The sequence below is a fragment of the Pelodiscus sinensis genome, chromosome 2 (assembly GCF_052426305.1).
Source record: "Pelodiscus sinensis isolate ZL-2025 chromosome 2, ASM5242630v1, whole genome shotgun sequence".
Taxonomy (NCBI): domain Eukaryota; kingdom Metazoa; phylum Chordata; order Testudines; family Trionychidae; genus Pelodiscus; species Pelodiscus sinensis.
Window position 1 is genome coordinate 260,160,031 of NC_143053.1, and position 70,761 is coordinate 260,230,791.

At 48.5% G+C, this 70,761-nt stretch overlaps 3 protein-coding genes across 5 annotated transcripts; 1 reads left to right on the forward strand and 2 right to left on the reverse strand.

Moving 5' to 3' along the window:
* Positions 1-18,974: 18,974 nt before the first annotated feature.
* Positions 18,975-27,704, forward strand: LOC149525472 (uncharacterized). The gene is given in 3 exon segments (XM_089775974.1): positions 18,975-19,071; positions 20,403-21,899; positions 25,408-27,704. Coding segments are annotated over 3 exon segments (3,858 nt in total). The 3' UTR covers positions 27,672-27,704.
* A 4,537-nt stretch (positions 27,705-32,241) lies between these two features.
* On the reverse strand, positions 32,242-57,124 carry LOC102457665 (uncharacterized). Of its 3 annotated transcripts, none has more exons than XM_075923059.2 (4): positions 56,987-57,124; positions 52,910-53,093; positions 51,213-51,333; positions 32,242-41,295 (listed from the first exon to the last, which is right to left on the reverse strand). In XM_075923059.2, the coding sequence occupies exons 3-4, from the start codon at positions 51,310-51,312 to the stop codon at positions 37,487-37,489; spliced, it is 3,909 nt and encodes a 1,302-aa protein (XP_075779174.2). In that variant the 5' UTR covers positions 51,313-51,333; positions 52,910-53,093; positions 56,987-57,124; the 3' UTR covers positions 32,242-37,486. The 3 variants fall into 3 exon arrangements, with proteins under 3 accessions (XP_075779174.2, XP_075779173.2, XP_075779176.2); XM_075923058.2 differs by having other exon boundaries at positions 51,213-51,442; XM_075923061.2 differs by lacking the exon at positions 52,910-53,093 and having other exon boundaries at positions 56,987-57,120.
* On the reverse strand, positions 41,302-47,926 carry LOC149525473 (uncharacterized). The gene is made up of 2 exons (XM_089775964.1): positions 44,900-47,926; positions 41,302-44,380 (listed from the first exon to the last, which is right to left on the reverse strand). Exons 1-2 carry the CDS (start codon positions 45,366-45,368, stop codon positions 43,920-43,922), a joined length of 930 nt encoding a protein of 309 aa, XP_089632090.1. The 5' UTR covers positions 45,369-47,926; the 3' UTR covers positions 41,302-43,919.
* Positions 57,125-70,761: the final 13,637 nt, after the last annotated feature.

Sequence of the window (70,761 nt, forward strand, 5' to 3'; positions counted from 1 at the left end):
AGGCCCTGGACCAGCGTGCCGGGGGGGGAATTGGACCCACTCCTTGAAAGTGGGTGGGTCTGGCTTGGCCTCTTTTCACCAGGGCAGAGCCTGCCCCTCCCCATTGTTGTCTCCCAAAGCCCGACCCCCAGCCAGGCCGGCAAGGAGACCAGCCAGGGAGCTGGGCAGCTGTGGCAGGGCAGTGGCCTGTCCACCTATGTGGGGTGCAGGGTGGGGGCGATGGTTGGGTGTCCCAGTCCCCCAAGCTTCTTGGCCAACCCAGGGCAAGCGGAGGGTCTGCAACTCCACATAGGCCCCTACAGCTGCTCCAACCCAGCTCCAGCTGAGCGAGGGGACCTCTCAGAGCTGCCGCCTGGCCGTGATAAGAGATGGGCAGACAGGTCCACGGAGCAATGGAGTCAGGCCCCTCCCCCTGCCCAGGATGGGTTCCCGGGGGCAGTGAAGAGTCCAGCTCCCCACAGTGCCCATGCAGCTCTTCCCATGGCTGGTCTATGGCTCTGAGGCTCCCACGGCAGCCAGGTCAGGGAGAGCTGCATGGGGAGCCGTGAGGAGCCTGGTTCTCTCCACTTGCCACGTGTGGGTGGCCTGGGACACCAGCAGGGGGCTGCTTTTGGGATGCGCTCAGGATCCCTCAGCTGGGTCCGATGGGGGCTGGCCTGCAGACAGGGACCTTGGGTAGCTGGGATCTGGGCTCGTGCTGCTTGCCCCCTGGTGCTTGGAGGCGGGGGGCACATCAATCGGCCTGTGCACTTGGCAAGGGGCTGCATTCAGCTGCCTGCCCACCTGGTGATCCAAGCTTGGGAACAAAGCTGCCCCCCATTCCTGGGCTCTGGCAGGGGCCGCTCTGCCCATTCGGCCCTCCAGGCCTAGGCAGGTACCACCCGGTGTCATATACGAAGCAAGATGTGGGGCCTGCAGCTCAGCTGGCTGGGATGGAAGTTTCCATCCTTCGAGTGCCCAGCCCAGCACAGCCTGGAACCCTGCAAACGCAAATATCAGCTGGCCCCTACCAGCTGTAACCCATGCACATGCGCTGGGCAATTACTAAACAGTAAGCAAGTCTGACCTCAGTCTCAGCTCCTAAGGGTGTGTCTACACTAGTTCGTTAATTTGAGCTAGGTAGGCAAATCAGGCAACTGGAATTGCAAATGAAGCCCAGGATTTTTAAATCCCGGGCTTTATTTGCATGTTCCCGCCCGGCCACCATTTTAAAATCCCCCTTAGTTCGAACGAACTGCCCACGGCTACATACGGCAGTTTAAAGTTAATCCAAACTAAGTCCTTAGTTCGGATCAACTGTTACGCCTCGTGGAATGAGGTGTAACAGTTAATCTGGACTAAGGACTTCGTTTGGATTAACTTTAAACTGCCACGTGTAGCCGCGGGCAGTTCGTTCGAACTAAGGGGGATTTAAAAATGGCAGCCGGACGGGAACATGCAAATAAAGCCCGGGATATTTAAATCCCAGGCTTCATTTGCAACTCTGGTTGCCTGATTTGCCTACCTAGCTCAAATTAATGAGCTAGTGTAGACATACCCTAAGAGCGATAAGAATGGCGCTGAGCCAGTACGTGCTCACCCGGTAAACAACTAATAACTAGTGTAGGGAGTCCCCTGCCTGGTGAGTCTCACCAGGGATCTAGACCTCAGAGGGTGCCCTGGATTCCCCCAGCTGGAGCTACGTCAACCTTGAAGTGAGGATCAGGGACGCGACTCCCCGTGGCAGAAGGGACGTAAGCATTCCAAGTCCCTTTTACTCCTATATTCATTGCTCCGTAGTGCTTGCTGATGTGCCCTCTGCCTGTAGTAGAGGTGACGTAGTGAGACAAATAAAACAAATGAGCCCTAATGGACTCTGTGGTGAAGCCCATGATTCTGTTTGTCCGTGGCCCTGTGAGCTGACACTGGTGCTCAGGCAGCCTGAGGCTGGCGGAGGGAGGAGATTTCTGGGCTCTAGATGGGGAAGGAGAGTGGGAGAGGAGGGCTTGGGTCAGTGGGGCCAGACCAGCCAGAAATGGGGTCTCACTTTCCATGCCCATGGTCTGTCTGCCGCCCACACTGGTAGGACAGCTAAAGGTAACTCAATGTCTTCACTTACATCCGGGGTGGATGAGGGTTTTGTGGGGCCCAGGGCAGCACAATTTTGCAGGGCTCCCCCTTTGACATGGCGCATGCTCCGTGGCGCCACGGCGCATGCATAGGGCCTCTTGAAGCACGGGGCCCGGGGCAGCCGCCCCGCTCTCCCTGCCCTATATCCACCACTGCTGACATCATCTCAACCTCGGGCACCTGACCCTGGCTCGGCGCTGCCCCGGGTGTGGCCGTAACGAGGGGCTGACTCGCTGTGACACCAACTGAAGTGCAGACACACACACAACTAGGTCGACTACCAAGGTGGCTGCATTGACCTAACTTTGGGGGGCAGAGCAGGCTCCCGGCCGCCCGGCGTGTGGATCGGGACTGGGGGAGGGGCACAGTGAGCATTTTCAGAGAACACTCTCCCTTTCTCGGAAATCACAGAAGCAAGCCCTGTGCCAAGAAAGGCTTGGTCAGCCAGTGATGCCTCTTCTCCTGGCACCAGGCAGCTTAACGGTGACTAAGGAAAAATGCTGCACAGAACCAATTCCTGTCAGAGATCCAGCGTGGGAGCGAGGTGGGAATGAGGCCCCACGGTCTATTGGGTTCAGTGTCAGCGTGGAATGGGGGGACCTGCCCACCGAGGGGCGAAATGGTTCCCAGGCGGCGGGGGGTGGGGAGTGAGGGGGGATGACCGGTGGTGATGGAGGGGAGGGGAGGAGGAGGGGGAACGGGCAGGAAAGCCCTTTGATAGGAGTGCGAGGCAGGAGGAAGCCAGTTACAAGGACACTGCTCTGGGACACAGGGACGTGTTTCACAGACAGGCTGCACCCTGCCCCTCTGGAGGCTGGAGGGAGATTGAGGGGCCCAGGTAAGTTGGGCAGGAGGGGGGGTTGCAGGGCCCAGGGGAGATGGGTAGGAGGGGGGTTGCAGGGCCCAGGGGAGATGGGTAGGAGGGGGGTTGCAGGGCCCAGGGGAGATGGGCAGGAGGGGGTATTGCTGGGCCCAGGGAAGATGGGCAGGAGGGGGCTCCTGGGCTCAGGGAGACGGGCAGGACCAGAGTCCGGTGTCCCTCTGTTGCAGACATGATCGCAGTTGGCCTAGGCCAGTTGCTCCATTCGGTGGGTTCCTGCAGGGCTGGGCACACAGCCTGCTGGAGTAGGGGGCCGGGTGGGAGGGGGACACACCCCATTGGAATCATCCGCCAAGAGAGGGCGCGCACCTGCTACTTTGTAAAATCAGAGGCTGAAAGGTCAAACTCAGAACTTCGACCTAATTGGGTCGTGTCGCCCTTCTGTGCGGCAGGCGGGGGGGGGGGGGGGGGGGGGGAGGGGGGCAGAGGTGGGGAGAAGCTGTCTCATGAAGTGAGGTGTCTTGGAGCCTCCTCTGCCAAGCACTTATAGCCGACACTGTCATTGCCTGGCTTTTCTTTTCTTTTCTTTTCTTTTCTTTTCTTTTCTTTTCTTTTCTTTTCTTTTCTTTTCTTAATCTGGGCCTCTTGTTCCTTATTTGTCATCTGAGGAAGTGGGTTGTGCCTGTGAGTAGTTAATGCCTTGATAGCTTTCATCACTGTGTTGTTTTGACATGCCCTGCCCCTAGCCCTGCACCCCATCCCCACCCCTAACCCATCCCTCTAACCCCCACCCCCTCCCATGAGTCCTCAGTCCACGCCCCTCAACCTGCACAAGGCATCCAAGAAGGCGGAGCCATCTTGAACGCCTCATGGTGGGCACTACCCTCTTGGCCACGATAAATATTTAGTCCGTAAAGGTCTGCTCATAGCCCTTTTCAAAAGCCCCCTTTGTTTTAGAGACCCTCACGTGGTCTCCTTTCTGAAAAAGTGCCCGCGGGGACTTTAGTTTAAAACCATCCCTGTAGACTGTTTTCCACACGCTCAGTGCATTAATACGCATCATGTTGACATGGCAACCTCTTATAGTCCTGTGATAACTTCTGTTGTACCCATCTGTGAAGGCTTGCAACACGTCGATGTATCAAAAGGTGTTAGGGGCTGTGAAATTCCTCCACATCTTTGATTTCAGAGTTCTGTTAAATCTCTCCACCACCCCCGCCTTGACTTCGTTATTGGTCACAAAATGGGGTACTCCGTGCTGCTTTAGTAACGTCTTTAAAGCCTTGTGTAAAAACTCTTTCCCTCGACCTGTCTGTAATTTTTGAGGCACATGTCCATGTTTAAAAACTGCTTTAAACACCTTAGCTACTTCGGCCCCCAGTTTTGTTCCTTAGGGATACTGCTCAGGTATTTTTAGACAAAATATCTATCACCATTAAAATATATTCATGGTCATTATTATGACCGGCGTAGGGTGTCATGTCGACTAAATCCGCTTGCCATTGTGTGTCCACGTCAAACACCATGGTTTTATTTCTTTTAAATGTAATTCTTGCCAGTTTATGTAAAGTGTAAGCATCTTTTGTCCATGAGCCAGGCGGTGACTTGCTTTTTACTCAAAGTTTTGCTATGACTTTTAGTGGCTTGATATAGGGGCGTTATGCCCCCAAAACTACCGACTTCCCTGAGAAAATAATACACCGCTTTTAGCAAGTCAGCCATGTCTAACCCCCGCCACTTACTTTAAAAAGCCCACGTACACAAGGGTGGATCTCGCTTTTGTTTTTATTGAATACAGAAGCGTTACTTTAAAACAGCCTCTTGTGCTCTCCTTTTATCGAATACATAAACAGAGCATAACACATAAACAGTTTGGCTTCTAGGCAAACAAACATTAACAATGTATTCTAAGAAAAAAACCTTTTTTTTTTGGACCCGTTAGCCCCGCGGCCCGACACGTACAGTAAACAATGAGGTTTACAGGATCTTTCAACAAAGTGTTGTATTTTCAACAGATACGCGTCTAGACTGCCGGGGTTTTTTTTTCGAGAAAGCTCAGTTCCGAAAAAAAAGCGGCGGCCATGTTTATGCTAATGAAGTACAGGATATATAAATTCCCGCTTCATTAGCAATTTCGACGTGCCTAATCTACATCTCTCTGTCGACAGAGAGGTATAGTCAGACGTACCCCCAGAATCTTGTCTGGAATGAGGATGAGGAGCCTTCAGAGGGGCATCCTCTTGATCACAGGCCTGAGAGGTCACCTGGGAGGCCCCTGAGGAAACTGCTATAGAGGCCTGGATTGTAGGTGGGGCGCTGATCCAAGAGACCATGGGAGAGCCTTGCTTGGGGGCGGGGACTGTCCTGACATAGGAGAATGGACTATGGGGTGGCTGAGTAGACCAATTCTGGTCTAGAGGGACCAGCACTCTGTGACTGGTGGTAGGCCCAGGGAGTCCAGAAGGGCCACTGGACTGGCACCTGCCACTGCAGAAGCCATGACTGTTGAGCTGGCTGGCCAGCTGTTCTTATGCAAAAACTTGCCAGGTGTCTACACTGCACGCGTGTTCTTGTGCGAATTTACAGTACAGCATCGGAAAACAGGGCTTCTTCTGGAAGAGTTATTCCTCTCCCCGCAAGGAATAAGCCCTCTTGCGCAAGAGTTCTTCCACAAGAGGGCAGTGTAGACAGGTAACAAGATTTTCTTGTGCAAGAAACCCCTACAGCTAAAATGGCCATCGGAGCTTTCTTGCACAAGAGAGCGTCCACACTACATGGCAGTGTAGACACTATCTTGTGGAAGACCTTTTGCCCAAGAACTCTTGCACAAAACAGTTCTTGCGCAAGAAGCCTGCAGTGTAGAACGTAGCCTTGGTGGTGACAATACTACTGGATTTCAGGAGAAAGTGAAATCAGGAAAACTTTTTTGTCCCTGGGAACTGCAGAGACAGGATCTGTCAGTGTTTTTATTTTTCTAGCTGGCCTCCATTACCTTGAAGGTCCAGGGGCCGAGCCCACCAGTGCCCCATGCCGCTCCTGAGGGTGCACTGTTGGCATGTTCCCCAGTGGAGACCGGCTTCTGCTCGGCCTCCGTTTCTTGTGTGTCACCGGGAATTGAGAGCAGCGCCGTTGTATTGGTGCTAGAGAGGCCCTGGAGCAGCCAGGTGACTTGCACACCAAGGCCGGTGCTCTCTGTGTGGCTGGTGTGGGGTCCGCGGCCAGTGCTGGACAGAGACCTGCCTCCATTAGCAGAATTTTAAGGTGCGGCTCGTGCTCCTGCTGGTTTGCAGCTTCAAACTTCTGCAAATCTTGCAGGACTCTGAAAGGTGGGCCTGCCTGAGCACTTTAGGCAGGCTTTGTGGGGATCCCCACAGGACATGGGCTTCGAGCAGTTGATGCAGGGCCTGAGGCCTTGGGGCCTGGGCATGACCTGGAGTCCTACCCCAGAACACGCTACTAACACTAGGAACTAAAGATAACAAAACAATCAACAAATTCTAAGCTAAACTGAGGAAGCAAAGAGGTGAGACAGGGCGGTAAGAAGGAACCGAGGGAGTGGAGAGCCAGCAGGGGTCTATATTAACCAATCTAGCGGTGCCTCTCTGGGGGGCTCCCCTTCTGGCCCAGTGGATACTGCTGAGGGAAAATCTTCTGACAACGCATGCATGCAGCACACGCCTACGTGGAATGGACATGAGCAATCACTTGAAGCAGAATCAGGGTTTTTGGGGTAGAGAGCAGTGTTCCTGCTAAGACGTGCACCTGCGCGACCTGCTCACCTACCTAGCCTAGTTGCGTAATGGCTGCTAAACTGATGCAGAGTGGGGCTGTGTGGCGGGCGGCTGTCCTGCCCCAGGAGGAGCTGGGCAGGCACCACATGGCCTTGGCCCTAGTTCAAGCCCTTCCCTAGGATTGGAGCTGTGGCCGACAGCTCCTTTGGCGGCCCTGGCCAGGCTAGAGCTGGAGGAGTGTCGCAAGTGGCCAGCGACTGCTCTTTGAGTGGCCCGAGCCAGAGCCAGAACTGGAGACGCATCGGGGCAGCTGGCGGCTGCTCCTCCAGTGGCCCCCACTGGGACCAAAGCCATGTTGTGGGCAGCTGCTCCTCTGGTGGCTCCGGCCAGATATATGTAGCTCTGAGACAAAATAAGGGCCATTTCAGAGGAAAGCCTTTTGTAGACAAAACATCAAATATAAAAGCAAGCAGATATTAAAGAAGTAGGTTTTCTGTAAATTTGCTGTAGATTACTGCTCCACGTTGTTGAGGAAGCTGTGTATGATGGGAAAGACAAGGAGCAGAGTCAAAGGTGCTGCCACCTACTCTTGAAAGCCTGCGCGGTTGAACCATTTTACAATGTGTCTTGTGTGAAAGGCCACATTACAAAGATAAAGGTTCTGGTAAATCCAGACTTCAGCTGTTGTGTGATTAGCTGGGTGGCTTCCTTTTCTCATGGAAACTGGCATTAGCAGAGAACTTCACTAGCAGCAGACTTGATAAATTCTCCTGGGACACATGTTCATTTTGACAAATTTAGTTCTTCCCAATGAGAAAGTGCTACCTCACAACATGGTTACAACAGCTGGAAGGAGGAGAGGGCACTCTCACTACATCAGATAAGGAAGCAGAGGAGTTATGGGGGGCATGCTTACCCACGCTGGGAAGCAGTGGGATAGATTTTTACTGCTTTTAGCAATGGAGAAAGAGCTGAGCTTTCTTTCTGGTCTCCCTTACTTCTCCGTGATGGAGAAGATATTAGATTGCTAAGAGGGAACTGATCCTTTCACAACACCAGACAACATAGAGCTGGTTAAACTATGCGTGAGAGGGGACAATTTCAGAAAATTCGTAAGTAGTTCTCACACTGCATGTTTTTCCCCATTTGACATTTTGTTTCATTTTCAGTCCTATCGCCTTTATTTCTTCCCCCAATTTCTCACTTAAAATGGGTCTGGGCAGAAGAATGAGAATTGAGGAGGGGAGACTAAATTAATCATTTTCCAATTTGATAAAAAAATACTGAAAATTTATAACAACATTTATCGCCTGTTTTGAAAATAAAGCCATTTTATCCAAACGGAAATATTTTTGGTTTAAAAAAAAATCCCCACCAAAAGCTAGCAAAGCGGTATAGCTCATTGAACAGATGACAGAGCAGGAGCCTGGAAACTTCTACTGAAAAGGTGGCATGGAGAAATAGAAAGGTAAGTGTGTCAGAGTGGCCTTGCCTGGCAAGACCCCTTTGCCATGCTGTGGTATGACATACACACCTACTTCAATTTTCCCCAGCAGTATCCTGAATAATATTCCTCTTGGGGATTGGCTAACCACCAAAATTAGATTTCATTGAATTCCCAACAAGTTCCAAACTTAGTCCAGCTCCCTCCTCCAGCATCTATAGTCCTTAATCCCCTTCTTAGAATGCATCTCCACCACCTTCTCAGCTGGGAGATTTTCTGTACCACACTCCAGCATCTTCCACCAAATGTAGGGTCCTCATAGAATCATAGAATACTAGAACTGGAAGGGACTTTGAGAGGTCATCGAGTCCAGCCCCTTATCCCCATGGCAGGACCCAGTACTGTCTAGGCCAGTGTTTCTCAACCTTTTTTTGCTCATGGCCCCCCTCAGAGCTGCTGTAAGTTGGGGGAAAAAAAGGTACATGATTCCATTTTTTCCATGTGGCCCCCTAGAGGTAGGGCGTGGTCCCCGGGGAGCCATATGGCCCACGGTTGAGAACCACTTGTCTAGACCATCCCTGATAGACATTTATCTAACCTACTCTTAAATATCTCCACAGATGGAGATTCCACAGCCTCCCTGGGCAATTTATTCCAGTGTTTCACCACACTGACAGGAACTTTTTCTTAATGTCCAACCTAAACCTCCCTTGCTGCAGTTTAAGCTCATTGCTTCTTGTCCTATCCTCAGAGGCCAGGAAGAACAAGTTTTCTTCCTCCTCCTTGTGGTACCCTTTTAGATACCTGAAAACTGCTCTCATGTCCCCCCCAATCTTCTCTTTTCCAAAATAAACAAGCCCAATTCTTTCAGTCTTCCTTCATAGGTCATGTTCTCTAGACCTTTAATCATTCTTGTTGCTCTTCTCTGGACCCTCTCCAATTTCTCCACATCTTTCTTGAAATGTGGTGAAACTGATTGTTCCTTCCTAAGTGGAGCACTTTGCATTTGTCCTTATTAACTTCATCCTGTTTACCTCAGACCATTTCTCCAATTTGTTTAGATTATTTTGAATTATGATTAGAGCTCGATAAATCCGTGTATCTACTCGCCCATGGCGTGTAGATTTTAGCCGGTCGCCCCATTCACCAGCGGCACGTGCATGCGCAGTGCAGGTCTGGCACATGCACGGTGCAGGACCGGCAAGTGGATTTTGCCACAGTTTGTTGAGCCCTGATTATGACCCTATCCTCCAAAGCAATTGCAATCCCTCCCAGTTTAGTATCATCTGCAAACTTAATAAGCGTAATCTCTATGCCAGTATCTACATTGTTGATGAAGATATTGAATAGAACCGGTCCCAAAACAGACCCCCGCGGAACCCCACTTGTTACTCCTTTCCAGCAGGATTGTGAACCGTTAATAACTACTCTCTGGGAAAGGTTATCCAGCCAGTTATGCACCCACCTTATAGTAGCCCCATCTAAGTTGTATTTGCCTAGTTTATTGATAAGAAGATCATGTGAGACCGTATCAAAAGCCTTACTAAAGTCTAGGTATCCCACATCCACCGTTTCTCCCTTATCCATAAGACTTGTTATCGTATCAAAGAAAGCTATCAGATTGGTTTGACATGATTTGTTCTTTACAAATCCATGCTGGCTGTTCCTCTTCTTCTGTCACTCGGTAGGGAAGGCCCTTCAGCCATTCAGCTGGAGTAGAATCCTCAGCCCCTCTAGCCCTCTCTGTCTCTGGGTGGGTGCAGAGTCGTTATTTATCCCTTGTTGCTTATCCCTTGTGTTAGTATTTTTCTTAGGTAACAATTTATATAAAAATGTGTTAGTAATTGGTGGGTGCCACAGTGGCAGACATCTGAACAAGCATGCAACATCAATACTGGTGCACAAGATGACAATTCAGTCTGTGCATGGATGGAAAATCTTAGAGGGAACACTGGTAGAAAGGTAACATCCCAGCAAGCTGTAGATTAAATTGAGGTAGTCCATGGTATTTGGCTAAGAACCCCTAAAATCTGAGAACAGGCCCCTAAGGCTGTATTCTGTAACAGGAAAGGCAGATTAGCATGACCCTGAGAAGAAGGCATAGTCTCCCTGGTAACCACATTCCAATGGGCCTCATCCAGATAAGACACCGTCTGGTACCAAAATAACCTTGTTAATGTCAGTGAGTGTGATTTGTGCTTCCTGTCTTGCTTTAATCCTAGATAATGGGCCTGTGACACACGGACCATGCCGACGCGAGGAGGTACCATCCTGCTGTAGATGCATCATAACTCCAATAGACAAAGTTGCCGTTAAATTGTCTGTCTTGTTTGTTGGCTTATTCAGCTTGTTAGGAATAACTACCTGTATTATTGATAAGATGTTTTATTGGTGATGAGCGCAATGCTATGAAATATTTCATAGGTTATTGGGTTACGTGCTCATGTCCTCTTGCTGCTAGAACCTATCGAATTGCTTCCCCTCCATCCACCTGCCACCTATATAATCCATTGTAATGTTTTGTTTAACCAGTGTAACCCCTCGTTGACACTCCACCAGCGCTGAGTGTGTGTGTGACTTGTTTTCACTGCATCTAGGCTACGTCTAGACTGGCATGATTTTCCGCAAATCATAGAATCATAGAATCATAGGACTGGAAGGGACCTCAAGAGGTCATCGAGTCCAGCCCCCCGCCCTCAAGGCAGGACCAAGCTCCGTCTACACCTTCCCTGACAGATGTCTATCTAACCTGTTCTTAAATATCTCCAGAGAGGGAGATTCCACCACCTCCCTTGGCAATTTATTCCAATATTTGACCACCCTGACAGTTAGGAATTTTTTCCCAATGTCCAATCTAAACCTCCCCTGCTGCACTTTAAGCCCATTACTCCTTGTCCTGTCCTCAGAAACCAAGAGGAACAAATTTTCTCCTTCCTCCTTGTGACACCCTCTTAGATATTTGAAAACCTCTATCATGTCCCCCCTTAATCTTCTTTTTTCCAAACTAAACAAGCCCAGTTTATGAAGCCTGGCTTCATAGGTCATGTTCGCTAGACCTTTAATCATTCTTGTCACTCTTCTCTGTACCCTTTCCAATTTCTCCACATCTTTCTTGAAATGTGGCGCCCAGAACTGGACACAGTACTCCAGCTGAGGCCTAACTAGTGCAGAGTAGAGCGGCAGAATGACTTCACGAGTTTTGCTTACAACACACCTGTTGATACAACCTAGAATCATATTTGCTTTTTTTGCAACAGCATCACACTGTTGACTCATATTCAACTTGTGGTCCACAATGACCCCTAGATCCCTTTCCGCCATGCTTCTTCCTAGACAGTCGCTTCCCATCTTGTATGTATGGAACTGATTGTTCCTTCCTAAGTGGAGCACTTTGCATTTCTCTTTATTAAACCTCATCCTGTTTTCATTTAAAAGCATTTGCGGAAAAGAGCATATAGACCGGCACAGACGCTTTTCTGCAAAAAGTGCTTTTGCGGAAGAGTGTCTGTGCCAATCTAGATGCCCTTTTGCACAAAAAAGCCCCGATCGCCATTTTCGCGATCGGGGCTTTTTTGCGCAAAACAAATCTGAGCTGTCTACACTGGCCCTTTTGCGCAAAAGCTTTTGCGCAAAAGGACTTTTGCCTGAATGGGAGCAGCATGGTATTTCTGCAAGAAGCACTGATTTCTTACATGAGATCGTCAGTGTTCTTGTGGAAATTCAAGCAGCCAGTGTAGACAGCTGGCAAGTTTTTCCACAAAAGCAGCTGCTTTTGCAGAAAAACTTGCCAGTCTAGACACAGCCCTAGTGTGTCCAGACATATTCCCAACACAGCCAAATAACAGAGAAAACAGCGACCCAGCGACTCATTCTGGGGGCTTGAGGCCCAGACCCCTCGGGGCAAACCCCGGCCCTGCCAGGGCAGGCAGGCAAGGAGACCCCCGTACAAAGATCTGCTCTAGTGCCCGATGGGGCTGCGGCTGGAAGCGGCTCAGGGCCGTCAGCCCGTGGGCCCCACAGAGGCTCTGGGGCGGACGCAGCGCCGGGCGCCACTCCCAGGCGTGGGCAGGCTGCTTGGCGGGAAACCTGATGGGAGCGGAACTCTCAGCAAGGCGGGAAAATCCGGTTGGAACCGGTTCCCAACGGTCTCTGAAAGTCCCACAGGGGGAGGGCAAAGCCCAAGATGGAGCCCAGTGGTCAAAGGGACCCGACTCCATTTTGTTTTACATCAGATCACTAGTTCAACATTAAGATCATTAATATATAGTCATAGACATGCAACACAGTTTATATCTATCTATCTATCTATCTATCTATCTATCTATCTATCTATCTATCTATCTATCTATCATCTATCTATCTATCTATCTATCTATCTATTAACAGGAGGGGAGAAGTGCGGGGTGTGGGGATGGGGGAGGGAGGGACTGGGAAGGCGGGGAGTGGCCAGGTGTCTGGTTTTGGACTGGAACACCTGCTCCAAAGGGAATCCTGGAATCTGTGATCAACACCACTCTCCAAGCCATTGAATGTCCAGTGTGCGGCACCTCAGGCTCCCTACTAGCTGCGGTATGGTCTGCAGGGAAGCACTTGAGCTGGCATGTCTGGCTCCTAGTGTTAGGGGCTGCTGGGGAGGGGGGTCCTTTATATTCTCTCCCCCCCCCCCCCGATGCATCTCCCATTGACTGGCTCAGCAGAGGGGAGGAACTACTTCCAGAAAGCATAGTCCTGGGGGTTGCTTGAGGGGAGAAGAGGGGTTCTGGAGTTGTAAGGGGGTGAGAAGGAGAGTTAAAGAGGGGTAGAGGTCCTGGAGGGTCAGGGCTATTTGCTGCACTCAAGCACTAGGGAAGGTTGTCCCCATCCCATCCCCAGTGCATCTGCATCCTCCTCACTGCTTCCCTCCCCATCCCAAACTCCCACCCCATCTTCCTCATCCCAGCCTCCCATCCGCATCCTCCTCACTGCATCTCTCCCCATCACACCCCCTGCCTCTACCTCACATGGGATCCTTCCCCATCCCAACTCCCACCCCATCTCCTCTCAGTGCATCCCATCCCCCTCATCCCCCATCCCCCATCATTGTGTAACGCACAAACCAAGGGGGTGTGGGTCACGGTCCCATGGAGTGGCATTTAGACCACTTCAAGATTTACTCTTTGGCCTTAGCTGGGAGCCAGCTGGCTTTTAGCTCAGGCTGCAGAGGCTCATGCACTAAACTGCAGAGGTCCCAGGTGCAGTTCTGTCTGTTGGTATTACAATTGCTCACGCAGTGCAGGCTGTCAGGCTGGCTGGCTGTGGAAGCTTCTCCAGGAGGGGAAGCGCTGCCCGTACCACCCTCTTACAGTGGGGACAGACTGAGGGGAAACAGATGCAAGGGAGACACTAGGCAAGAGGGCATGGAGATGAGACCCTGTTAAAGGTACCCAGGAAGGAGCTTGTATCTCACACAGGGTATGATGCAGCCAGACGGATGAGTAGCCAAACAGGCTTTTTAAAGAGACACTGCCGGCACACACATTTGGCCAGACAGGGGCGCTCGAGGGAGATGAGTGCTGCCCCGTGACATACCCTCATTGTGTGTGCAATGTTTTGGGTTACCCACTGTGATACTTTGGGGTTCAACCTAGCCCCAAAAGGGGTAGTGCCACTGCCTGCCCTGAAACTGGGTTTACTAAATGCTGCTGCACCTCGCAGCCCTGACACCAACAGCTGGCAGACAAGCGTGCAGGTCATTACGTCTTCCACTGCCTAGTTACCTTTTTCAGGGTGACCCCAACACCCTCCCAGTCCCAGATTTCTTCAGTGCTGTCTGCCCTGTAGCGTCCAGCCCTCTTGCTGGACACTTGCAGACGTTAAAATCTCTGCTCCTTAAGGGTACGTCTACACTACAGCACTAATTCGAACTAAGCTAATTCGAACTAACGCGTCTAGAACTAAAAACTAGTTCGAATTAGCGTTTTGCTAATTCGAACTAGCAAGTCCACATTGCGTGGACCCTGAACAGGGCTTAAGGATGGCCAGAAGCAGTGCCGGCAGGGCATCAGAGGAGGACTTAGAGCGTGGAGCTGCTGTCTCAGGCTAGCCGAGGGCTGCGCTTAAAGGGTCCCAACCCCCACCCCGGACAGACAGTTCTAAGGGGTGCCCCGCTTGCAAAGCAGTCCTGGCTTGGATTGCCTGGAGTACCCACACTGGGCACATAACACCACTCGGCCATCAGCCCGGCTGCACTTGCCGCAGGCTGCCATCTGGGAGAGGGGGCAATCGGGGGGCTGCAGGAGAGCTTTCACCCCCAGAAGCCCACAGAGCCAGCCCAGTCCTCCCCATCGGGGGCTCGTACCCCATTCCTCCCTCACCTCCTTCCACTTACTCTTCCCTAGCCCCCCTTCTTATGGATGTACAAAATAAAGATAACGTTTCTTCCAACATTGACTCTGTCTTTATTGAACAAAACTGGGGGAGACTGGGAAAAGGAGGTGGGAGAGGGGAAGAGAAAGGCTGGGAGAGGGGAGGGCAACTAACATGATCAGGGGTTGGGAACAGGTCCCAGATGAAGAGAGGCTACAGAGACTGGGACTGTTCAGCTTAGAAAAGAGGAGATGGAGCGGGGACAGAATAGAGGTCTCTAAAAGCAGAGGTTGGGTGGAGAGTGTGCATTCATAAAAGTTCTTCCTGAGTTCCCATAAAGAAGGACTAGAGGACACCAAAGGAAAGGAATGGGTAGCAGGCTTGAAACTAGTAAGAGAAAGTTGTTCTTCTTGACAAAGCAAAGAGTTAACCTGTGGAACTCCTTGCTGCAGGAGGCTGTGAAGGCTACAACTAGAACAGAGTTGAAAGGGAAGTGAGATCAAGTCATGGAGGTTGGGTCCATGGAGTAGTCTTAGCCAGGGGGTAGGAGTGGTGTCCCTACCCAAAGTTTGTGGAAGGCTGGAGAGGGATGGCACGAGACAGATGGCTTGGTCACTGTCTTCGGTCCATCCCCTCCAGGGTCCCTAGGGTTGGCCGCTGTTGGCAGACAGGCTACTGGGCTAGATGGACCTTTGGTCTGACCCAGGACGGCCATTGTAAGCTCAGGGCTCAGGGTCGGGGGTCTCAGTGGACCCCCTTGATTTTCATGCACACCTGCTCCTGGGTGGCCAGGCTGGCAGCTCTCCTGCCCTAGACGGCCACTTTCCTGTGCCTAGTGCGGAGATCGTGGACGAGGTCCACGATGTCTGCACTAGCCCAGGATGGTGCCCGCCTCTTGCGGTCCAGGGCAAGCTTCCGGGAGCCGCCAGCCTGGTCCCGGGAAGAGGGGGTGGGCTGGGGGACATCGGGTGGGTGGCTCTTTGCCGTGCCAGGTGCAGGGTCTGCTGGCTGGGTGCTGGCAGGCTTGCACCTGGCACGGGCACCTTAGCCAGCCCGTGGCCCTTTAAGGTGTCCGGGGCCGGGAGGGGGGCAATAGAGTTTCCCTGGTGGTGCCCAGAGTGGCCACCAGGGAAAGCTGGGGAGGGCTAGCCTCCTACTAGTTCGAATTAAGGGGCTACACACCCCTTAATTCGAACTAGTAAGTTCGAACTAGGCTTAATCCTCGTAGAATGAGGTTTTCCTAGTTCGAACTAAGCGCTCCGCTAGTTCGATTCAAATTCGAACTAGCGGAGCGCTAGTGTAGTGCCTAGGAATGTTATTTCGAACTAACGTCTGTTAGTTCGAACTAACATTGTAGTGTAGACATACCCTAAGAGACTGTGCACTGCCGCTTATTAACATCACGGGGGCTGACAAATGCTCCACGTCAGCCAAAGCCCTGAGCTGGCTGATGGTAAAAGTAAAACATGTCACGTTGTTAAAAAACATAGGTTTAAATGGAGATAAAAATGGTAACAAACCAACAAAAGTGTAAAATGTTTCTAAGTCTAAAATTTAACTCAATCAGCTAAAGTTTTTGTTCAAGATGGTTTCCCTACTTGCAGCAATTTCTCCAGCGTGACTGGCTGTTCCAGCCAGGATCCAATCTTACAGAATCAAAGTGCTGGTTTCTTTGGTCCCTCAAGAAACAGATAAGTTTGGGGGTCTCTCCCCTTTCTTTTTATACTCCAGTAACTCTGAAATGTATTCTCTGGGAAGTGAGCTCAAAGAAAGTTTCTCTCTTGCGGGGGTGTAGGTGCCCTATTGTCTTCCTAAAACTCACCTACCTTGTCTCAAGAGGCAGGAAGGCTTCCCTGTGCAGTCTCCATCTCTGATCACCTGGCCCTACTTGCTCTCCTGAAGGCTTTGTTCCCCTGGCATGTAAATGGGCCTTTTCTTTGTCATCGGTCCCACTTTCTTATTTCAGAATGAAGTGCCATGAATTGCTCTCACAGTGCTCCACTCTCGAGCCAAAATTAAAGTGGGCCGTATTAGGCGTATAGGCAATAGGACATTTCCCCTTATATATAATCTAATTGAAAGGCCTGTGATTATGAGAGTGCCTAGGCCTGACGATCCAGGCATGGGATGAGGGAGGCTACTAAGAGTTCACCTTAACTTTCCTTTTCTTTCTTCTTTTTTGTGTCTCTACCTCCCTGCCCCCAGGAAAGAAACTGTAGAATCTTCTCTCCTTTATTTATTTATTTTTTAAATTAACTATAAGTATTAGGATAAGGACTAAGAACTAACTAATAAACTTTGAATTTTTGTTTAGCAGCTGAGGAGAAGAGCTCGCTCTGTCTGCGATTGAAAGCGTCAATGAAGGAACTGGCAGGAACCGGACCGTGCATGAGAGCAAGGGTGCAAACACTGAGAGACGCTGACTATGCATGCACGGTCTGACCAACTACTGCTATCAAAGACTCCAATCTGTGGCGCTGGGACATCCATGGGGACATAACTCGAAGAAGAAGCTGGGAACTCAGAGAGGTCCTCGTCCTACAGGTCCCAGCTGTTCGCACACCCAGGTATGAGTATCCACGACCCAAGCTGCACTTGCCAGAGTTTCTCCTGAGTTCTCATTTTCTGAGATCTGCTGATGTGAGAATTTAACTCTGGTCAAACAGCTCCAGCCTATTTCCTTGTAAATGGAGATCGCTGACCAAGCAACCCAGAAAGGCTCTGGGCTTGACCCCAGATAGAAACTAAAATGGAAAACAAGCATTTAATTGTGAAAGAGAGATCTGAAACTGAATGAAAGAGATGAAACCGTATAAAAGTTCAGCTTTTCTCTGAAAGTACCACGGCTCCGGTGGGCAGTGTACAAGGTTGCAGAGACCAGCAGATGGTGACGGAAGGACACACATTGATTTAGCAGCACCAAGGTACAGTGCTTTCTGTGTTTTTGAAACTTGGGTACAATCTGTAGAAGAAGAGCTTGTAATAATGGCAAATTCATTGAAAATTCTCATTGGTGGTTTGTTAAGAATTGTTATTTTGATGGCCCCAAAGTTCTGGGATCTTGGCACCATGGCCAAGAATTTCAAAAGTTACTCGTGGGGTCTGAGTGTCCAGCTTGACACATCTAAAAGGAACCTGATTATCCGAATGAGCTGAGCACTCACTCCTGGAAACCGGGGTTTAGATACAGTGCTCCTGTCAACTAACTGCTAACTTGGCTGCCAAACAGAGTAGTTTTCAGGTGCCTTAGTAGCCCCAGGATAGAGATGATCCATGTATAGGGGGGAGGGGGTTGATCCCCCACAATTTGGTACTTGGCTTGTGTGGAGCATGCTCAGAAACACTGCTGAAGCCTCTGTTTTCCATCCCCCTCTCCTCCGCCCCATGCTCTCACTCTCTTCTTCCCCCACCCCATCACGGCACGTGTCACCCTCCTATCAAAATATGAAATGGCGCCTCTGATTCCCTGCGGGGAGAGGATCCCAGAAGCAGACACAAAGCCGGCTGGACAGCAGCGGATGAACTGAGACCGGCGTTACTGGCGCTGTGGTGAGGATGGGGGGATGGATCCGGAGGAGTCGGGGGCAGCCGGGGCTGCATTGGACAGGGCTGTGAAGCTGAGGACGAGAGGTTTGAACAGATGCAGTGAAGCAGAGACGTGCCTCAGGAGGGACCGAGCGAGGGAGGATAGGTCTGCTCAGAGCGGCAGGCTGGGAAGATTGTTCTAGCAGCCCCATTTGCACTGGGGAGCAGCACTGTGGGATGGTAGAGCCAAGAGGGGAGGGGCAGTACTGCATGTCAGAGGTCAGCAGGGAAGACAAGAGGCTTCGCCATTGGGCTCTGTCTCTCTGACTCCCCTCCTGCATTCTCCTGCCTTTCAGCCTCTCTTCAGACAGCGTCTCTGGGTACCAGCCCAGGGTACATCCAACCCTGCTGCCTCCGCCTCCCCAGTGTCTCTAGGGTCGTTTCTGACACCCATGAAGAGTGGGTTCAAAATGTGAGCAGGACAGAGCGGGTGATTTTGTACTCACTTTGCAGGGCTCTGAGTGACAGCCCCAGGGGAAAGCAGAGTCAGGCCTCAGTCCCTGCACCAGCTGCCTCATCCTGCCCAGCCATCTCCTCTCGCCCTTCCACTCCCTCCTTTAACTCCACTTCCCACAGCCACAGGGCCGGCATCTCTCGCCCAGCGCTCTGCTCACACTGGCCAGTGGGACCCCGGCGTCTCACAGTCGTGACAGTGACGCACCCAGGAGTGAACCCAGCCCTGTGGCCGGGCTCTGCAAGGGCGAGTTCCCGCTGGGAATCGGGGTCTGAGCCCTGCGCACGATGCCCCTGAGCGTGTCAGGCAGTGACACAGACCCACACTCACACCCCCACACGGCCGGTGGGATGAACCCAACGCCCCCGGTCACAGAGGGGTGGAGCCCACAGCCAGGGGAGGGATTGGACACTGGCCCAGGAGGGTGTGGGTGTGACGTGAGTTATTTCTTGCAGCTGACATTGAGGAGAAAGTTTCGACGTTGCCATGCCTAGGTCAGATGACACAATTGAGATGCCGACCCTGGGCCGCCCTTTCCAGCTGGGGATGCTGTACGACTGCCGCACGGACGCCCTCATCCCAGGTAACCCCCAGGGCAGCCCTGAGCTCCGGAGGGAAAGGAGGCAAGGGCCACGGTCCGACCCGTCATCCTTGGGACCAAGCTGGGCTGAGGATAGCCTGGGGATTGGTGCTAGGGGAATGGCCCCGTGCACACCCCAACATCAGGGATTGAGGGGGATGGGGGGAACGTGCACTGGGCAGGTGACCTGCTACTGTTTGTTCTAGTTCATAGTGACCGAAAACATCACGTGTTCCTGAGGAAATGGAACCACCTGCTGCCCCCATGGGAAGGGCTATTTCCTTCAGATCTTTTCTCAGGAAGGCTGCCCCGTGGTGTCTCCTCCCACCAACCAAGAGACTCCAAACACCCCTTCCCTGGCATTTAGTAACTTAATAACATAAGAAAGGCCACAGTGGGTCAGAGCAATTGTCCATTTAGCCCAGTGTCCTGTCTTCTGACCGGCCAATGCCAGATACCCCAGAGGGAGTGAATGGAACAAAGAATCGTCAAGTGCTGTAACCCATCCCCTGTTGTCCAGTCCCTGCTTCTGGCACTCAGAGGTTTAGGGACACCAGTCAGGTGGCTTTCCCTTCCCTGGTTCTTGTCATGGTCATGTTCCACTTTGGGGGAATTGTGAATTTGGGGGCTTCTGTACCACTTCTTTTATACCCCAGGGGAAAGGTAAGGCTATAGTCAGGGACAGGAATTAACCTTGCCTTGAGACAGGCGGGCACTGAATGGACAGGTCTGTGTTAGAGACAGGACCTGAGCAGCTCATCCGAGAAAAGTTATTTATTAGTTCCCATAATAGAAGAACTAGAGGACACCAAATGAATTAATGGGGAGCAGGTTTAAAATTAATAAGCAAAAGTTCTTCTTCACACAGCATGTAGTCAACCTGTGGAACTCCTTGCCAGAGGAGGCTGTGAAGGCTAGAACTATAACAGAGTTTAAAGAGAAGCTACATAATCTCATGGAGGTTAGGTCCATAAAAGGCTATTAACCACTCTGCCCACCATATAGATCCACATGGATGAGCGTAGGTACGTGTGACACTCCCAGTATCAGCAAATCAAACTGCCCTGGGGGCAGCAGGCTACAGTAAAAATGTCAAGATAATCATAACGTTACAGAGGCAGGGCTGGTCTTTATTTGTTTGACTTTTAAACGTCCACTAATCTATTCTTCAGCTCACACACAGACACATTATAAGAAGCCTGTGACCAGATCTGACACTTTGTTCAGGGACACTCAGCTCTTATTGCAACGTTAGAAAACACCTGGCAGTTACAGAGCAGAAAGGTCTCTTACCCTCTCCGCCACTGACCATGTGTCCGTCTCTCCTGTTCTAGGCATCACTTTATGGGACCTGGAGACGCTTCGAAATGATATAGATGCAAAGCCACAGTCCAAGACTGAATTTCAGATTGTTGCATCGGACACCATTGAAGACAAGGCCTCTGCCCTCAGTGTCACAGCATCACTGAAGGCCAGTTTCCTGTCTGGCCTGGTGGAAGTGAGCGGCTCCGCAGAGTATTTAAATGATACCAAGACGTCAAAGCATCAAGCCCGCGTTTCTCTCCAGTACTCAACTACGACACAGTTCAAGCAGCTGACTATGAGCCATATAGGTCGCCAGAATGTTTCTTACCCCGATGTGTTTGACCAAGGCACGGCCACCCACGTGGTCACGGCTGTGCTGTATGGGGCGCAGGCTTTTTTTGTCTTTGATCGAGAAGTTTCTTCATCTGAGAACGTACAAGAGATACAGGGAAACCTACAGGTTATCATTAAAAAGATACCTCTCGTTTCCATCGAAGGAGAAGGCGCTCTCAAAATGGATGACATGGAAAAAGCACAGGCTGAAAAATTTAGTTGTAAGTTTTATGGAGATTTTGCACTTGAGAAAAATCCAGTTACTTACCAAGATGCCATGAAAACATACTCCACCCTCCCAGCGCGGCTGGGTGAGAACGGGGAGAAGGCCGTACCAGTGAGAGTCTGGCTGTACCCGCTGACCCAGCTGGATTCCAGAGCTGCTCAGATGGTGCGTGAGATAAACACAGCGCTGATCTTCGATGTTCAAATGGTCCTGGAGCAACTAGCAGAACTGGACATGCGATGCAATGACTTGGTAAAGAGTCCAAAAGTGAGAACCTTCCCTGAAATGCAGAAGAAAATCCAGCAATTCAAAGATCTGTGTAAGCAACACAGACAGATTTTCCAGAAAGAACTAGCAAGAATCCTACCCTCCATTCGTGGAGGTAGAAAAGAGGAAGGGATCCTGGTGGACATTTTAACCTCCAAAAACCAGTCACAGTTCAATACGCAACAGCTCAACGAATTTCTGGATAAAAAAGAACGAGAAATGAATTTTGTCAATTCCTATCTTTCTATCCTAAAGGATGTGGAAGTGGTGTCCTCCCAGAATAAACTGGATGAAATAGTACTAGATCCTGTAAATGGCTTTGTTGTAGCCTTTATGTTCACTTCATTACATGTACAGGAATCATATTTATCAGAGTTAAGGTTCTGCCTTCAGACTCAGTTTCTGAAGAATTCCCAAGATCCCACATCAGCCAGTTCTGTCCGTGAGAAACCCAAACCGTGGTTTGAGGACAAAGAAAGAAACCAAAATGCCAGAAAAGCTGCAAAATCCGTTTCAGACTTTGCTCATGTGAATAAATCTAATGGGGAGACTCGATTCATTGTGGCCTCTTTCCCAGATGAGGATTATCCAGGAGTTTCAGTTTATCTCTATGAAGATGGTACTCTGGTCAGTGCTAACTATGAACTTCCCTCAAAACCACTTCCTCTCCTGATTGGTGGAGTCGAGGAAACGTAGGGTAGTGGTGGTTGGAGACTCTCTTCTGAGGGGAACGGAGGCACCCATCTGTCGCCCTGACAGCTCATCTCGAGAGGTATGCTGTCTGCCAGGGGCCCGTATCCGAGATGTTACGGAGGCATTGTCGAGGATTATCCGGCCCTCTGACTACTACCCCATGCTACTCATCCACGTGGGCACAAATGATACTGCCAGGTGTGACACTGAGCGGATCAAGTGTGACTACAGGGCTTTGGGAGTACGGGTGAAGGAGTTTGGAGCGCAGGTGGTATTCTCTTCTATCCTTCCTGTCAAAGGTAGGGGCCCGGGCAGAGAGAGGTGCATTCTGGAGGTGAATGCCTGGCTGCGACGATGGTGTCACCAGGAGGGATTCGGCTTCCTTGATCACGGGGTGCTCTTCCAGGAAGGACTGGTTGGCGGAGATGGAGTTCACCTTTCCAGGAGCGGGAAGGCCTTGTTTGGACACAGACTGGCTAACCTTGTGAGGAGGGCTTTAAACTAGGTTTGTCGGGGGCAGGTGAGCAAAGCCCACAGGTAAGTGCTGAATGTGCGGGACTGGGAGATGGGTTGGAAATAGGGGGGACTACGGCCTATAATGGCAAGGAGAAAGGAGGGTCAGGGCACAACAGGGAGGCAAGATCAAATCAGTATCTTAGATGCCTATATACAAATGCGAGAAGTATGGGTAATAAGCAGGAAGAACTGGAATTGCTAACCAATAAATACAACTATGATATCATTGGTATTACAGAAACCTGGTGGGATGGGACGCATGATTGGAATGTTGGTATGGAAGGGTACGGCTTGCTCAGGAAGGACAGACAGGGAAAAAAGGGAGGAGGGGTTGCCTTGTATATTAAAAATGTACACACTTGGACTGAAGTGGAGATGAATGTAGGAGATAGCTGTGTAGAGAGTCTCTGGGTTAAGCTAAAAGGGGTAAAAAACGAGGGTGATATCATGCTAGGAGTCTACTACAGGCCACCTAGCCAGGTGGAAGAGGTGGATGAGGCCTTTTTTAAACAATTAACAAAACTATCCAAAGCCCAAGATTTGGTGGTGATGGGGGACTTCAACTATCCAGACATATGTTGGGAAACTAACACAGCGAGGCACAGGCTATCCAATAAGTTTCTGGACTGCATTGGAGACAACTTTCTGTTTCAGAAGGTTGAAAAAGCTACCAGAGGAGAAGCTGTTCTGGATTTGGTTTTAACAAATAGGGAGGAACTAGTTGAGAACTTGAAAGTGGAAGACAGTATAGGGGACAGTGATCACGAAATAATAGAGTTCATGATCTTAAGGAAAGGTAGAAGGGAGACCAGCACAATTGAGGTGATGGATTTCAGGAAGGCAGATTTTGATAAGCTCAGAGAACTTGTAGGTAAGGTCCCATGGGAAGCAAGACTGAAGGGAAAAACAACTGAGGAGAGTTGGAAGTATTTCAAAGGGACGTTGTTAAGGGCCCAAAAGCAAACAATTCCGCTGTGTAGGAAAGATAGAAAATATGGCAAAAGACCAGCTTGGCTTAACAAGGAGATCTTGCATGATCTCAAAATAAAAAAGGAGTCTCATAAAAAATGGAAATTAGGACAAATAACAAAGGATGAATATAGGCAAGCAACACGGGAATGCAGGGGCAAGATTAGAAAGGCAAAGGCACAAAATGAGATCAAATTAGCTACAGGCATAAAGGGAAACAAGAAGACCTTTTATAAATACATTAAAAGCAAGAGGAAGACCAAGGACAGGGTAGGCCCACTGCTTAGTGAGGAGGGAGAAGCAGTAACAGGAAACTTGGAAATGGCGGAGATGCTCAATGACTTCTTTGTTTCGGTCTTCACCGAGAAGTCTGGAGGTGTGCCTAACATAGTGAATACAAGCAGAGAGAGGGTAAGTTTAGAAGATAGGATACACAAAGAACAAGTTAAAAATCACTTAGGAAAGTTAGATGTCAGCAAGTCACCAGGTCCTGATGAAATGCATCCCAGGATACTCAAGGAGCTGATAGAGGAGGTATCTGAGCCTTTAGCTATGATCTTTGAAAAATCATGGCAGACAGGGGAGATTCCAGAAGACTGGAAAAGGGCAAATATTGTGCCCATCTATAAAAAGGGGAATAAGAACAACCCAGGAAACTATAGACCGGTCAGTTTAACGTCTGTCCCAGGGAAGATAATGGAGCAGGTAATTAAGGAAATCATATGCAAACACTTGGAAGGTAATAAAGTGATAGGGAATAGCCAGCATGGGTTTGTGAAGAACAAGTCATGCCAAACTAATCTGATAGCTTTCTTTGATAAGATAACAAGCCTTGTGGATAAGGGAGAAGCGGTGGATGTCATATACCTAGACTTTAGTAAGGCATTTGATACGGTCTCGCATGATATTCTTATTGATAAACTAGGCAAATATAACTTAGATAGGGCCACGATAAGGTGGGTGCATAATTGGCTGGATAACCGTAGTCAGAGAGTGGTTGTTAACGGTTCTAAATCCTGCTGGAAAGGGATAACAAGTGGAGTTCCTCAAGGGTCTGTTTTGGGACCCATACTGTTCAATATCTTCATCAATGATGTAGATATTGGGATAGAGAGTACGCTTATTAAGTTTGCAGATGATACCAAACTGGGTGGGGTTGCGACTTCTTTGGAGGATAGGGACATAATTCAGAATGACCTTAGCAAGTTAGAGAAATGGTCGGAGGTAAACAGGATGAGGTTTAATAGAGAGAAATGCAAAGTGCTCCACTTAGGAAGGAACAATCAGTTCCATACATACAAGATGGGAAGCGACTGTCTAGGAAGGAGCATGGCAGAAAGGGATCTAGGGGTCATAGTGGACCACAAGTTGAATATGAGTCACCAGTGTGATGCTGTTGCAAAAAAAGCAAATATGATTCTAGGTTGTATTAACAGGTGTGTTGTAAGCAAAACTCGTGAAGTCATTCTGCCGCTCTACTCTGCACTAGTTAGGCCTCAGCTGGAGTACTGTGTCCAGTTCTGGGCGCCACATTTCAAGAAAGATGTGGAGAAATTGGAAAGGGTACAGAGAAGAGCGACAAGAATGATTAAAGGTTTAGAGAACATGACCTATGAAGCCAGGCTTCATGAACTGGGCTTGTTTAGTTTGGAAAAAAGAAGATTAAGGGGGGACATGATAGCGGCTTTCAAATATCTAAAAGGGTGTCACAAGGAGGAAGGAGAAAATTTGTTCCTCTTGGTTTCTGAGGACAGGACAAGGAGTAATGGGCTTAAAGTGCAGCAGGGGAGGTTTAGATTGGACATTAGGAAAAAATTCCTAACTGTCAGGGTGGTCAAATATTGGAATAAATTGCCAAGGGAGGTGGTGGAATCTCCCTCTCTGGAGATATTTAAGAACAGGTTAGATAGACATCTGTCAGGGATGGTGTAGACGGAGCTTGATCCTGCCTTGAGGGCAGGGGGCTGGACTCGATGACCTCTCGAGGTCCCTTCCAGTCCTATGATTCTATGATTCTATGATTCTATGAGTCAGACATGACTGTGTGCAGCTCACGTTTAAACCAGCAGCCTTTGGATGTAAGGAAATATCCAGCTATAGTGTAGAGCACAGGATTGTAGGTCAGGAGAATTGGACAGCTGTGGGTACAAACGGTAACCAGGAGACCTTCACAGTAACAGGGCTCCATCCAAACATCATGTATCAGTTTCGATATGCGGCAGTGAGCAAACCAGGGCGAAGTGTCAGCAGCGACGTGAGTGATCCTATGAAGACATTACCCACCAGCCCGCCTGGAAAGCCAAAAAAAGCACAAATAGAATCATCAGCTATCACCTTCTCCTGGGACAGTCCAAGTGTCATTGGAGATGGAGTCAGTATAAGCGAGTACAAGGTAGAGTATAAAGAGGAAACTGGAGGTGCGCAGAAAGACAAATGGCTGGAGCAAAGGACAGAAGAGAGAACTGAGTCCTGCACCATTGCTGGGCTGAGGCCTGGGATGCCCTACAGATTCCGGGTGTCGGCCGTGTGTGCGGACGGGGCTCTGAGTGACCCAGGGGAGGAGGTGTCAATTACAACAGCACTAGAGGAATTAAAGACACTAGCACAAGATTTCTACAAGAAGAGCACTCGGATAGAAGAAGGGCAGCCCACGGTGTGTGCACTGCCCATAGAGAAGGTGTTTGATTCTAATGCAGAACATCCAAAGTACAGGCTGGGAAAGGAGACCCTGGAGATCCCTAACAAAGTGATTATGGTGATGGGAGCCACCGGGTCGGGGAAAACGACTCTCATCAACGGGATGATCAACTACATCCTGGGTGTGCAATGGAAGGATGAATTCAGGTTCAAGCTCATCCATGAGACCACAAACAGAAGCCAGGCTGAGAGCCAGACATCCGAGGTGACGGCCTATGAAGTTAATCACACAGAGGGCTTCCAAGTCCCCTACTCACTGACTATAATAGACACACCGGGATTTGGTGACACCAGAGGGATAGAGCAAGATAAAGAGATAACACGGAAGATCCGAAAGTTCTTCTCCACCCAAGGGGCCATTGATCACATTGACGCCGTCTGTGTTGTAGTTCAGGCCTCCCTAGCTCGTCTGACCCACGCCCAGAAGTACGTGTTTGATTCGGTGCTCTCCATTTTCGGGAAGGACATAAAAGACAACATCCAAATCCTGGTCACGTTCGCCGATGGGCAGACCCCCCCTGTGCTAGAGGCCATTAAAACAGCTGATGTCCCTTGTGCTAAGGATTCTCAGGGCAACCCTGGTCATTTCAAATTCAATAACTCCACACTCTTTGCCTGTAATGCTGCAGTTGACGAGGGCAGTTGTAATTTTGATGAAATGTTCTGGAAAATGGGAGCCATGAGCATGCAGACATTTTTCGGGGCTTTATCGAAACTGGAAACCAGAAGTCTGACATTAACACAGGAAGTTCTCAGGGAGCGGAAGGAGCTGGAGGCGGCCGTGGAAGGGCTGCAGCCACAAATCAAAGCCGGCCTGGTGAAGCTGGAAGAACTGCGCAAGACACAGGAAGCTCTGGAGCAGCATAAGGATGATATGGAGGCCAATAAAGACTTTGAGTATGAGGTGGAGAAAACAGTGGCAATGAAAACAGACATCTCTGGGACAGGTGATTATATAACCAACTGCCAGAAGTGTCACTATACTTGTCACTTTCCCTGTAGAATCCCTAATGATGCTGATAAGCGCGGGTGTGCAGTTATGAACAGGAAAACAGGACATTGCACGGTGTGCTCTGGTAAATGTGTCTGGAATGTTCATTTCAATCAAAAGTACAAGTGGGAATACACAGTAGTGAAAGAGAAACAGACCTATGCACAACTGAAGGAGAAGTACGAGAAGGCGTCTGGGGAGGTGCTGTCCACACAGAACGTGGTTGAGAAGTTGTCTCAGGAATACGCTGCAGTTGAAGAGATATTAATGGAGCTGATTGATAAATCATCCCGCAGCCTCCAACGTCTGCAAGAAATTGCTCTGAAACCCAACCCGCTGTCCACTCCGGAATACATTGACCTGCTGATCATGTCGGAGCAACAGGAACTTAAGCCTGGGTACCAGGAAAGATTAAAATCACTGCGGGAAGTAAGGGAAGTAGCCGAGATAATAAGAAAGATTGCCAATAAGGAGGCCCTTCTGCCGGGCGAGAAGGATCTGTACAAGAAGCATGAAGAAAAACGGTTTGCATTCAAAACATTTGTACAAGGAAAACTGGATATTGTTAAAAGCTGGTTTAATAAAACATCTACAGCTTCCCCATGAAAACCCAATAGCCAGTTTAATCAAAACATGTAGCTTAGCCGTGATTCAGGACTACGGTCTCTTGTTGTTTTTATAACATTTTTAAGATTCAGTAAACCTGATTCTCCTAACTTACCTCACTTTTTATTCCACCAACTTCAGTTCGCACCAGTGTAACTGACAGCAGAATTGGGTCCCTGGTATTTGGGGAGGGAAAGTCAGCACCACTGACGGAAGCACTTTCTCTTTTCTCTGTTCTTTCAACAATGAGCATTTAATATCCATTATAGCTAAATGGGCTTTTTTATGACATTTGTATCCACATGCAGTGTGTTCTAGTCCATCCCCTCTGTGTTCATGTATTCTGAGTTTTTATTCAATCATGTAGCCGTAGTTTTATAGTTTAATAAAACCAGATTTGATCTGGATCACACATTTGTGTCTGTCTTTTCCAGACCTCAGTCTAACACCAAGCCTCCAGGAGGGAGACCGTCCCCCCACACTCCAGACCTCAGTAAACCCCTCCTGCATTGAGATCTGGTGTTTAATTGCTTATTATTAGTAGTAGGGATGTTAGATCCCGTGCACTTGGGTTAAAACAGGAGATCTCTGAGAGCCCCCGGAATCGACAGATTCAGGCACAGATGAAATCAGTCGAGTAGGTTTATTGCTAAATGCTCTGCGCTAACAGTTGTCACCAGAAAGTCCCAATGCCAATCCACTGTGCATTCTGCAAACATTGACAATGTACCAAGACATAGCAGGCCTATTGCCAAATGACAGATATTAGCCAGTGTTAAGCCACTGTGCGCTCTGTAAGTATCAGCAATGACACCTGCCATTTCAGGTGCCTAGTGCGCCCCCCCCACAAGGTCGGTCGGTGTTCACCGTTTGCAGTGCCCTTTTATAGACAAGTACAAACAACTTCCATCACTTCTCTACATACCATTCTCTGTTGCCTAGTTACCACCCCTCACCTTACGGAAGGCGGTCTTACTTATTGTCCTTCACCCTGTCAATTTCGGCCTGATCCTGAACCTAGGTGGGTATGTGCATTAGTGTTTGGGGAGTCTTTGTACCAAGACATTTCTTATTAAGATGTTCCATTACTCCCCTTTGGCTTACAGTCTGTACTCGGTGCCTCCCTGTGTCCTTCCATGCTCCACCTAACGTACACAATCAGACAGCTATCACGAGGGCCTCTTTCTTGGCTCCTGTGTTACTGAACCAGAGTCTTGCTCACTAGATTCCAGGCCTGTTGCTGCTTTCATGTTACAGGCCTCTGTTTAGGCCTGCTGACTCCATGTTACTGACCCTCAACTTACTACAAGCATCACCCTTATTTCTCCAGGAGCAGCCGTCCTACCCTCCCACTGCCACTTCCACCCTGCATAGGGCTGCAACTCCCAGCCCGCGTGGGTCTGTGGGTTATACAATAGCTGAGTTGTGCTGTAAGAATTAGATTATTATTTGTTTCTTCATCATAAGATTTTATAACGTTATTTAGTTACATTCATTTCTTTGGTTTCTTTGGGGACTTGAATGTAGGGAGGCTGGCCCTGGGCAATGCTTGCTGCCATTCCAACCACTGAGCTCTGGGTCCCCAGCTACTTTCTACAGGAGTGGGGTGTTTTAAGGCACTGGAGAAGGGCAGTGACGTCGAGCCCACCTAAGGTTACACAAGCAACACACAGCACCCAGCTAGGCTACCTAGCAACTCCTCCCCTTATTTTTGAAGTTGTTTCATTGACCTTTGCTCCCAACCAACCAGAGGAACAGGCACTATTGAGTCCTGTACAACCCAACTGAACGAGAAGATATTTCTGGGGCTGAGATCAGATCCCCAGTGCCAGTGGGGCTCTTGGCTCCATTACAGCAGTGATCACCAACCAGTAGACGGGGATCTACCAGTAGATCTTGGAGCTTCTGACGGGTGAGCCTGACTGGTTTGGCCAGGAAGCTATCAAGTGCCGGCACTACAGTTGCCACAATCAGCCCCAGGCCGGCACACAGGGAGTGTTATAGAAACCAGTATCACCTACCCCAATCGGGTCCTGGTTCCAAAGAACCAGCCACAGATTCCCAGTCAGTTTACACTTTGGATCTTGCCCACAAGATCACACTGAATCTAGACTCTAACGGGTTGTTAACAACAGAAAGAAAAGGTGGAGAGTAAGGTCGTTAATCTGAACACATCACATGCACCAATCATCCAGTTCCTGATGCAGGCTCTTAGCAGAGATGTTACAAACGGCTGGCTTAAAAGTCTCTGGTGCACATCCTGTGTCAGGACGGGTCAGCAATCCTTCCCAGCTCTCTGTCCCTCGCAAGGCTGCATCTGGGATCAGCAGGTGAACTGAAGACAACATGGAGATTGCCACATGACATTTATATACCTCTCTGGCTTCTTCCTGGCCAGAGCAGGTCACATGCTGGCAGTCATTATGCCCTGGCTAGTTTGCAGGTAGCCAGATTTCCAGACACATCCTCAGGTGTGTATTGGCACCTAGAGATTCATTGTCCCTGGAGCCGTGCTAATTAGCATAGACACTGAACAAACATTCTTTGCCCATTGCTCTGTCTCAGACAGAGTCTTCCAGCAACCACAGACTCCATATGTATAACTCCACACACAGATATTGTACAGTTACATGCATAGCACACACAGAATCAGTAGAACAGACGCTTTCATTTGACACCTCACATGGCCCCCTTTGTACAGACTTTGGGGCAAACACTCCCCCTCCTCTCTCCCCATGGGTGCAACGGTGATTTGGCTTCTCCTTTTAAAATCCAGTAACGTGACACCTGGCAATACAAATCTCTGTCCCTCTCACACACTGTGTGTGTCTCTGTCATGCTCACAAACACACCCTGTCCTTCACTCTCATCTCCTGACCCAATGCACACGGGCAGGGTTGTTACTTCTGTTCCTGCTTGCAAAGTGGGTTCTTTTTGGTTTTTGACTGGTGTGATGGACCGGAGTGAGTCTGGGCACTGCTGAGGGCATCAGCTCGGGGCGGATTGCTCAAAACCAGGGCTACTTACAGCCTTCGACTGGGGACCTTTCCCAAAATAGGCCACCACCAATCACACCGAGCGCCACCGCTGCCAATTCAGCCAGCAGGAAGCCTCACGAGCAAACCCCCTCTGACAGCCCCTGTGCCACAATCAGCCCCAGGCCTACACACAGAAGGGTTATAGAACCCAATCTCACTGTTGAGGCTTAACCCCACTATGGCACGGGGTGGGGGAAGGGCTGTTTTGCCCTTGGGGGACAGACCCCACAGCGGTGACAGCTCCAGACACCGTATTAATGTCACCTGAAAGCACCACCCCGGGTCACCCGCACTGGTTGGAATGGAGAAGTTTGCACCTTCTCCAGCAGCTCCCAGCCCCAGAGACTTGGCCCGGCGTGGCAGAAATCGGCTGGGAATGATTTACCCCAGCTTGGACGGCCTCCCCCAGCCCCACCTTCCCTGATACCCATGGGGGCCTCAGCCCCGCCAACAGATCCCCATGGATGGACCCCCCCCCGTAGCTCCTCAGGGCTCCATTCATTGCCCTGGGTCTGCACACGGCCCGTTGGCACTGTAGCCAATGGCACTGGAGATTCCCAGTACAGGGTCTAGCACCCGACACAGAACAGTGTGGAAATTGCTGCACTTCATAGAGGGAGCTTGGGGGGTCACCCCGCAACTGCAAGCCTCGGACAGGGAGTGTGAATGAGCAATGGAAAGAGTTGTAGACAATCAAATTTTATACTGTCTTATGCAATGAGGTTAAAATGGGCAGTGTGAGAAGAACTCATAATCTGCCGGCTGCCCCTCCCTGGGTAGCAAGGAAGAACAGTCGTCTAGGCCCTTCATAAAGATCCAACAGGCAAACTGCCTGAGTCTGTATCTGATGTCAAGACCGAAAGATCAGCAGGACCCTTGTGAATCAGCGTGATCACAGTGTTGCTCTCAGGAGTCCTTAGAATACAGCCCGTGTAATAAAGAAATATGAGGAATGATTAAAAGTTTGTACTAGCAGCAGCTTTGTATTAGGAAGTAGATGGATACCTCTTGTATGGACGGTCGTATCCCTTTGCCCCCACGTGAAATGATTGGGTAGCGCCTGGGGCAGAGGAGTGAACGAGTTTGGGATGTGAGAGTTTGAAGAAGAGGCCGTGAGACTCAGAGGCACCAAGGTCCCAAAAATTGCAGCCCATGCGAGGCAGACCGATGCAGGCCATACAGACAACCTTGGAATAAGAGCAGGCTCCTTTTTACAGATACCAGTGGACAGGAGGCACCAACATGCTGGTGTCATATGGCAAAGAAGAACGACTTCCAGATAAACAGATGTCAACATGGTGATGGATCGAGAGCTGACACAGCAAAATACATAGACCTGAATGGGAGAAAAGTCCTATTAAAGATGGGTAGTTTGGCATGAATCTCCAGGTCTCGTCATGTCAACATCAGAGCAACGGTCCGGACTGAGAAAAGCCCCTGCTCCTTCCCCTCACACTTAACTTGCCTGGCCAGTAAGTGAATGTGAGCAACAGACTGGTAACTTTAAGCAACAACAGGACTTATGTGTTGTGTGTGTGTGTGTGTGTGTGTGGCCTTGTCGTTTCTGAAGCATATGCTAACAGTTTTTCTACTGTGTTCACAAGAGGGCGTTGTTGTACAGTCGATCAGGCCGCACTACAGGGCATTTTGATCAGTGTCACAGGACAAAAAAGCCACAGTAGCCCAAATATACCTTTAACAAGTTTTATTGCCACTAGTTCAGGAGCAGTTTTAAAAGCGAGATATAATCTATTAATTAGCAATTAAAAAGCAGGTTAAAAGCAATGTTTAAATGGAATAGTTAACAGTCTAATCCTTAACCCAATTTTTGCAGCCTAATTCCTAATCCAGCTGTAACACACACTCTCCCACACACATTCACACATACCACTCACCCTCTGGGGCTGGCCAAACCCCAGGTAATGTTGAGTACTTTGCTTGAGTGGAAGTCCGACATACATGTCACCCCAATATACCGAATCGATGGGCTCCAACTCGTGTGGCAAAATGGTGTGGTGTATTGTGACGGCGCATCAGGGAGCCCCCAACCTTGCACCTCTGTCCACAGCCAGATGTGACGCTGCCAGCCAGTGGAATAGAAGGTTTATTTGCTTCTCAGTGTTACAGAGCAGCATGGGCTCAACATTGCCACAGGAGCCAGGGTAGACACCTTAGTCCTCTTGGGGGACAGGGGTTCACAGGCCCCTGAACCCCTGTCTGGACTTAGTCTGCTTCCTCCATGCTTCCCTCAGCCAAGACTGCCCCTTCTCCCAGCCACAGATCACTCATCCCCCCAGGTAGCCACCCCCTTCCTTTGTTCAAACTCCTTCCCCTGGCCAAGTGAGAAGTTGCCAGGCCATGGCCTACGTGCCTGCCCACAGGGACCACCTCCCATTGGGCAGTGCACACAGACACACACACAGTCTCTGCAGACCAGCGTAGGCCAGTAGGGGTCACCCACAGCGCAACACAGCAACCAGTGACTGCCCAACCAGAGTGGACCTAGGGCCAAAAGAGTGTACAGCCTCCCACTACGTCACATATATATCCCCTCAGCATGGGTCAGTCAGGTGGGACGACGTCCACTGGTTGCACACAGCCTGGGTGGGGTGATGCCATACGCTCCTTCTTGCATCTTGAGGCACCCAGTTTCCACCACCCAATTCTGTTTGCCTTACCATGAGTGATAAACAATGGACTGTCCTTGATTAGGTTCCTCCTTTGTTACTCCTTCTTATCTGGGAACGTTGCCTCCTTCTGCACCATTTTGTCTCCTCAGCACGCACAGTCTTTTCTTTCACACAGTCCTTTCTCTCAAAGTTGTAAACAGGTCCATAATCCTCGGGGGCACTGGCTCCAACCTTAGTATGGCCTCTCTTCAGCTCACTCTCTGTTAATCCACTCATGCCAACCATTCATGCTACCTATGATTTGTGACATATTCCCCCTGTTGATACCTGAGCCATGCTCACGGTATCACTACTTAGGTTAGACAAGCATTAATATTCATGCAGGCAGTGAAGCGGTACAAGAATAGTTACAGTTTATAACTAAGCTGCATAGTTCTCCAGATACATTGGCTTGAACACACCAGTACTTCGTCATTTACAGCAGTCGCAGCACATCGTGGGAAACAAACACAACAGTACAAAAGTAGCAATGGATCATGCAGCAAAGCCTAAAGTAAACAAATTATAAACATTCATAAGCACATTCCTATTTATATTTCACCAGGGGTGTTTGGTCAGGTCGACTACTTCGTTGCCCAATTGTTCAATCTGGTGGCCTTTTAGCTAAAACATGAATGTGGGTGGTGGCTGCAGACTGAGCTACTAGTTGAGCCTGTTGAACCACATTGGGACTCTTGTTTAAAAGTTTGGTTCAAATGGACGACTTTTGTGGAGGAGGAATTGGTAGATTGGGCATAGGAATCAAAATTGTAATGGTTTGGGGCACGGGTGACACTCATGCGCTCTGATGGGGATCGTTAATTACAACACCAGATACATTGTGGGTACACTGGGTATAACTCTCAGTAAAATTACCTTTTTGGCCTAAGGCTTACCAGTTACAGGAACAAAAGGAAAAACTATGTAGCACTTTAAAGACTAACAAGATAGTTTAATAGGTGATGAGCTTGCGTGGGCCAGACCCACTTCCTCAGATCATATTCTGGAAGAGAATTGGCATGACCATATATACCAAAGGAAGGAAACATTTTTGCATGAGGTTGTCGCATACATAGAGGAAGGTCCTGTGTTAAGAACAGATACTTTTATTTTGCAATGGTAGGAAAACACAGAGACTCTCTTTCTTGGGGTCCAGCTCAGAGAAGGAAGCTCTTGGAGCACTGAGCTAGATGGACAGACCCAAGAACCCAACTTAATCTGCTGACAGGGAACAACAGAGGTGAAGTGTCCCAAAGTTGGAGTGGGATTGGGTTTTAAGAGGGAGCCATAACCCGTCCGCTGCTGACCAGGGATTCTCAGTCAACACGGGATGGTAGCTGGCTTGGTGCCATCCCAAATTTGTAGGCAAAGCAAGCCCTGCCTTGGCCCCATGGAAGTCCATGAAGGGCTATGGCTAAAATCCCAGTCCAAATTGGGGTCCTGATGATTCCAAAGAGAAGTTGCGCCGCTGCTCATTTGGGACACTGGATCTTTGCATCACATTTGCATTTGAAAATGGATCACCCCATAGAACTGGTCCCAGGAGCAACAAGCTCATGTGGACATGGCCTCTTGAAGGAGCTCTGGGGTTAGGACCCATCCAAAGGGACGGCTGCTCTTTGCCACTGCAGAATGCGCAGCCACCCCTTGATGCACAGTGTTTGGAGCACAATCATCCACAGTTCACACAGAACCTGGGGCCCTCTGTCAGAATCAATGAGTGCGGGGGTCCCATTCTGACACACAACTTCCTGGAACAGTTTTGGCCAATTGGGCAGCTGTATGGGATTTCCTAGGGAAAGCCTGGACCCTTCCACTAAAGGAATCAATAACCATGAACAAGTTGATCTGTCCCTGGGGATTCCCAACTTACTTTACTTAAGAGCCGTTGGGGAGGGACCTTGAGAAAGGCTTTCTGGAAATCTAATTTCACTAGGTCCACTAGATCCCGCTTGTTGGTGGAGCCCCTCAAAGAACTCTAGTTTATTAGTAAGGCGGGATTTCTCTTTACAGAAACCATGTTGACTTTCCCTCAACAAATTATGTTCATCCATGTGTCTGACAATTTTTTTCTTTACTATCGTTTCAATTAATTTGCCCAGTACTGATGTTAGATGGACCGGTCTGTAATTGCTGGAATCGCCCCTAGAATCCTTTTTAAATCTTAGTGTCACGTTAGCTGTCTTCCAGTCATTAGGCACAGAAGCTGATTTAAAGGATAGGTTACAAACTAGAGTGAATAGTTCCGCAAATTCCCATCTGAGTTCTTTCAGAACTCTTGGGTGAATGCCATCCGGTCCTGTGACTTGTTACTGTTCAGTTTATCAATTTGTTCCAAAACTTCCTCTAATGACACCTCAATCGGGGACAATTCCTCTGATTTGTTATCTAAAGAGAATGGCTCAGGTTTGGGAATCTCCCCAACATCCTCAGCCATGAAGACTGAAGCAAAGAATTCATTTAGCTTCTCCGTTATGATTTTCTCATCTTTGAGTGCTCCTTTAGCATCTCAATTGTCCAAGGGCCCCGCTGGTTGTTTAGCTGGCTTCCTGCTACCGATGTACTTAAAAAATATTTTAAAATTACTGTTTGAGTTTTTGGCTAGCTGTTCTTCAAACTCCTTTTTGCTTTTCTTATTACGTTTTTACACTTAATTTCCATTTTCCTCAGTAGGATTTGACTTCCACTTTTTAAAAGATGTCTTTTTATCTGCCACTGCTGCTTTTACCTGGTGGTTAAGCCATGGGGGCACTTTTTTGGTTCTCTTACCATGTTTTTAATATGGGGTATACATTTAAGTTGGGCCTCTATTATGGCGTCTTTGAAGAGTTTCCATGCAGCTGCAGGGATTTGACATTTGACACTGCACCTTTTCAGTAAGGCTTAACTAGCCTCGTTTTTGTGTAGTTCCTCTTTCTGAAAAGAAAGTGTGCGTGTGGACCCAATGGTCAAGAGGTTCCCCATGGGGGTGGACAGATTGTTTCTTCACAATAGACAACCTGTGCCCCTACAGGGCCTCAGTCTGGTGCTCACTAGGCTCGTGAGCCCTCCCTTTCAGCCTCTGGCAACGTGCTCCCTTAAACACCTGTCTTAGAAGGTTGCCTTCATAGAAGCAATGACGTCGGCTAGCAGGGTTTCGGAGTTGAGGGTTTGACTGCTACCCCACCCTGCCTGTCTGCTTCAGGCAGTCTCCACATTTCACATGTTACAAGATATTTACCTTCTGGTATTTTGTCCAAAACCCAATTCGGCCCCTAAGGAATGTACTCTGCATTCTCTGGATGCCAGGCGGGCGCTGGCCTTTTCCATACACAGGACAAGAGGGTTTTGTAAACCCCCACAGCTCTTTATTTCAATAGCAGAAGATGAGGGGCCTGCTGGTATCTGCCCACTGCTTATCAGCACTTCCTGTGCTAGGGAGCGCTATGACCTTGCTGGTAAGGCAGCACCCCACGTCATGGGCTATTCCACTCGAGTACACGCATCATCGGTGGCCTTCCAGGCGCAGGTCCCCATATTGGGCATCTGCAGGGCAGCCACATGGCCTTTGGTGCAACGTTCACAATGCACTACGCGATTGCTCGGCATGGGGAGGACACTCCTCTTGGCACAGCAGTGTTACAGTCTATCTCCGCGTAAGGTGCACTGGTCTCCAACCCCACCTCCTAGGGTAATGCTAGGGAGTCTCTTCATTCGAATGCACATGAGCAAGCACTTAAAAAAGAAAAAAACCAGTTACTGACCTAGTAACTTTTCTCTTTGAGGTGTGTTGCTCACCTCCATACCAAATCCCACCCACCTCCCTTTCATTGGAGGACTCTTGCAAGAAGGCATGGAGGGGGTGGAGGAGCAGCAGGGGAATTTATGCACAAATATACCAGTGCCACTCCAGGGAGCTCCCTGCTGGCCCGACGGGTACTGCTGGGGAAAAAAGCGCCAGAATCCATGCATACGGCATGCGTACACCTCTTTCGAATGGACACGAGCAACATCTCGAAGAACAACAGTTATGAGGTAAGTAACCGTTTTCTCCTGAATCAGGGCTAAGCGTCTTGCTTTGGTTAAACTGGCTGTTTCGTTTTTATAAGTAAGCTCCAGTCGGTTTTTATTAAAACCAACTTTTAACCTGATCTGTTGTTTTTTTCATAATTTTCTTGAATGCAGCCTTTTTTTCTTGGAGCTTCTTGTGCAGATTCCGTTCTCCTGGCAGCAGGGGCTCCTTATTGGCAATCTTCCTTACTATCTCTGCTACTTCCCTCACTTCCTGCAGTGATTTTATTCTTTCCTGGTACCCAGGCTTCACTTCCTGTTGCTCCGACATGATCAGCAGGTCAATGTATTCCGGGGTGGACAGCGGGTTGGGTTTCAGAGCGATTTCCTGCAGACGTTGGAGGCTGCAAGATGATTTATTAATAAACTCCATTAATATCTGTTCCACTGCAGCGTATTCCTGAGACAGCTTTTCAAACACACTCTCTGTGGATAGCACCTCCCCAGACGCCGTCTCGTACTTCTCCTTCAGTTGTCCATAGGTCCGTTTCTCTTTCACTAGTTCGTATTCCCACCGGTACTTTTGATTGAAATGAACATTCCAGTCACATTTCCCAGGGCACACCCTGCAACGTCCTGTGTTCCTGTCCATAGCCGCACACCTGCCCTTATTAGCATCATTAATCATCATACAGGGATAGTGACACGTAAAGTGACACTTCTGGCAGTTGGTTATATACCGACCTGTCTCAGAGATGTCTGTTTGTACCGGCACTATTTTCTCCACCTCATACTCAAAGTTTCTATTGGCCTCCATATCACCCGTATGCTGCTCCAGAGCTTCCCGTGTCTTCCGCAGTTCTTCCAGCTTCACCAGGCCAGCTTTGATTTGTGGCTGCAGCCCTTCCACGGCCGCCTCCAGCTCCTTCCGCTCCCTGAGAACCTCCTGCGTTAATGACAGACTTCTGGTTTCCAATTTCAATAAAGCCCCCAAAAATGTCTGCATGCTCATGGCTCCCATTTTCCAGAATATTTCATCAACATTACAACTGCCCTCGTCAGCTGCAGCATTACAGGCGAAGAGTGTGGAGTTATTGAATTTGAAATGAACAGGGTTGCCCTGAGCGTCTTTAGCACAAGGGACATTAGCTGTTTTAATGGCCTCTAGAACAGGGGGGGTCTGCCCATCAGCGAAGGTGACCAGGATTTGGATGTTGTCTTTTATGTCCTTCCCGAAAATGGAGAGCACCGAGTCAAACACGTACCTCTGGGCGTGGGTCAGACGAGCTAGTGAGGCCTGAACCACAAAGCAGACGGCGTCGATGTGATCAATGGCCCCTGGGGTGGAGAAGAACTCTTGGACTTTCCTTATTATCTCCTTGTCATGATCTATCCCTCTGGTGTCGCCAAATCCGGGCGTGTCTATTATAGTCAGCGAGTAGGGGACTGGGAAACCCTTTGTGTGATTAACTTCATAGGCCGTCACCTCAGATGTCTGGCTCTCAGCCTGGCTTCTGTTTGTTATTTCATGGATGAGCTGGAACCTGAATTCGTCCTTCCATTGCACACCCAGGACGTAGTTGACCATCCCGTTGATGAGAGTCGTTTTCCCCGACCCGGTTGCTCCCATCACCATAATCACTTTGTTAGGGATCTGCAGGGTCTCCTTTCCCAGCCTGTACTTTGTGTAGGATGCATTAGGACCTAGTCCTGTCTTCTCCAATGGAAGGGTATAAACTGCGGGGGGGCCTTTTGTTATCAGAGACTCTTGTTTTACAAAATGTTGTGTTATTATCTGGGGTTTTGTTAGTGATGTTGGAGGTTGCTTGTCTCTTGTCGCAGGGCTTTCCTTAGGGGAGTGAGGTGGCTGCTTCTTTAATTTTTTCCTCTTGGGTGTTGAAATCAGCGTCTCTTCACTGGGATCACTCACAGTCCCGTCTGCACACACAACTGACACCCGGAATCTGTAGGTCATCTGTGGCCTCAGTCCATCAATGGTACAGGACTTGGTTCTCTTTCCCGTCCTATGCTCCAGCCATTTTTCCTTCCCCATATGTCTTTTACTACCAACCTGCTCTTTATACTCCACCTTGTACTCTGTTATAACAGCTCCATCTCCAGTAACATTTGGACTCTCCCAGGTCAAGTCTATGGCAGATTGTGCTACTGTATCTGTCACTGGCTTCCCGGGGGGGCTGGTTGGAAGCGTCCTCACCGTGTCGCTCACGTCGCTGATCTCGCTGAGCCCCGCTTTGCTCACTACCGCGTATCGGAACTGGTACTGGGTGTGTGGATGGAGCCCTGTGACTGTGAGTGTCTCTTGTGTGTTACTGACATTCACAGCCACCCAGTTCTCCTGCCCGACAAGTCTGTACTCTGCCCGGTAGCCGCATATCTCATGGCCTGCCGGTTTCAGCGTGAGCTGCACACGGTCATGTTGGACTCCATCACATGAGGGAGGATGGGGCTTTGATGGAGGCTCAAAGTTGGTTCTCACCACCTCTCTCTTTTTATACAGGTATATGGAAGCGCCTGGATTGGCCTCGTCTAGAACAGAGGCCACAATGAACCGAGTCTTGCCATTAGATTTGTTGACTCGGGCAAAGTCAGAGAAAGACTTTACGGCTCTTTGCGCTTTTCTTATTATCTCGTCATCCTCAAACCACAGTGCGGAGTTTGGCGTCTTACCGGCAGGACTGGCCAAAGCTGGATCATGAGGTTTCTTCATCAATTGTCTCCGCAGCCACAGGTTCAGTTCTGAGAAGTAGGGTTCCTCGTCATGCAATGAAGTGAGCATGAGAGACACCACAAAGTTGTGCCTGGGGCTGAGAACTACGCGCTGTAGCTCATTCCTGGAGGGTACAACTTCCACCCCCTCCAGCTCGGCAAGGTAGGAACCGACAAAATCCAGCTCTTCCTGTTTCTTATCCAGAAATTCATTGAGTCGCTGGGCATTGAATGGCGACTGCTCCTTGCTGGTTAAAATCTCCACCAGGGCCCCTTCCTCTGCGTCACCCCCACGGATCAAGGGCAAGGTTCTCGCGAGCTCTTCCTGGAAGCTCTGTCTGTGCTGTTTGCACAGGTCTCTGAACTGCTGGATTTTCCTCCCGATCTCGGGGAAGGCTGTAGCCGCTCTGTCCTTCTCCATGTCGTTGCACCGGACGTCACACTCGGTCAGGTGCTCCAGGGCACTTTGTGCATCATGAACCAGCACCGAGCTGATCTCACGCACCAGCTGAGCAGCTCTGGGATCCAGCTTGCTCAGGGGGTACAGCCAGACGCGCACCGGTACAGCCTTTTCCCCGGAGTCGCCAAGCAGCTTAGGGAGAGTCGAGTAAACTCCCAGGGCATCTTGATAAGTTACCGGATTGTTCTCCAGAGCAAAATCACCGTAAAATTTGCAACTGAGATTTTCAGTTTTTTCTATTTCTTTGTTCTTCATTTCCCCAGATCCTTCTGCTACTCCTGAAACCTTTGGAATTTTTTCTACTATCATCTTCATTTTCCCCTCTATTTCTATCATATTCTCGGATGAAGAAACTTCCCGATTAAACACAAAGAAAGCCTGAGCCCCATACAGCACAGCCGTGACCACATGGGTGGCGGTACCTTGATCAAAGACAGCAGGATAAGAGATGTTATCAGTCCCCAGATGGCTCATAGTCAGCTGCTCATACCTGGTTGTCACTGAGTAGTGGAGAGCAACTCGAGCATGATATTTTGATTTCTTAGTATCATTGAAAAATGCAGCAGATCCGCCTACTTCCACCAGGCCGCCCAGGATACTGGCTTTCAGGGACCCAGACAGATTGAGGGCAGAGGCCTTATCTTCCATGGTGTCAGACGTAATGATCTGGAATTCAGTCTTGGGATTTGGCATTGTTTCCACATCTCTCTTGAGGGCTTTGATGCCCCATAAAGTGATACCTGGAAAATTCCACCCAAGCACATAGTCAGTGAACACTAGAGACATCATAAGAACATAAGAACTGCCAGACTGGGCTACACCAAAGATCCCTTTAGCCCAGAATTCTGTTTGCCAACGGTCCAATACTTGGGCTATGTCTAGATTACATCCCTTTATCGGAAAATGGATGTAAATTAGACATATAGAAATTGTAAATTAAGGTAGGATTTGAATTTCCCATGTTTTTATAGAACTCTATCATATCCCTCCTTTATCTCTTTTCTAAGAGATTCTAATTGTCTACGTCTTTTTAATCTCTCTTCAAATGGGACCTGTCCCAAATCCCTAATCATTTTTGTTGACCTTTTCTGAACCTTTTTTAATGCGAATATATCTTTTTTTTTAGATGAGGCGACCACATCTGTATGCAGTATTCAAGATGTGGGAGTACCATGGTTCTATATAAAAGCAATATGATATTCTCTGTCTTATTCCCTATCTCTTTTTTAATAATTCCTAACATTCTGTTTTCTTTTTTGATGGCTGCTGCACACTGAGTGGATGTTTTCAGAAAACTATCCACAAGACTCTAAGATCTCTCTCTCTCGAGTAGTTGTAGCTAAATTAATCCCCATCATATTGTATATATAGTTGGGATTATTTTTTCCAATATTCATTACTTTACATTTATCAACATTCAATTTCATTTGCCATTTTGATGCCCAATCACTTAGTTTGGTTAAATCTTTTTGAAGCTATTTACAGTCTGCTTTGGTCTTAACTATCTTGAGGAGTTTGGTATCATCTGCAAATTTTGCCACCTCACTGTTTACTCCTGTCTCTGGATCATTTGTAAAGAAGTTGAATATGATTGGTCCCAGTATGGACCCTTGGGGGACATGACTAGTTACTCCTCTCCATTCTGAAAATTTACTATTTATTCCCACCCTTTGTTTCTTGTCTTTTAACCAGTTTTCGGCCAGTATCCAGTTAGGTTACAAAATTGTTGCAATTTCAATTAATAAAGTTCCTTTGTGTTAAAGAGACACCATGAGCAAAAGAACATTCACACCAAGGGCTTGAATCAATGTGCTCTGTCATCTGACACTCCAATGGAATTGCTAGCTATCCACCTGGCTCTCTGGCTGATAATATACTAGTTTCTTTGTTACCTCATTCTCTCCCTTCCTCACCCCCATTTGTCTCACCTGTCTGTTGCATCTTGTCACAACAGAAATTTTAAATGCTTTGGAAAAGGGGTTGCCTTCCTACTGTCTAGAGCAGGAGTGTCCAAACTTTTTTCAAAGAGGGCCAGATTTCATAGAATCATAGAATCATAGGACTGGAAGGGACCTCGAGAGGTCATCGAGTCCAGCCCCCCGCCCTCAAGGCAGGACCAAGCTCCGTCTACACCATCCCTGACAGATGTCTATCTAACCTGTTCTTAAATATCTCCAGAGAGGGAGATTACACCACCTCCCTTGGCAATTTATTCCAATATTTGACCACCCTGACAGTTAGGAATTTTTTCCTAATGTCCAATCTAAACCTCCCTTGCTGCACTTTAAGCCCATTACTCCTTGTCCTGTCCTCAGAAACCAAGAGGAACAAATTTTCTCCTTCCTCCTTGTGACACCCTTTTAGATATTTGATGAATTTTAGAAAATTTGATGAAGTGAACATGCGTGAGGGCCGACCATTTTGCCTGACATTCTTTGAACCATTAAAATTAAATGCAAATTAACTATTTTATGCAAAGTTTATTGCAAACGGCATACTTTTCATTTCGTCACATGGATGACAAATCTAAACTGGTGTTAAATCACTCTGCCTTTCATATCTGAAGGCCAGATGAAAAAAAAATCCAGGAAGCTGAAATATATGTCAGGAACATTGTAAAGTACATTAGGGTACGTCTACACTACAGCGCTAGTTCGAACTAACTTAGTTCGAATTAGTTAATTCGAACTAAGCTAATTCGAACTAACGTGTCTAGAACTAAAACCTAGTTCGAATTAGCGTTTTGCTAATTCGAACTAGCAAGTCCACATTGAGTGGACTCTGAACAGGACTGAAGGATGGCCGGAAGCAGTGCCGGCAGGGCATCAGAGGAGGACGTAGAGCGTGGAGATGCTGTCTCAGGCTAGCCGAGGGCTGCGCTTATAGGGTCCCAACCCCCACCCTGGACACACAGTTCTAAGGGGTTCCCCGCTTACAAACCAGTCCTGGCTTGGAGTGCCCGAAGTACCCACACTGGGCACATCACAGCACTCGGCCATCAGCCCGGCTGCACTTGCCGCAGGCTGCCAGCTGGGGAGAGGGGGCAATCGGGGGGCTGCAGGAGAGCTTCCACCCCCAGAAGCCCGCAGAGCCAGCCCAGTCCTCCCCATCGGGGGCTCGTACCCCATTCCTCCCTCACCTCCTTCCACTTACCCTTCCCTAGCCCCCCTTCTTATTGATGTACAAAATAAAGGACACGTGTGTTCAAAAATAGAAACTCTGTTTATTTAACAAAACTCGGGGAAACTGGGAAAAGGAGGTGGGAGAGGGGAAGAGAGAGGCTGGGAGAGGGGAGGGGGAAAACTGGGAGGAGGGAGCTGAAAGGGGGAAGCAAGGGAAAGGAGGGGGTGGGGAAACTGAAGGATCAGGGGTGGGGGTCTCGCCGGGCCGACCGCCTCCCAGTACGGTGAGGGAGGGGGCCTCGGCGTCCCCGGGGGGATGGGGTGGAGGGTGCGGAGGTTGAGGTGGGGGGTGTGGACATTGAGGAAGAGGTTGTGGGGGTTGAGGAGGAAGAGGTGGGAGGGGGAGCAGGAGTGGGAGGAGGGACAGCAGTTGGGGGGGCAGCAGGCGCAGGACCAGCACAGGGCACCATGCTCTGCAGCAGGAGCTGCAGGTTGGTGCTCAGCCCTCGGAGCTCAGCCAGCAGCTCGTGGCGGAGCTGCAGGTCTTCCCGCATCCACGCCCGTAGTGTGCGGTGCACGGCTTGCAGGGCCCCAAGGTGCTGGTCCCAGTACTCCTGCTCCGTGCTGGCGGTCCGGAGCAGGCCGCGGGTGCGGGAGCATGTCCCGGGCGGGGTGGTGCGCCCAGCACGAGCAGCTGGTGCAGCTGTAGAGAAAGAAGAGAAGGGGTCAGTTCTCCCTGGGGACGCAGAGGATGATGCCCAGCCCCCTCCCTAACTCCGCAACGTGAGGGCGACCATGTCCTGCACCGTCACAGCCGCTGTGCTTGTACAGAGGCCATGGTCAGGATGTCTGGCTCTCCCCGGGACTGGGAGCTGCCCCAAGACCGCACCCATGTCCCTGTGCCATGTATAGTGTGGCCGGGGCGGCGGGGGGGAGGGGAAGATGTCCCCTGCCTCCGTGTAGAGGGGACATGTGAAGGGAAAGCATCCTGCTGGGTCCCTCCCCGGGGTCGGGAGCATGTCACGTCTCTTTGCACAAGCATGTGCCTATTGGGCAATGGCCCCTGGGTGTCACGCAGCTGGAGCCACCTGCCCAAGGGTGGCATGGCATGTGCTCGCACGTGCACAGGTGTCTGCGTGATCCGTGGGAGGCATGGCCCACGCGCGCGGTCTCTGGTCTCCCTCCCACCTCCCCCCTGAACTACTTAATTCAAACTACTTACCTGGTACGGTCTCCCTGGACGACGCTGCTGGCGGTGACCCTTCTGGTGTGCCCAGGTCAGGGCCCTCTGGTCCCGGCTCGATGTCCCCTGGGCTGGCACGGACCACCCTGCCCCCCAAGACTTGGTGGAGGGCAGTGAAGTAGGGGCAGGTGGCAGCCCCTGCAGTGGCGCCGCCTCTTGTGGCCCTGGCGTACGCCTGGCGCAGCTTTTTAATTTTAATGCGCACCTGCTCCTGGGTGCGCCTGTGTCCCCTGGTGGCCATGGCGGCTGCTATGCGGCCATAGACGGCCACGTTCCTCCTCCTAGTGTGGAGATCATGGACGTTGGGGGCCTGCCCCCAAACCTCAATGAGGTCCATGACCTCCGCACTAGTCCAGGAGGCCACGCGCCGTCTACGGCCCCTGGCTGGCCCCTGGGTGCTGGGGGACTGGGCAGGGGACGTGTCACTCGCACTGGCCGCCTGGCTCATGGTGGGGCCATTGGTTCAGGGCAGAGACTCCTGGCAGGGCTGGCTGACTCTAGTGCCGTCTGGCCAGAGTCTACCTCTTTAAGGGCCCGGGGCTGGGGGAGAGGAGAAGAGTTTTCCTGGTTGTGCCCAGAGTGGCCACCAGGGAAACCTGGGGAGGGCTAGCCTCCCACTAGTTCGAACTAAAGGGCTACACAGCCCTTAGTTCGAACTAGCTAGTTCGAACTAGGCGTTAGTCCTCGTAAAATGAGGTTTACCTAGTTCGAACTAAGCGCTCCATTAGTTCGAATTAAGTTCGAACTAATGGAGCGCTAGTGTAGTGCCTAGGAAAGTTAGTTCGAACTAACGTCCATTAGTTCGAACTAACTTTGTAGTGTAGACATACCCTTACATATTATTGGTAATAAAGGTTGTCTGTCAACTTTTAAGTTAAAAAAATATGAACAGGAACATAACACCAAGTATACATGTTGTGTCCAAATATACTTATAACTGATTTAGACCAACTGACATTAACTGAGATTTTACAATGTATTCATCTCAATTGAAAAAAAAACTTGCCTGCACTAATGTGAAGGATGAAACTGAGATCTGGACTGCAGCACATAGGCTAGGTCTGGTTCAAAGGCAGTGGTTTTGATGCGCAAAATGTCACTCAGGTGAGAGTCACTTAGTCTTGTCCTCACGCGGTTCTTGTTAAAGTGCATAGCAGAGAATGTCTTCTCACAATATATGTTGAGCCAAACAAGCTCAGCATTTTCTTAGCCAATGTTCGAATCTCTTGAAACCGGCTCTTATCCAGTTGGAGGTAAAAGTTCACAAGAGAGAGTTGTTGGTGACGACTGTGTAACTCGCTGTCACAATGCAGCTCAATGAGCTCGAGCTGCAGCTGATCTCCTTTTCAATAGCTGCAAAATCCTGAAAGAGCCGTTTAAACTCCCCAGCCAGAGATGTGATGTCTGCTGCATACCTGCTCATTTGCGCACTGATATTGTTCTGTGGAAAACTGTTCATTATTTCCTGCAACGCTGAAAAATGTATGGTATTGGGCTGTGTTTGTGACAACTGCCTTATGAAAAGTTGCAGCTTTGTCCCAAAGGCTTTGAGGTGTGAATAAAGCTGGTTCACCGCTGCATCTTTCCCCTGAAGACTCGTGTTCAGTACATTCACATGCTTTGTTATGTCAACTAGAAACCCCAAATCAGCCAGCCAAATAGGATCAGATAGTTCTCGCATTGGTTGTCCCTTTGTTTCCAAGAATTCTCCGATTTCCTTTCTGAGAGAGTAGAAACGCTGCAGTGCAGACCCCCGACTGAGCCATCTTACATCGTTGTGATATAAAACATCTTCGTATTCAGCCTGATGTCCAGTAGAAACTGTTTAAACTGGCGGTTGCACAGGGCTTTAGAGCGAATAAAATTAATAGTCTTTAGCACCGGTTTCATAACATGATCATATTTGAGATGTTTATCACAGAGAACTTGTTGATGAATGATACAATGGAGTTTAATAGCTTTGCCTCCTTCTTCGATCACCTTGTTACAGATTATGGTTGATAATCCACTTCATTCACCAGCCATGGCAGGTGCCCCATCAGTAATAATCCCAGTAACTTTGTTCCAAGGCAGTTTCATGTCATCTATGGCGGAACTAACAGAAACAAATAAATCTTTTCCTCTTGTTTGGTCCGTAAGGCTCTGGAGGTCAAGTAGCTCTTCAGTCACATTCATTTCATTGTCCACCCCCTCATAAAAATCAGCAACTGAGCTGTGTCAGATAGGTCCGTGCTTTCATCACAGGCTATTGAAAAGAAGTCAAAATCCACTCCTTTGGATGTCAACTGTCTCTTAATATCTGATGAAATCTCTTCAATTCTCCGTGCTACAGTGTTACGAGCCAGGCAAATGTTGGCAAACTCTTGCTTCTTCTCGGGACAGATATTCTCAACCATTTTCATAACGCATTCTTTGATAAAGTCACCCTCAGCAAAAGATTTGCAATTTTTAGCAATTAACGTTGCCACCTCATAGCTCGCCCTTGTGGCATTTTCATTTGACTCATGGGCTCTTGTGAAAAATCGCTGTTGTGACATTAAAACAGCTTCAAGTTGCTTCAACTTTTCACTGCGGTCGCGCCCTGTTAGCTTGTCGTTACGTGCTATGTCTCGACTGGTAGTGTCTCTTGACATTAAATTCCTTATGAACAGCCACAGTCTCTTGGCATATCAGACAAACAGTGATTCCGTATTTCAGTGAAGAAATATTCCACTTTCCACCTGTCCTGGAAGCGGCGGCCCTCACTGTCAACTTTCCTTCTCTTATTTACAGTCACCATTTTTGAAATTGACCAGAAGGGGAAGGGATCATGTGAGCGCAGTACCAGAGGTTTTGGTCTAAGTGTGTTCGTCCGAGCACTAATACACTGCCCAACAAGAATTCTCTTGCCTTTGTGGCTGTGTGTGGTGAAGAGTCTAAGGATGAGCTCAGGCGTGTTCGCAGCTCCACGTGCCCGAGCCCGCCAGGAAGCTGACAGCGCGCAGCGCCAATCACAGGTACTGAGACATTTCCCGATCTCTGCAGCTGCGGACCGGGAAAATGTCTCAGTACCTGTGATTAGCGCTGTGCGCTGTCAGCTTCCCGGCAGGTTCGGGTACATGGAGCTGCAAACATGCCCGAGCTCATACTTAGTCCTGAGCCGTGCTCGGGGATTCGTTGGGGGCCATAAAAGATAGATCTTGCCAAATTACCTGTGGGGCCGTATTAAACCGGAACACGGGCTGCAATTGGCCCGCGGGCCGGACTTTGGACATGCCTGGTCTAGAGTGACAGTGAGTGGTGGTGTGCTCTGATCATCATGGGATTCATGTGCAGTATCACATAAGCATTAGCAAAAGTTTGATACTCTAAAGTGTCCCTCATCTCAAATACAAAGAGCTAGATGGAAAGCAGAATAATTGTCTATGGAAATCATGAAAAGATTTTTGTCCAGTAAGAAGCTATTTTTTCTGAGCTTGCTTGGAATTGTAGCCCAAGGTCTAGTGTGCGTCAACAGCAGCCCTCAGAACTAAAAGTTGTGGACTACAAACTGCAGCATGTTGGGAGAACTTCTTGGTTCCTGCCTATTATTGCTGTTGTTTGTTCTACATTCTGCAGATAAATATAAGCCTTCCTATGTTCAACATCTACTATACTTTTCTCCACCCTCAGATTCCCTGGCAGATGAATCTTAGCATCAGGTTCAAACAGAACAGTGTATGGTTAGAATCCCCTGGGATGCTACATAAAGGGGAAAGGAGTCCAGGACAGCTGGCAGTATTTTAAAGAAGCCTTATTGAAGGCACAGAAAGAAACTATCCCGACGCATAGCAAGAGAGGCAAACATGGTAGGAGACCGGATTGGCTTACAGGGGAAATCTTTGGTGAACTTAAGCACAAAAAGGAAGCTTACAAAAAGTGAAAACTTGGACAAATGACCAGGGAGGGGTTTAAATGTATAGCTCGAGAATACTGGGGGGTTATCAGGAACGTGAAAGTGCAATTGGAATTGCGACTGACTAAGGATGTGAAGGATAACAAGAAAGGTTTCGACAGGCATGTTAACAAGAAGGTGATCAGAGAGGGTGTGCGGCCCCTATTGGATGAAGGAGGTAACTTAGTGACAGGTGATGTGGGGAAAGCTGAAGTACTCAATGCTTTCTTTGCCTCTGTATTCCCGGACAAGGTCGGCTCTCGGACTAATGCGCTAAGTGACGCAAGATGGGATGAAGACGGGCAGCCCTTGATGGGTAAATAACAGGTTAGGAAGTATTTAGAAAAGCTAAACGTACACAAATCCAAGGGTCTGGATTTAATGCATCCGAGGGTACTGAAGGAGTTGGCAAATGTCATTGAGGAGCCTTTGGCTATTATCTCTGAAAAGCCATGGAGATGGGGAGAAATCCCGGATGATTGGAAAAAGGCAAATATAGTGCCCATCTTCAAAAAAGGGAAGAAGGACGATCCAGGGAACTATAGGCTGGTCAGTCTTACCTTGGTTCCTGGAAAAATCATGGAAGGGATCCTTAAGGAATCCATATTGAGGCACTTGGAAGAGAGGAAAGTAATTAGGAATAGTCAGCATGGATTCACAAAGGGCAAGTCATGCCTGACCAATCTGATTAGCTTCTATGATGAGGTAACTGGCTCTGTGGACATGGGAAAGTCAGTGGGATGTGATATACCTTGACTTTAGCAAGGCTTTTGATACGATCTCCCACATATTCTTCCCAGCAAGTTAGGGGAATGTGGATTGGATAAATGGACGGTAAGATGGATACAAAGATGGCTAGAAGGCCGGGCCCAGCGGGTAGTGATCAATGGCTCGATGTCAGGATGGCGGTCGGTTTCTAGCGGAGTGCTCCTAGGTTCAGTTCTAGGACCGGTTTTGTTCAACATCTTTATTAATGACCTGGATGAGGGGATGGAATGCACCCTCAGCAAGTTTGCAGATGACACTAAGCTAGGGGGAGAACTAGATATGCTTGAGGGCAGAGATAGGGTCCAGAGTGACTTAGACATATTGGAGGATTGGGCCACAAGAAATCTGAGGTTCAACAAGGACAAGTGCAGAGTCCTGGACTTGGGACGGAAGAATCCCCAAGCATTGATACAGGCTGGGGACCAATCAGCTAAGTAGCAGTTCTCCAGAAAAGGACCTGGGGGTTACAGTGGATGAGAAGCTGGATATGAGTCAACAGTGTGACCTTGTAGCCAAGAAGGCTAATGGCATATTAGGGTGCATTAGGAGGAGCATTGCCAGCAGATCCAGTGATGTCATCATTCCCCTTTATTCGGCTCTGGGGAGGCCACATCTGGAGTATTGTGTCCAGTTCTGGGCTCCCCACTGCAAAAAGGATGTGGACACATTGGAGAGGGTCCAGCGGAGGGCAACCAAAATGATTAGGGGGCTGGAGCACATGACCTACGAGGAGAGACTGAGGGACTTGGGTTTGTTTAGTCTGCAGAAGAGAAGAGTGAGGGGGGATTTGATAGCAGCCTTCAACTTCCTGAAGGGAAGTTCCAAAGAGGCTGGAGAGAGGCTGTTCTCAGTAGTGACAGATGGCAGAACAAGGAGCGATGGACTAAAGTTGTGGTGGGAGAGGTCCAGGTTGGATATTAGGAAAAACTATTTCACTAGGAGGGTGGTGAAGCACTGGAATGGGTTTCCTAGGGATGTAGTGGAGTCTCCATCCCTAGAGATTTTTAAGTCTCAGCTTGACAAAGCCCTGGCTGGGTTGATTTAGTTGGGATTGGTCCTGCCTAGAGCAGGGGGCTGGACTTGATGGCCTTCTGAGGTCTTTTCTAGCTCTATGGTTCTATGATTCTATGATTCATGTAGACAAGCCTTAGGTGAATAGTCTCAGGTGACATATGGAGTTGGGGCAGAACAGGAAATTGATCCTAGGTCTCTGTACTACCAACCAGCTCCCTGTTGGACCATCTGTACTCTCAGATTAAGTGCCCATTACATCAGGAATAGAGAGCATGGAAAGGTTTGGGGGAAAAATTCTGAAAATATTATTTCCCTCATCAATCAGCAAGAATTGGGACATTGACCATTCTGTTTTGCTGCTAGTAAAGAGCTGGTAATTTTTTTCAGCTTTCTTTAAGCATTTCACTAATGTTTCTTTGTGTCTCATTTTTAAATCTAACCAGATGCTTTCCAGCTTTTAATCCCTCCCAGATGATACCATCCTAAATGGGCAAGAAGTGAAGTGCTTTCTTCGCTGAACAGCCCCTGCAGGGAAGAGTAATTTGGTAGCACTCCAGTGAACACACAAAGTGGCGCTGGATGCAATTGTAACTGTACCTGGTATGAGAATGTCGCTACGGCAGTCGTACAGCATCCCTGTCCGGAAAGGGCGGCCCAAGGCTGCCATCTCAATGGGTGATACTCCAGTGTAAGCCATGGTGGTAGCTGTGATCCAGCCCTAAAACACATCAGGAACACAGTTATACAGCGGAGCTGAGCTCCTGTTCATGCTCTCCCCATCTTCCTTTTATCTGACCAGAAGGGTTCTATATAGCTCAGAAGCTTGTCTCTCTCACCAACAGAAGTTGGTTCAACAATGGACCTTACCTCCCTCACCTCGCTGCTCATTTATCCCCTACGATTTTCTGCTTTCAACAAACTGCTACGGGTTGGATTAAACTTTGCCCTGTAAGCAAGGTGTGAAGAAAGCTTCCCTTACAGCTAGCTGGAAGTGGGGAGAGACCCTGGGTGCGTCTATGTAAATACAGTAGAATCCAATAGAACAAGAGTGTGGCAGGCTGCTGGCTTAGGTCTGTCACAGTGACTACGTCTAGACTGGCATGATTTTCCGCAAATGCTTTTAACGGAAAAGTTTTTCCGTTAAAAGCATTTGCGGAAAAGAGCATCTAGATTGGCACAGACGCTTTTGCGCAAAAGCACTTTTTGCGGAAAAGCATCCGTGGCAATCGAGACGCGGTTTTGCGCAAGAAAGCCCCAATCGCCATTTTCGCCATCGGGGCTTTTTTGCGCAAAACAATACCGCGTTGTCAAGCATTTGCGCAAAAGGGCTTTTGCCTGAATGGGAGCAGCATAGTATTTCCGCAAGAACACTGACAATCTTACATGAGATCGTCAGTGTTCTTGTGGAAATTCAAGCGGCCAGTGTAGACACCTGGCAAGTTTTTCCGCAAAAGCAGCTGCTTTAGCGGAAAAACTTGCCAGTCTAGACGCAGCCAGTATGTATATGTCATCAATATGTACAAGCATGTTACACGTGTCCAACCTATGGAGTAAGTGCACCCCGACAGTTTGTGGCTGTCTAAATTTAGACATAGAAGGAGGCCCCAGGCTCTTATGCTTATAAAACCGGGTACCCGGAACTTTTGTTATGAGAGGAGAGAGGAAGAAAAGGAAAGAGGAGATGAGAGAGAGAAAGGAGAAGGGCAGGAGGAGTCAGGAGTTAAGATTATTCTCTAAATTTTGTCTTTAAACTTTATTTTTCTAATAGCCAGTTAGGTAAACTAAGCTAACTTCAGTAAGCGTTTAGCGTTAGCCTTTGCACTCCTCAGCCAAGAACCAGGGCTGGCCCGAGCCATTTTGGTGCCCTGGGCCTGGGTGCGTGGTGCCGTCCTTGGGCGCATGTGCGGGCCTGCCCCTGGGGCGCAAGCCCGCCCCCCCTAGGGTGCACGGGCCAGCCTCCAGGGCTCACGGCACATGTGCTGCCCAGCCTGGCCCAGCCACCGCTGCTGGCACCCTAGGGGCCGCGCCTGGCCGTGCAGGACCCCGCGACCGTGGGAGGAAGGACGCTGGTGGTCGGCACCATGAGGATTGGGGGGGCCAGTGCTGCAGGAGCCAGGTGCACGGTGCCTGATGGCTGCCACAAGGGATGCCCGCGTGCCCCTTACAGCTGCCATCAGGTACCCCCCATTGGTTGGCGCCCCGGGGAGCTGCCCGGTTCGTCCACCCCTTAGTATGGCTCTGCCAAGAACTGAGAAACCTTGACCCGAACTGTTGTTCACCTCCATCACACTCACCTGGGAACCCACTCCTGCAATAAACTCTGGTGAAAGCTCTGTCCACACATCTACACCACCACAGGACCTAACCACATGAGCCACCACATCAGAGGCTCCTGCAACTTCACATCCACCAGTGTGATCTATGCCATCAAGTGCCAGCAATGCCCCTCTGCCATGGATATTGGCCAAACTGGACACTCTACAACAAAGGAGAAATGGACACAAATCAGACATTCGAAATGGTAACACACAGAAACCAGCTGGGGAACATTTTAGCTAGCCTGGACACTCACTAATGGATCTCAAAGCAACTCTATTATTACAAAGCAATTTCAAAAACCAGCCAGAGAGAGGAGCTGTGGAACTTGCCTTCATTTACAAATTTGACACCTGTAATTGAGGTTTGAACAAAGACCTGACCTGGATGGGCCACAACATTCCACACCCTAACGACTTCAAAAGCGAAGTACCAGGTACTCACAGCCCACTCTATTAGCCTTATTTAGGATAGAAACTCAAACTGACAAAAAAACCCTCCTTCTCTTTCCCTCACCATCCCCTCTTTTACTGCTATTTATTTGTACCTTGAACTCCTTACTCCGGCCATCTGAAGAAGTGGGCTGTGCCCATGAAAGCTCATGATCCCATCTACATTTTTGTTAGTATCTCAGGTGCTGCAGGAACAATGGTTGTTCTGAAAGTTTTTTGTCAGTTACAGACTAACCTGTCTACCCCTCTGAGACTGTGTAAATTTAACAGGCATAAGCGAAGACTTAGAACGATATTAAATGTCGATGACCACGGATACACCTATTTGATGCACCTCCTAGAAAGACATCAAAATCCAGAGTATTATCTTTATGATACTGTTCCTCCACCCCGAGCAGTGGGAAATAGCGTTGAGACTGTCCCTACAAATGCCTGATCATTTTCTTTTTGCAAATCACCCTGTCAAGGGGTGCATGTAGCCTATAGAGATCTATATATATTAAAGTTTAATCATTTGTTTTATTATAGTTTGTAGGTTTATAGAAATGTAATTTAGCTGTAATGCGAGATACTTACAGGCCATATCCTGTTGGGGGCATTGCTACTGAAGGGCTAAAGTTATATGGTACCAAGGAGATAAGCAGCAGCAGCAGAGTTCAGTGACCTGGCCTCGTGATAATGGGAGAAGCTGACATATGTGTTTACATAAGCGATCAGAAAGACTAAGAGCCACCAAAAAGGCTGCATATCTCAGAACTGATAGGGTTCAAGTTGAGTAGCCCACCCCCCACCCAGTTTACTCGGGCTGCACTCTTGAGCCATCTGCCTGAATTTCCTCCAACTCTTTGGCAGATCCCTACAGGGGTATAACCTCTCAATAGTTAAGAGTCATTGAGGGGGAAAAAGTGAGAACCCTTCCTCACCCACTTTACTTTTTTCTTTGGGAATTTGATTAAATAAGTGTGAAAAACTGGTTTGGGGGGTTATTTCCTGTTTCTTTCTCTGAAGGAACGCCTTCAATTATAGAGTTTTAGAGTAATGAATAAGAATAGTGTTAGAATCATAGAATATTAGGACTGGTCGAGACCTCAAGAGATCATCAAGATCAGTCCCCTGCCCTCATGGCAGGACCCGGAATGGTCTATATCATCCCTGAAAGAAACCTGTCTAACCTGCTCTTAAACATGCCAAGTGATGGAGATTCCACAACCTTCCTAGGCAATTTATTCCAGTGTTTAACCACTGTGACAGGTAGGAAGTTTTTCCTGATGTCTAATCTAAACCTCCCTTGCTGCAGTTTAAGCCCCTTGCTGCTTGTCCTATCATCAGCGGCCAAGGTGAACAATTCCTCTCCCTGCCCTCCATCCTTGTGACACCCTTTTAGATATCTGAAAACTGCTATCATGTCCCCTCTCAGTCTTCTCTTTTCTAAACTAAACAAGCCCAGTTCCTTCAGCCTTGCCTCATAGCTCATGAAATGTGGTGCCCAGAACTGGACATAATATGCCAACGGAGGCTTGATCAGTGCAGAGTAAAGTGGAGGAATAACTTCTCATGTCTTGCTCACAACACCCCTGTTAATGCAGCCCAGAACCATTTTTACTTTTTCTGCAACAGTGTCACACTCTTGAGTCATATTTAGCTTGTGGTCCTCTATAACCCCTAGATCCTTTTCTGCCGTACTCCTACCTAGACAGTCACTTCCCATTCTGTGTGTGTGAAAGGGATTGTTCCTTCCTCAGGCTATGTCCGGACTACACTTCTCTGTCGAGAGAGAGATGTAGATTAGGCACATCGAAATTGCTAATGAAGTGGGGATTTAAATATCCTGTGCTTCATTAGCATAAACATAGCTACCACTTTTTTTCAAAAAGGAGGTTTTTTTTTTTTTTTAAAAAGGTAGTCTACACGTAGATCTGTTGAAAATAAACCCTTTTTTTCACAGTTCCTGTAAACCTCATTTTTGAGACATACAGGATCTGTCAAAAAAGGGTTTATTTTCGACAGAGCTGTATCTAGACTGCCATTTTTTTCAACAGAACTCCATGTCGAAAAAAAGTGGCAGCCATGTTTATGCTAATGAAGTGTGGGATATTTAAATCCCTACTTCATTAGCAATTTTGACATGCCTAATTTACATCTCTCTGTTGACAGAGAGGTGTAGTCTAGACATAGCCTCAGTGGAGCATTTTGCATTTGTCTTTATTAAACTTCATCCTATTTACCTCAGACCATTTCTACAGTTTGTCCAGATCATTTTGAATTATGACACTATTCTCGAAAGCACTTGTAACACCTTCTCCAGTTGGGATAATCTGTAAACGTAATAATTGTACTCTGTGCCATCATCTCGGTCTCAAAACAGACCCCTGTGGAACCCCACTTGTTATGCTCTTCCATCATGATTGTGAATCACTAATAACTATTCTCTGAAAATGGTTATTTAGTCAGTTATGCACCCACTTTACAGTAGCCCCATCTAAGTTGTATTTGCCTAGTTTATTGATAAGAAGATCATGTGAAACTGTATCAAATGCCTTACTAAAGTCTAGGTATCCCACATCCACCGCTTCTCCCTTATCCACAAGACTTGTTATCCTATCAAAGAAAGCTATCAGATTGGTTTGACATCATTTGTTCTTTAGAAATCCATGTTGCATGTTTCCTATCACCTTATTATCTTCCAGGTGTTTGCAGATGAATTCCTTAACTACCTGTTCCATTATTTTCCCTGGCACAGAAGTTAAACTGACTGGTCTGTAGTTTTTTTAAATAGTGCTTGAAATGATTTCTATTCTGCATGTTAAGATAAGTAGTGCAAGGGCAAGACTAGAATCTGTAGGAGTTGCCCACAGCCTGGCTTTAGAAATCTTTGCCAGAACTTACATTCAGGAACATGGAGGAATTTCATACAACTAAGAGACAGCGAGATCATCTCTGCATATTGTAAACCATGGGGTTTTGTAAGCGAGGTGTTTGATACAGAAACCAAGCAGAAGAAACAGAAGGCTAAGTTGGTGAAAGGAATAGCCTCTGAATATCTGCTTGTGGCTTTCAGTGCACTAGGGAGGAAATTGAATTTGAAATTAGAATTATTCAGAAAAGCCCATCAAACTATTGGGAGTTAACCCCTCAGTTAGATGTAGTGTCAGAGAAGCAACCAGTCTTTCTCCTAAGGAATCAGGAGTTAAAGAAAAAGTTAAAATGGAGCAGGTATGAAATACAGGAGATAGACGAGGAAACACACTGCTGGCAAGAGGAAGTGACTGCTACCTAAGATTAATGGATAGTTAAAAGTCAGATTGTGGTTGGCTGTTAGAAAGACTCAGAGAGTTGGAAAGTTTTCACAATGAGCTGGAGAAAGTTAAGATTTGTAATAGTGGCAGAGTGCCTGTTGTAGAAAGCTCCTTGAAAGAGAGAGCAAGCACAGGGGTACGTAAGGAGACACAGATTGTGAGAAAGACAGGGTATAAATTACAGAAGGATGTAGGGTCAGTTCCTATTCTTGTTAATATGGTGGAGATGATAGAAACAGAGCAACCGGTGAGTCCAATTACTAAAAAAAATGGCAAAAGAGTTAGTTCAGGCTGACACAATCAATACCTTTAGTAGCCGAGACTGAGATTGAGTCTCAGGAGCCACAGGGAGAGTCAGAGAAGGAAGGTAGCAGTGCAGCAGCTGTCAGTGATCTCCACGAAGGGAATCTGTCTCCTAGAGTGACACCATGGGAGGTGGAGTCAAATGTCATCTCAGAGGAAGTAACTAGTGATGCAAAAGAAGAGAGGAGTGGAACAAAGGAGGAGGAGATAACCTCTCCTCTGGTGGGGTACGTCTAAAGTACATGGCTCCATCGACGGAGCCATGTAGATTTGTTTGATCGGCAAAGGGAAATGAAGCCGCGATTTAAATAATCGCGGCTTCATTTAAATTTAAATGGCTGCAGCGCTGAGCCAACAAACAGCTGATCAGCTGTTTGTCGGCTCAGCACACTAGTCTGGATGCTCCTGCACCGCCGACATGAAAGCCCTTTGTCGGCAGCCCCGGTAAACCTCATCCTATGAGGCATAACGGGGAGGTCGATAAAGGGCTTTCAGGTCAGTGCAGGAGCATCCAGACTAGCGTGCTGAACTGACAAACAGATGATCAGCTGTTTGTTGGCTCAGCACTGCAGCCATTTAAATTTAAATCGCGGCTTCATTTCCCTTTGCTGATCAGCCTAATCTACATGGCTCCGTCGATGGAGCCATGTAGATTAGACACACTCGTGGGGTCCACCCCTGATGGAGTAGAGGGAGTATCTTTAAAAACTAATTGCTCAGGGATTAAAAGAGACTATGCCACAAGTAACCCAAATAGCTAGTGCCTGTGATGTAGTAATATTTAGGTTACAACAGCGAGAGAGAGAGAGAGAGAGAGAAAGAGAACAGCTGAGTGTTATCATTCCTGTTTCTCCACTTAATGTTACATTGGCTTCATATAGATCAAGAGATCCGCATGGACCTATATTGATATCATCAACATTACCTAGGTCCCTAGAATTTTGTATATCTCCCTCACCCCCATGGTATATGCTGGCATCACCTGGTGTACCTGTGATGCACAAGCATTTGACAGGGGCACTGTATCTAATTCCTATATCAAAAATGAAAATTAAATAAATAGTAGATCCACTCAGCTCTAATACTGACATTCCCTCACATTTTAAGGCAAGTCACTTAAGCAACACTGGTTATGTTTAAAATTACAATGCAGAGTTTTACTGAGACACTCTTACTGAAGTCACAAGGGGCCATCACTCAGCCACTCCTGTAGCAGATCCCTGACCTCTGGCTGAGTGTCAGATGTGCTCAAACCTTAGTTTAAGAGAATTCACCATCTACACAGGTGTAAATCTGCAAATGGCCTTTCCTCTATTCGCCACTCACGCTACTTGCAATGGGTTGCTTTTATATAAGGCTGCTGCCTCAGAGTATTCAGCTCAGCTCAAAGCCTCCTTCCTGTCAGCCACTCAAGGCCTGCCTGGGACAAAACCTTCTCGCATCTCTCTCTCTCTCTCTCTCTCTCTCTCTCACACACACACACACACACTCACACACACACACACACACACAGTTATTTGAGCTCCGACGAGCGCAGGCTCCGAAATCCGCAACCTGCCTGGACTTCAGAGCCTGACCCCAAAGGCCTACGTGGCTGGTTCTGGTGCCAGAACAGGAGTTCTGCCAGCCTGAGCGTGTAACCCTAGACCCTGGGACTCATGGCCAGGAATTCGGGGGGAGGGAGGGTCAGCGCAGACACTCTCTGGAATCTGCCTGGCTGCCAGGGGACTGAGATGGGCTGTGGCCTGTTACAGAGGCAGGGAGAGGGCCGAGGATGGGCCCGGCCCAGGGGTGCTTTTGTCATAGGGAAGCAGGGATCAGGCAGTGCTTTTTAATAAGAGCCCAGGCCAGGGAAGGATGTACGGCAGCCAGGGGAAAGACTGGCAGCCCAGAACTGTCCAACAGGGCTGTTCCGAGGAAGTGTTGCTGAGGCCCCGGGATGTAGAGTCCAATGTGGGAGGTGGCCGCAGGGTGTGAACTCCCGTTTGACTGAGCAGGACACCGGGGGGGGGGGAGGGGGCGCGGGGGATGAACAGCCCAGCCGTCGGGTGCAGACGCCGGAGGCAGGGCTGTGGGAGCCGACCCCAAAGGGACCCTCCGCACAAAGCTGCCCCTGGCCATGGCTGGGAGAAACGCGCTGGGTCTGGCTGTGAGGGATCCCCAGGCCCAGAAGGACTTTGGCAGCGAGAAGCAGGAGGCTGCCCCTGACTAGCTCCATGGGATGCTCCCCCCTGCCCAGCTGATTCCCTCTGTGCCACCTGGCTGCCGCCCCTGAGAGAGCGTTTCCCTCCCTCGCCGAGGGGCGTTCCAGGGGGCCGAGGAGGGAGGACGGGGGAGGCTGTTGTGTGGGACATGAGGGACCTGGCCGAGGGGAGGTTGTGTCACACCGCGGAGGGAAGGGCTCAGCAGCAGGGGGCAGGCAGGGCCCAACAGGTGCTGGGGGCATTGGGAGGGCTCAGGATGAAACTCCTGTCGGGAGCGACACTGACTCCAAACTACAATTCTTGCAGAACCCGCACGGAGCCCAAAGGAGGCAGCTGCTGAGCTGAGGAGAACCAAACGCCATGTTCAAGGCCCGGCTGCACGGTCCCCATGTAGAGACAGCGAGGGAAAGACGCACTGTGCCTCAGTGTGGGTAACGCATGCACACACAGCCTGCACATTTCTTGCATGGTCCTGTCTTTTGTTTCAACACCCCCCCTCCTATGGCTTTTGCAAACAGTGCAGACAAGGACAAGACTGGAAAGAGAAACTGCTCTGAGTGTGGCAAACAGAGCGAGATCGGCAGCTGTGGCTGGTTCAGGTGAGGGAGCAGAAACCTCGCAGCAGGGGCTGGTGACCACAACTTCTCACAGCTATTTCCAGGCACATATCACAGTTACATAAACAGGAAGGACAAGAGAGGCCAGCGCAGTGCTGGTGACCACCCTACCCCAGTTCTCACACTGCAGCAACAGACAAGACAGAGAGACTCAACCAGGAACGTACCTACCTGTGTTTCACCCCAAACAAAACTGCTGTTTCCTCTCAGCCTGCCCTTTCAGCCACCCCAGCACATGAGGTCGTATGGACCCACTTCAGGTGTCACCAGCCCAGTCACAGTGTAACTCACCCAGCTCTCCCACGGCAGGGCAGGGCTGAGAACAGGACTGGGGAGTCTAAGGAGGGACCAGTGAAGGAGGCGGAGGAGGGGAAGAGGTGCGAGGAACTGGGGAGTCTGAGGGGGGCCAGTAAGAGGGGTGGAGGGAAGAGGTGCGAGGGGCTGGCAAACAGCTCTCTGGCAACAGGGCCAGAGGCGTGCGGGGCGGGACCTGCACTATGAGATGGGCGGGAAAGCAGAGGAGGCGGCAGGGGGTTTCAGCCCCTGAGAGAGGAGAAATTGGAGCTGGGAGGGGGAGGAACTGGCAGAGTGGGGGAGCAGGGATCAAGCTGGGGCCGAGGGTGGGAGGGCAGATTTAGGCGCTGAGCAGTGAGGGACACATTATGGAGTCCATGGCTGTGACAGAGCTCTGGGAGGGGTGTGTGTGTGTGTGTGTTTAGACCCTGGCTAGTGCATTATGGGAGCTGTTGCAATACAAATAAAATAGCAGTAACAAGGCCGTGGGGCCGGGGGCGGTCAGGTCAGACTGGCATTCCTGGCTGACAAGGTGGCTGCCCCTCCGGAACAGACACTCGGGGGAGCTGGCAACGAGGCAGCAGCGGGAAGAGGCGGCGGGAGGTCACTGAGGCCGGAAGGAGCGAACGCTCCCCCCGAGGGAGCTGTGGGGTGCTAGGGCTGCGCTTTGTGTCACACTCGGGTTATATGGAGAGGACAGAACTGAAAAAGGAAATGGATGAACTAACGGCTCACAGAAAAAACGTCTTTAGTGCAGGGGCGGCAGCCTATGGCTCGTGAGCCATCGATGTGTCACTTAGGAGCCCAATCTGGCTCATGGCTCGAGCTCGTCCCTGCTCGCTTCGCCCCCCACCACTGGCAGCCCACGTGGGTGACCCCGCCTCAGACCCCCTCACAAGACTGGAGCCAGCGCTGGCTTCCTGCAGGGGGAGCTGGAGAAAGCCCCGAGCCTCACTGCACAATGGGGGAAGAAGCCGGACGTGCACGTGCCTGCCCCATTGCCACGGCTCGCGGAGCAAAGCAGCGTGTAGGTGCACCACCTGCAGACATTTCCCACTGCCCCATGGGCAGGATCAGCAGCAGGGGGCAGGCAGGGCCCTCCAGGTGCCGGGACTCCGGGGAGCATTTGGGGGGCTCAGGCTGAAGCTCCTGTTAGGTGTCCACTGACTCCAAAGTGCAATTCTTGCAGAGCCTACACGGAGCCCCACGGAGGCAGCTGCTGAGCTGAGTAGAAACCAAACCCCGTGTTCGCATACTGCCCGGGCAGAGACAGCGAGGAGAAGACACTGCCTCAGTGTGGGTAACACATGCACATGTGCATGCAGAGCCTGTAGCTGTCACAGACACACACACATCCCCCTATGGTTTTTGCAAACAGTGCAGACAGGTACAGGGATGGAAAGAGAAACTGCTCTGAGCATGAGAAACAGAGCGAGATCGGAAGCTGTGGCTGGTTCGGGCGAGGGAACACAGACCTCAGCAGAAGGTGCTGCTGATCACAACTTTTCACAGGTATTCCCAGGCACATATCACAGTGACACACACAGGAAGGCCAAGAGAGGCCAGCACAGAGCAGATATCTGCCCCTCAGCGCTCACACTGCAGCCAGAGCCAGGCCAGAGACTCGGCCAGGAACGTATCTACCCCGTGTCATCCCAAACAGAATGGCCGTTTCCTCTCAGTCTGCCCTTGCATTCACCCCAGCACATGAGGTCGTACGGACCCATTTCAGGTGGCACCAGCCCAGTCACAGTGTAACTCACCCAGCTCTCCCACGGCAGGGCAGGGCTGATAATGGGACTGGGGAGTCTGAGGGGCCAGTGAGAGGGGTGGGGTAGGAAGCGTGAGGAGCTCGGGAGTCTGAGGGGGGCAGTGAGAGAGGTGGGGGGAGGCGGGAGGAGCTGGCAAACAGCTCTCTGACAGTAGTGGCCAGAGGAGTGCGGGGCGGGACCTGCGCTGTGAGATGGGTGGGAAAGCAGAGGAGGCCTTGAATTGTGAAATTGAACTATTAACTTTTGCTCTGGTCTGACCACAGTCCTGAGAACAATGACTATGGGGACTCAGTGGACTGAGGCAGAGTAGTCTCACTCTGACCTGGAGGGGAAGAGCCCCTCCATGAGTCCTGACAGGCTACAGTTACCCATTCCAGTGCTTCATCAACCTCCTAGGGAAATAGATTTTCCTAATATTCAACCTAAACCGTCCCATGGCAAGGACATACCACACTAATACCAACCCTGGAACTTTCCCTTGCAACAAACCCCGTTGCCAGCTTTGTCCACATATTCACTCTGGTGACACCATTATTGGACCTAACCAATTCAGTTATAAGATCAAGAACACATATTCCTACTCATCCAGAAATATAATCTATGCTATCATGTGCCGAAAGTGCCCGTCTGCTACGTACATTGCACAAACGTCTCAGACACTTCGCCAAAGAATCAATGCCCACAAAACAGATATCAGACAGGATCACAAAGAAAAAACAGTTTGTTTCCATTTCAACCAGAAAGGGCATTGTCTCAACAACTTGACTACCTGCATCCTGCTTCAAAGACATTTTCACACCAGACTTGAAAGAGAAACCTCTGAACTGTCATTCATGCTTAAATTTGACACTTTACACAGGGGTCTCAACAAAGATGCTAATTACCTTACCCATTACAAACATAGCTTCCTCAATTATCACCTCTAATATCATTCGCTCACAGACATTTACCCCCCCCCCATCCTCCCTGTGTTCTGAAATTTGATTTGTCCTTTTTATGTGTTCACTTTTTTTAATTGTATCCCTTTGGTCATGCCAATTTTCTTCCACAATTTGATCTGAGGAAGTGGGTCTGGCCCACGAAAGCTCATCACCTAATAAACCATCTTGTTAGTCTTTAAAGTGCTACATAGACCTGTTTTTTGTTTCAGCTACACCAGACTAACACGGCTGCTTCTCTATTACTTGTCTACAAAGACACACTGGCTACGTCTACACTGGCCCCTTTTCCGGAAGGGGCATGTAAATTTCACTAGTCGTCGTAGGGAAATCCGCGGGGGATTTAAATTTCCCCCGCGGCATTTAAATAAAAATGTCCGCCGCTTTTTTCCGGCTTTTAAAAAAGCCGGAAAAAAGCGGCGGACATTTTTATTTAAATGCCGCGGGGGAAATTTAAATCCCCCGCGGATTTCCCTACGACGACTAGTGAAATTTACATGCCCCTTCCGGAAAAGGGGCCAGTGTAGACGTAGCCAAGGTGGACTCATATCCAGCTTCTCATCCACAGTAATCCTCATGTCTTTTTCTGCCAAACTGCTGCTTAGCCAGTTGGTCTCCTTGTGGAACCTCATCAGATTTCTTTTGGCCCAATCCTCCAATTTGCCTAGGTCACTCTGGACCCGATCCCTGCCCTCCAATGTATCTACCTCTCCTCCTAGAAAAGTGTTATCTGCAAATTTGCTGAGAGTGCAATCCATCCCCTCATCCAGGTCATTAATAAAAATATTGAATAAAATCACCCCTAGAACCAATCCTTGGGGCACTCCTCTAACCATTGGGCTTGGCAGCCAACCAGACTTCAAGCTGTTGATCACTACCCATTGGGTCCAACAATCTATGTATCTTACAGTCCATTTATCCAATCATAGGTTAATGGAGATTATCTAGCTCCTAGAAGTGGAAGGGACCTTGAATTCCATCCTTCACAGCAGTACCCTACCTCACAAATTTTTGCCCCAAATCCCTAAATGGCCCACACAAGGATTGAACCCACAACCTTGGGTTTAGCAGGCCAATGCTCAAACCACTGAGATATCCCTCACCTCGTAGGCCTGTAAGAGACCTCAAGAGGTCATCGAGTCCAGCCTCCTACCCAAAGCAGGACCAACCCCAACTAAATCATCCCAGCCAAGGGCTTTGTCAAGCTGAAACTTATTTGTCAATCCATATTTCCTTAACTTGCTGGCAAGAATATTGTGAGAAACTGTATAAAAAGATTTGCTGAAGTCAAGGTATATCACGTACACTGACTCCCCCATGTCCACCTCATTATGGAAGCTAATCAAATTGGTCAGGCACAACTTGCCCTTTGTGAATCCATGCTGACTATTCCTGATCACTTTCCCCTCTTCCAAGTGCTTCAAAATGGATTCCTTGAGGATCCCCTCCATTATTTTTCCAGGGACTGAGGCGAGACTGACTGGTGTGTTGTTCCGTAGATTATCCTTCTTCTCTTTTTTTAAAAATGGACACTACATTTGCCTTTTTCCAATTTTTCTGGACTTTCCTCAATCACCATGAAGATATTGAAGCCAGACAAGATATCTTGTGGATAAGGGAGAAGCGGCGGATGTGGTATACTTAGACTTTAGTAAGGTGTTTGATACGGTCTCGCATGATATTCTTATCAATAAATTAGGCAAATACAACTTAGATGGGGCTACTATAAGGTGGGTGCATAACTGGCTGGATAACCATACTCAGAGAGTAGTTATTAATGGTTCACAATCCTGCTGGAAAGGCAGAACAAGTGGGGTTCCGCAGGGGTCTGTTTTGGAACTGGCTCTGTTCAATATCTTCATCAATGATTTAGATATTGCCATAGAAAGTACGCTTTTTAAGTTTGCAGATGATACCAAGCTGGGAGGGGTTGCGACTAATCTGGAAGTTAGGGTCATAATTCAAAATGATCTGGACAAATTGGAGAAATGGTCTGAGGTAAACAGGATGAAGTTTAATAAAGAGAAATGCAAAGTGCTCCACTTAGGAAGGTACAATCAGTTTCACAGATACAGAATGGGAAGCGACTGTCTAGGAAGGAGTATGGCAGAAAGGGATCTAGGGGTTATAGTGGACCATGTCCTCTGAGGACAGGACAAGAAGCAATGGGCTTAAACTGCAGCAAGGGAGGTTTAGGTTGGTGTGACGGCACGTTGGGGGTCCCCCGTCTCCTGCACCCCAAAACAGCACAAACAGACTCCACCAGCCAGTAGAATTGAGGGTGGTTTATTGCTCCTCCAGGATACAGCATAGCACAGATGTAATCTGGTTACAGGAACTGGGGCTAAGAGGCCTCAGTGCCCCCTTTGAGATGGGGGGATCCCAGCCCCCTCCCCAGTTCCTTCTTCCCTGCTTTCCAGCCATGAACTAACTCCCTCTCCTCCAGCCCTGCCCCCCAGCCAGGGCAGCATTGCACCTTCCTTTGTTCCTCTTCATGGGGGTCAGCTGGCCAAACCAGTTGGGATACCCTCTTTGCATAGTGACTCATCACTTGTCTGCTCGGTGGTGCTACAGACAGCCAGGGAGTTAGCAAGCTCCCCCCCACTACGTCACAGTTGGACATTAGAAAAAGTTCCTACCTGTCAGGGTGGTCAAACACTGGAATAAATTGCCCAGGGAGGTTGTGGAATCTTCATCTCTGGAGATATTTAAGAGTAGGTTAGATAAATGTCTATCGGGGATGGTCTAGACAGTATTTGGTCCTGCCATGAGGGCAGGGGACTGGACTCGATGACCTCTTGAGGTCCTTCCAGTCCTAGTATTCTATGATCCTATGATTTCGTTACACTTTTTGTGTGACTCCTCTGAACTGTCATTCATGCTAAAATTCGACACTCTACGCGGGGGTCTCAACAAAGACTCTGGCTATCTTACCCATTACAAAGATAGGCTCCCCAATTATCACCTCTAATACCATTAGCTCACAGACATTTACCTCCCCTCCCCCCCTCCCTGCATCCCTCTTCTGTTCTGAAATTTGATTTGTCCTTTTCATATGTGTTCATTTTTTTAACTGTATCCTTTGGTATATATGGTTGTGACTATTTTCTTCCACTATTTGATCTGAGGAAGTGGGTCTGGCCCACGAAAGCTCATCACCTAATAAACCATCTTGTTAGTCTTTAAAGTGCTACATAGTCCTGTATTTTGTTTCTTTCAAAAGAAGCTTTTCTGGATGATCTCTTCCAGAAAAGTTTATTCTGAAAGAAACTTGTAGTCTAGACCAGTGTTTCCCAATTTTATTTGGCCATGGAACCCTTTTAAACTTGAAAGAATTTTGAGGGAACCCCTAATAACTGTCTTATATATCGAGCTGAGAACGTAGACCACAAATAAGTAAGGATAATAATAAACAATTGCTTAACAAAGTCATAAGATCAACATTTAATTTAATTGCGCATATTTAAAAATAAAAATCACATTTAATGTGTACAAAAAATAAAGCTAAAAAACTAATATGCATTATACTGGAAGTTTTCAATGCAAACAGTGTTTTTTCTTCTTTTCTTGGCAAATTCTTTTAATATTTGGTTTAATACTGGAAAGTTGGATTCACATATCTGGTGCGGCATTCATTCGATTTCTGTATTTCATTTTTGTTGATGCGTAATTCAAGAACCCAGTTTCGCACAATATCTGCTGGAGAAGGGTAACAACTGATGAATAGCACATCTTCATAAAGCTGAATATTCTTGACATAAGCTGCCTCAAAATGTAATCAGAGAAACTTCTTTACATTTTTGTATTATTTGGCCATCTGAAGCAATTTCCATTAGGTTTTCATAATCTTGTGTAGAAAAGCCAACTGGCTTTTCTGTTATATTTAATAGATTTCTAATCCAGTTATCATTGTCATTTATGGTTGGAAAATACTTCATGATGTTGTATAAATCGCAAAGATGGTCTGAAATGTCACTGCGAATATCTTCATCAAGTTCACATTTGTTTTCTTCAAGGAAATCATTCAGGGTTGGGAAACAATCCAATTTATTTTGTCCTACAGACAAAATCCAAAACGGTAGCTAAAGTGACAATGACAAGATTTTATCTTTCACATTAAAAATATTTATGTTCTTTCCTTGCAGTGACAGATTTACTTCATTTAGTTTTGTAAAGATGTCTGCAAGATACACAACTCTCAATAACCATGAAAAGTTTATTAAATGATCAGTCGGAAGTTGGGATCCAGCAAATATGTGGAGATCCCATGATGCAACTGAAATCTAACAAGCACTGTGCCTTGAGATAGCCGCCTGACTTCTGTTTGTGGAAGCAGGGCAGTGTGCTGACTACCCATATCTTCACACATAATTTTGATCAGTCTTGGTTGTAATGGTCAAGTTTTTATATAATTAATAATCTGTACTGCTTCATCCAACACAATTTAAGAGAGGGAGAAATATTCTTAACTGCTGGTGCAGTTTCGTGCTCCATTTTTTATTCGTGTTACAGCACCAGCCACTGTTCCTACCATTGCTTTGGTGCCGTCACTGCACACATCAACACATTTTTCCCAGTTGATTGCATGTGTTTCCATAAAGTCATTGATACAATTGAATATATTCTCTCCAGTTGTATTGGTTTGCAAAAATTTGCATAAAAGCAAATTTTCTTCAGTAGAGTCATCAAAATCATAATGGACAAATACAAGCAAAACTGCAAGACGTGCAACATCAGTGAACTCGTCTAATTGTAATGAATGTGCATCACATAAATGAGCCAAAAAATCAGCTCCTTCTCAGTGTCACCAACAAGATTGTGAATACGACACGTTTCAGTATTGTTTGATAGTGGCACAGCATCAACTTTTTGACAAGACTCCTCATCCAACATTACAATATTTTTTGCGCATGGTTTTTTATGAGTGATTCCCCGATTGTGTGCACTTCTCTGGTGAGTGCTAGATGATAGCTAACTTTGTAAGACACCTCTGTTGCGTTTTCATTATCTGTTTTGGCAATTTTTGACATGAAGGCTGTGTCTAGACTGGCCAGTTTTTCTGGAAAATCAGCCGCTTTTCCGGAAAAACTTGCCAGCTGTCTACACTGGCCGCTTGAATTTCCGCAAAAGCACTGACTTCCTACTGTAAGAAATCAGTGCTTCTTGCGGAAATACTATTCTGCTCGGCTGTGTCTAGATTGGCATGATTTTCCGGAAATGCTTTTAACGGAAAAGTTTTCCATTAAAAGCACTTTCGGAACAGAGCGTCTAGATTGGCACAGACGCTTTTCCGCAAAAGTACTTTTTGCGGAAAAGCGTCCGTGCCAATCTAGATGCGCTTTTCCGCAAAAAAGCCCCGATTGCCATTTTCACGATTGGGGCTTTTTTGCGGAAAACAGATCTGAGCTGTCTACACTCAGGGGCGGATATAGGGCAGGGCAAACGGGGTGGCCGCCCCGGGCCCCGCGCTTCAAAAAGCCCCGCGCATGCGCCGTGGCAAAGGGGGGCGCCGCGAAATTATGCTGCCCGGGGCCCCGCAAAACGGTCGTCTGCCCCTGTCTACACTGGCCCTTTTGTGCAAAAGCTTTGTGCAAAAGGGACTTTTGCCTGAACGGGAGCAGAATAGTATTTCCACAAGAAGCAGTGATTTCTTACAGTAGGAAGTAAGTGCTTTTGCGGAAATTCAAGTGGCCAGTGTAGACAGCTGGCAAGTTTTTATGGAAAAGCAGCTGATTTTCTGGAAAAACTGGCCAGTCTAGACACAGCCCTCCCGTTCAGGCAAAAGTCCCTTTTGTGCAACGCTTTTTACAAGGAAGAACGCCTTTTTTCGAAAGTGCTCTTTTGAAATAAGGCGCTATGTAATGCAAACTGTGATTTTCCAAAAGAGAGCATCCAGACTGCCTAGGTGCTCTCTTGCGAAAAAGTGGCTTGCTTTTTCGAAAGTACTGGTTATAGTCTAGATGCTCTTTTTTGAAAGAGGCTTTTTCGAAAGTATCTTTCAAAAAAGCCTCTTTCGAAAGAGGCTTGCAGTCTAGACCTCGCCCAAGTGGTGGGACTATCTAAGACCTGAGGAGGGTGAGCAACCCCGATCGGCCAGCACGTATTCCACCCTAATTCCGCAGCCCATCCATGACGTTAGTTGGTGACTCCTTCACAGAGCTGTGAGCATGGGCGTGTACCTGGCACGGTTCACTCCCATCCTGGACACCCGTCCTTTTTCTGGTGTGAGGGAGAACCTGACGCACACGTACCTGGAATGCGCCAGGTTGCAGCCTCTATTCTGGCTGCTCCAGAACCTCTTATTGAGGTTCTGGCTGCACTTTTTCCCTCAGCTTTTTATATACATGCACCCTGTCTGTGGTCCCACAAAGTCACGAGCCCCCGTCAACCTCTTTCTGGCCCTGGCAAAGGCCGCTATATATAATACCAGGAAAAGGATGTTGGACAAGGGGGACTCTGCAATTGTGGGGTCTATTTCTGTCCCTTGTCACATATCCAGGCAGAGTTCCTCTAGGCAGCATCCACTGGCTCCATCAACAGCTTTGAGGAGCAGTGGGCGCTGTCCGGGTTCTCTGCTCAATGTCCCTGTCTCGTTCCTTCATTTTAAACCTGTGACCCACATCCCATGCCCCTTTCATCATTCTTTGTCCCCTGTGACTAGTTGAGCCTGGATCTAGTTGTCCCTCCCACAGGGCTGGGGGAGGGGCTTTGAGAAGTGGGTGGCCACCCCTCTCGTGGCTTCAAATAGTAACCCACGCCAGTCCCAGATATCAGGAACAAGGGAAGATAACAAACTGATGTCATGAAACAAGCAAGATTATACAAAAGTTGTGTACTCCAGGACTACGTCTAGACTGGTATGATTTTCTGCAAATATTTTTAACGGAAAAGTTTTTCCGTTAAAAGCATTTGCAGAAAAGAGCGGCTAGATTGGCACGGACACTTTTCCGCAAAAGCAGTTTTTGCGGAAAAGCGTCCGTGCCAATCTAGACATGGTTTTGCGCAAGAAAGCCCTGATCGCCATTTTCGCCATCGAGGCTTTTTTGCGCAAAACAATAACGTGTTGTCTACACTGGCCCTCTTGCGCAAAAGCATTTGCACAAGAGGGCTTTTGCCCGAACGGGAGCAGCATAGCATTTCTGCAAGAACACTGACAATCTTACATGAGATCGTCAGTGTTCTTGTGGAAATTCAAGTGGCCAGTGTAGACAGCTGGCAAGTTTTTCTGCAAAAGCAGCTGCTTTTGCGGAAAAACTTGCCAGTCTAGATGCAGCCCCATTGTTTGTTTCAGCTTATACATGTCGGGTTAGTTCACCACAACCATTGGTCCAGATGAAGCATGAGCAGAAAGTTCTGCTGCTAAGTTAAGTCCATATTATTGAACATAGTATCAGAAATATGACTGTGCTTAGCTGCCAATAATCTTAAATGAGCACCTTTGCCATCAGGACATTCCTGTGTTTTTCATTATGAGTAATATAGAAGTTTGCTAACGTAACACGTTGTGCTATTTATTAATAACATTAAAACTTTAAGAATAGAAACACTGAGCATCTAAACAGCACGACGGAGACAATGACACTTGGATAACGAGAGATCTTTCAGCTCCTCTGCACTGAGTAAGGAATTCAGCACTGAGAATGATAGATAGCCACCACTCGCTGGAGCAGGGAGAGATTGAAATTCAGTTTCTTTAAACGAATACAAAATGGGGTGATAGTGAATCATGTTGTTAGTGTATACTTCGGTATGGAGAGTTGTTTATTATAAACCTTTATAATGATGAAGTTAGTTGAGGTGCTTATGGCTAGTGGTGACAAGATAGCTCTCCTAAGCAGCCACTGTCAGAGAAATGCAAAAAGGAAGTCTGAAGGAGCTCTTTCCAATAGTAAGCTCGCAGGCTGAAGAGAGACAAAGTTTACTCCCAAATCTGAACAGAGGGGTCACATTAGTA

Excerpts from the sequence above, each read along its gene's own strand:
- LOC149525473 (XM_089775964.1), bottom strand. The coding sequence starts at position 45,368 with ATGAGCCAGGCGGCCAGTGCGAGTGACACGTCCCCTGCCCAGTCCCCC. Across the intron at positions 44,381-44,899 it reads GTCCAGGGAGACCGTACCAG|CTGCACCAGCTGCTCGTGCT; the intron begins GTAAGTAGTTTG and ends CTTTCTCTACAG.
- LOC102457665 (XM_075923059.2), bottom strand. The coding sequence starts at position 51,312 with ATGGCTTACACTGGAGTATCACCCATTGAGATGGCAGCCTTGGGCCGC. Across the intron at positions 41,296-51,212 it reads TAGCGACATTCTCATACCAG|GTATCACTTTATGGGGCATC; the intron begins GTACAGTTACAA and ends GGAATTTTCCAG.